We start from the raw sequence: 72,089 nt of genomic DNA, 5'->3' as shown, positions 1-72,089 counted from the left end.
TTCTGGTGTACATCTTACTTTAGGACAGAAACTGATTTCTCCAATGTATTTGTCCAAAGATCAGTTTCCACCTGAATTACTTTCTCTTCCGGCAACGCTTTGGGCCACGGGTCCGAATGATGTGGGCTGTCTTGAAAGTCCACCTTATGTTGTCACTCTCAAGCCTAATGTTGAATTGCCGCGTATTCCGCAGTATAGAATTTCCACTGAAGGTGAAAAAGCGCTTTTGGAAATCATTCATGATTTAATTCAGAAGGGTGTGGTTGAAGAAACGAGAGGAAACACATGCAATAGTCCTATTCTTCCTGTTCTTAAACGCACTGATCCTTCTCAGCCTCCTGTATATCGTTTCGTAATTGATCTTCGGGAGGTAAACAAAATTGTTGTACCACAATTTCCTGTCGTTCCAGATATCACTGCTCTGTTGACAATGATACCTTCCACAGCGACTTGGTTTTCTGTTATCGATCTAAAGAATGCCTTTTTTAGTATTCCCATTGCAGAAGAGAGTAGGGATATTTTTGGCTTCTCTCTTGGAGGCCGAAGCTTCCGGTTCAAACGTTCACCTCAGGGCTATTGTGAAAGTCGCTCTATTTACAGCCAAGCCTTAAAATGTCATCTTGGTACTTTTCATTTGCCGTCTGCTGCTGCTCTTATACAATACATGGATGACTTGTTAATCGCTGCTGATTCAGAAGATATTTGCAAAAATGTGACTGTTGCATTGTTACACCATTTGTTTAATCTGAATCATAAGGTTTCACCTTCCAAACTACAATATGTCCGTCGAGAGGTTACCTATTTGGGTCATCTCCTATCAAAGGAGGGACGACGATTAACCCCAGAACGAATTCAGGCGATTACGCATATGTCTGTGACATCCACACAAAGGGAGGTACGTGCCTTTCTGGGTATTACTTCCTATTGTAGGCAGTGGATCCCTAACTTCTCTCTGTTGGCCAAGCCTTTGTTGGCACTCACTTTGAAAGATACACCTCAGCCTCTTCCTTGGACTGACGAGTGTCAAGGGAGTTTTACTGATTTACGTACTGCTCTGTGTTCCGCTCCTGTACTAGGTACTCCTGATTACAATAAGCCTTTTACGCTCTATGTTCATGAGAGAGAAGGTTGTGCGTTGTCAGTTTTAACACAGCAATTTGGAGACAAACAGCGGCCATGTGCCTATTTTTCGGCTACGTTAGATCCTAAAGCATTGCCTAGTTGTCTCAAAGCGACAGCAGCAGCAGCAATTTCTATTCGACAGTCTGCTGGAGTAGTGCTAGATAATACTATCATTGTCATGGTACCACATGCAGTGGATACTTTACTAAACAGAACGAAAACGCAGCATCTTACAAGTGCTCGTTTAACTGGATACGAGCTGACGCTTTTGGCTAGTCACGTACACATCAAACGATGTAATGCCCTAAATCCAGCTACTCTGTTGCCCCTTCCAGAGGAGAAAGGTGTTGAGGAGCAACATGATTGTTTCCTTCGTACTGAGGAAGAGACAAAAGGAAGAATTTACTTGAAAGATACGCCGCTAGAGAATCCGGATGGAATTCTATGGGTGGATGGTTCTTGTTTTAAGATGCCTAATGGAGATATAGTTTCAGCCTATGCTGTAACTACTTTACATACAGTTGTGGAAACAGCACGTATCAGACACAACTCAGCTCAAGCAGCGGAACTGATAGCTTTAACGAGAGCATGTGTATTGTCAAAAGGAAAAAGAGTGAACGTGTACACCAACAGTCAATACGCCTTTGGTGTAGCGTTCAATTTTGGGCGTCTTTGGAAAGAGAGGGGATTCCTTACTTCACATGGCACTAAAATACAACATGGTCAGTTGGTGACTGATCTTCTTGAGTCACTTGCTTTGCCCACCCAAATAGCAATTGTGAAGTGTAGTGCACACAAAAAGATTACAGATGATGTTGGCCGAGGAAATGCATTTGCAGATGAAGTAGCGAAAAAGACAGCGAGAGACGCTACAAGTCGAATGTATATGGCGGGTCCTGCGAATTGGGTCAGAGAAAGAGGAATGTATGAGGATACAGTAGAAAGTGTAAAGTCGATTCAGAAAGAGGCTACAGAGAAAGAATTGAGTAAGTGGAAAGAAAGTACGGGAATGTTAGATGAGATGGGTTGTTGGGTGGAATTATCTGAACACCAATGTTAGCTGTTACCAGATGCCTATGTACTCCCAGTGGTTACTATGGCGCATGGTCCAGCCCACTTAAGTGCGAAAGGTATATGCAAGCTTCTGGCTCCAGTGTGGCAAAATGAAGGAATCCCAAAATGCGCAGACAATGTAGTGAAACATTGTATTGTTTGTTTGATGTACAACCCGGGAAAGGGAACCCCAACTCCAGCGGGTCACTTTGCTCCTCCGACATATACATTTGAGGTGTTGCAGATCGATTACATTCACATGGAACGATGCAACAATCTCAAATACGTTCTGGTGGTAGTATGCGCCTTTTCTAGGTGGATAGAAGCATACCCTCCAAAAGACAATACAGCCTTATCCACAGCCAAAATTCTACTAAAAGAATTTTTCCCCAGGTTTGGTTTGCTGCGCATTGTCTGGAGTGACAATGGGAGCGAATTTGTGGGCCAAGTCATGCAAAAAGTTTGTGCGGGTCTTGGTATCAAGCAAAAGTTCCATGCGGCAAACCATCCACAGTCAGCAGGTTTAGTGGAATGCTACAACGGAACTTTGAAACTCAAACTAGCGAAAGTGCAGGCTAGTACAGGACTTAATTGGCCCGATGCTTTACCACTGGCTCTCCTGTCCACCAGAACTGCTGTGCACTCTCGTTTGGGACTTAGCCCTTACGAAGTGGTCTTTGGGCACCCAGCTAATATATGGGGAGTCCCTCGCCCTAAGAAATACTCAGACTTGCCATATCCAATGTTGATTGACTACTTGCATGAACTTACAATTAAATTGCGTGTTCTCCATCAACAGGTTCAGAGTGCTTTACCGGAGGCTTCCACAGACCCAGGTCATTCCATCCGACCAGGTGACTGGGTGTGTATAAAGAATATCCAAAGAACGAAAAATTTGGAGCCCAGGTGGAGGGAGCCTCGTTTAGTACTTTTAGTGACGATAACAGCAGTCAAAGTCGAAGGAAAGAAAATTTGGATTCACGGCGTGCATTGTAAGAAAGTGCCTTTGCCTCTACCCTTCGATCAATGGGTGCGTAGGGGCATTGGTGACTCTGAGAGTGAGAAGGTTCCACGATTCGTACCTTTTAGCGATGCACGCCTGAATGGAACCTGCAAGTAACGAAAGCAGCAAAAGCTAGCGCTGCTTGCATCAAGGAAAAAAACATGGGAGGTATGCCCAGGTGTAGCCAGCTCCCGATGATGGGCAGGCTGGTGGGGTATCTGGCTTGCTGCACCTTGCGCCCCGCGGCCCTCCAGAGCGCGAACAAGGCGAGCCTCAATGTGAAAAGCGCGGCTCCTAGGATGAGCATGGCGCCCTGCATCTTTCGCCTCGAGGAGGAGTTCTATCCCGCAGGCTGCGAGCTGCAGAGCAGCCCCCATAAATAAGCAGGACCTCCCTCTCGTGACCAATCAAGGGAACACAGATAATCAGACTAGAGAGCCCGTGTCACTCCTCTAGCCCGGCCCTGTTTCATGTCGGGCAGCCCAGGCGGCCTGAGTTTCAAAGAAATCCTGAAAGAAGGCTCTGGTACTGTAGGCAAGAGCAAGCAGGTGATCTGCAGATTTGCCATATCTCCTTTTATTAGGAATCTACAACAAAAAGGACAAACATAATCATTGCAACAGAATCACTTTGGAGTACCACTTGTGAAGCTCACAGTTCATCCATTGATACACTCCTTAAACTTCATTGACGAGAAGATTTCAAAACATTATCCTAGTTCTTTCAATGAGCACCTTAGAACACAATGAGGGCCTCTTGCCGCTGGAAAACATGCACAGCCATAAACATCACATTTAAAAAAAAAAAATTTCGGCCAGATTTGCGCACCCAGCGCGAATTCGGATGAAATCATTAAAAAAAATGTTTTTGGGGGGGCCTGGGGGTCCTTGTGGGACCACCTGAGCAGGCATAGGGGGTCAGGGTGTTTGTTCCCTGCCCCCTTTTCTTGTTTTTCACCTTTTTTACTCTTTTCTTGTGACTATGTTGCCGGGTCACAAGATGGCTGCCAACACTTCCTGGTTTGGAGTGTTGGCAGCCAATCAGAGTGAAGCTCGTGCCCGGGCCAGATATCAAAAGTTTTCTTTTTTTAATTTCTCAGGAACTACTGAACGGATTTACACCACTTCAAAAAAGGGCGCTTTCTGAACCAAGAGCTACCTTTTTGCCAAATGTGGTGTAATTACCTTCAGCTGTTCGGGCTGTAGCTTTGTCCAAATTTCCTACGGAAATTAACATGGAGAACATGCGTTTTGGGACGCCCTTTTTTCTCGGTCCCCGCTTGACGAATCATCCTGAAACTTTCAAGACAGGAGCTGACTGGAGCGCCCCATTAGTTTTGAAAATTTCGCGAAGATTCGTCAAACGACGCCAAAGATAATGGCAAATCAAAAAACATTTTCGATGTATATATATATATATTCACTGAAAAAACCATAGGTCTCAGGGACGTTATAGTTAGTCTCGTACAAAACCATAAAAATTGCCCCATTATAGTTAGTTGAGCTAACTATAATTTGCGCACACGCAATGCACTTCTGATGACGTCACATATTACATCATTCATGACATGGTCAGTGACATCACTGATGACATCTCAAATGACATCACTGATGACATCCTCCAGTGACTGTGCATTTCTATAAAGTTTAAATATGTTTTATATATTTATGCCAAGGTGTATTGAAGAATGAGTGGGTGTATAAGTGTGTGGATGGAGTATTTTGTAGGTGTGTGACTGATTGTATAAGTGAGTGATTAAACGTGTCTTACTGAATGCATAGATTGTGACTGTCTGTTTTAGTCTGTCTGTTGTTGTGTAAGCTGCTGCATGGGTTGGTCAGTAGCTACATAAGTGTCTATATGTGTTATCGATTGGTTGCCTGAGTATTTGTATGGGTGCCTGAGTGTGTGTATGTGTGGGTGGGAGGTGTGTGCATAGATGTGTGAGTGGTTGATTCACTGGGTGTATGGGTTCAATAGTGCATGTGCAAACAGCTGTATGGGTGGGTGAGTGTGTTCGTGAGAGAATGGATGTCTCAGTGGTACATGTCCAAGTAACTACATATGTAAAAGGTAGTGTATGTGAGAGTTGGAGTATATAAATGACTATACGTGAGAGTCAGTGATTGTGACAGTGGCTGTATGGATGAGTGTGTACTTGTATCAGTGATTGTATGAGAGAGTAAGTATGCGTTTGTTTCTGTTTGAATAAGTGATGTGGTGTGTGTATAACTGTATTGGTCAGTAAATGGAAGTGTGATTGATTCTTTGCATGACTGACTAGCTGTGTGCGTAACTCCATGGATGAGTGGTGGTGTGTGAGTGTCTGTATAGGTGTATGAGTGCTTATGATAGTGTTGTATTGATGAGTGACTGCATGTATGAGTGACTTTATGGGCGAATGAGAGGATGTGTGTGTAGACCTAGGAATCAGTGAGTGTGTATATAGTAACTGGTATTGGTGTGTCAATTGTTTCGAAAATGGTAGTCTGTATTTTACAGTGGGTGTATCAAAGGTTATATTAGGGTGTGAGGAGGTGCATCAGATATTCACGTGGATGATGTCATCAGTGATGTCATTTGAAATGTCATCAGTGATGTCACTGACCATGTCATGAATGATGTAATATGTGACGTCATCAGAAGTGCATTGCGGGTGCGCGAGTTATAGTTAGCTGAACTAACCATAATGGGGCAATTTCTATGCTTTTGTATGAGAGAAATGTCCAACTAACTATAACGTTCCTGAAAACTATGGTTTTTTCAGTGAATTTCTAAGGTTTTTTAAATGCTAATTTCTAACTATAACGTGCCTGAAACCTATCGTTTTCTCAGTGAATTTCAATGGTTTTTTATAAATGCTAATTTCTAACTATAACGTCCCAGAAACCTATGTCTTTTTCAGTGAATTTCAAATGTTTTTTAAATGCTAGTTTCTAACTATAACATGCCAGTCGTGTTTCCAGAGTGGTGGAGAAAGGTGACGTGGCCTCCGAAACACCTCTTAGCAATCCCACTGTGTGGTATTTACTGGAGGTAACAGGAGGAGTAGTTAGCCCCCAACGTCAATCTTGGGGGCCAACTATCCCTTTTATTACCACCAGTAAGTCCCACACAGCAAGATTGCTAACTTCTTACATCAGGCTCTGCCCCCTCCCTGCACCACTGTGCAAATGTGCTCCCTAACATGTTGTAAGTTGGGGGATTAAGTCCCCTTGAATCCTGAGGGTCCCTGGGGGCCAACTAGCCCACCAGGTACCTCCAAGAAGCGGCACAGAGCTGCGTTGAAGAAAGGTGTTCCGAGGCCAAGCGCCTTTTTACACCTCTCTGCAACTCACCTCATGGGCGCTTACTGGAGGTACCTGGTGGGATAGTTGGACCCAAGGGACCCTCAAGATTCAAAGGGACTTAATCCCCCAACTTACAACGGGTAAGAGGGCCCGTTTGCACAGTGGTGCAGGGAGGGGGCGGGGCCTGATGTGACAAGTGTGCAAACGTGCCCTGTGGCACGTTTTAAGTTGGGGAATTATGTCCCCTCGAATCCTGAGGGTCCCTGGGGGCCAACTAGCCCACCAGAAACCTCCAGTAAGCGCCACAGGGCTGCATTGCAGAGAGGTGGGCCGAGGCCATGCCCCTTTTTACACCTCTCTGCAAAGTTGTGCAATTCTGTGGTGCTCACTGGAGGTACCTGGTGGGCTAGTTGGCCTCAGGTCGCACATGTCACATTGGGCCCCGTCCCCTTTAAAAAAAAACAATTATGCAGAGGAGGACCGCGTGGCCCCCCTCCAAAGGCCAATTATGACCCTGGGACCCCATCCCCCGGGGACTGGCCATCCATTTTATTTATTTATTTATTTTCTGAGTGGGGCAGCGTGGCCCGCCTCCTCAGGCCAATTATGGCCCCGGGGACCCCATCCCTCAGGGCCAGCCTGCCTTTTTGTTTCTAATTTTTTTTTATTTAAAGGGGAGGGGGGCCGCATGGCCCTCCTCCCACTCCACTCCGGGCCCCGGGGACCCCTTCCCCCAGGGCCTGGCCTCTCCGTTGGGGACCGTAGGGGGGGCCCGAATTCCCCCATGGTTCCGCCAGCTCCCATCCTCCTGCGGGAGCCGGCATTGCTATTCCACAAGGGGACCTGCTGACATGCAGCTCCCCTTGTGGAAAAGCAATCTGCTTTGGATCTTGGAATCGAGAGCAGGATTCCTGCTCTCGCTTCCAAAATCCAAACCGGTGTTGGCTATGACAATTAGGTAGCCGCACGGCTCCCGCCCTGACATAGCAAATAGCAGTGTCCTGGGGGTGGGCACCCCAGGACACTGCAGGAGCCAGCCCTGGGGGTAGCGGTCCCCAGGGCCATGGAGGGCTCCAGGAGGGGGGCCTCCCAACCATTGCAAAGGCCCGGGGAGGTGGTGGTCCCCGGGGCTCGGGGGTCCTTTACATTTTTAGTGCCCTGGGGAGGTGGTGGTCCCCGGGGCTTGTGGGGGGCTCAAGCCCCCCACATACAAGTTCTTTTATTAAAAATAGAGCCCCGGGGAGGTGGGGGTCCCTGGTACAGCGCAGGCGGATTGGGACGCCCATGCTTTTTTTTACTAGCCCCAGGGAGGTGGCGGTCCCTAGGGCTGCGGGGGGCGCGTGCCCCCCTCGGTTATTTGTAAAAGCACCAGGGAGGTGGCGGTCCCCGGGGAGTGTGGCGGGATTGGGACCCCCTGCGCATTTTTTTAACCACCCCAGGGAGGTGGCGGTCCCTGAGGGCCCCCGCTAATAAATTTTATAGTGCCCCCGGGACCTGGCGGACCCTGGGGCTTTTTTTAAAAGAAGCGCGGGAGTCCGCGCTTCATTTTTTTTATAATTTTTTTTAAATAATTTTTGTGGGATTTGCGACCCCATCACGATTTCCACTGAAAGTATTTTAAAAAATGTTTTTTTTGGCCCTGAGCATGCCTAGGGGGTCAGGTTGTTTCTACCCTACCCCCTTTTCTTCTTTTTTAATCTTTTTTCTACTGTTTTCTTGTGACTCGGTTCTACCGAGTCACAAGATGACTACCAACACTTCCTGGTTTGGAGTGTTGGCAGCCAATTAGAATGAAGCTCGTGGTCGGGAATGTTCGCGAACCCACCGTGGCCAAAGATACCAAAACTTTTTTTTTTCTAATTTCTCAGAAACTACTGAACAGATTTACACCATTTAACAAAAAGGACTCTTTTTGAACCTAGGGCTACCTTTTTGCTAAATTTGGTGTAATTCCGTTCAGCAGTTCGGGCTGTAGCTTTGTCTAAAGTTTCCTATAGAAAATAAGATCGGGAAAACGCGTTTTGAGACCCCCCTTTTTTCTCGGTCCCCGCTTGGCGAATCCCCAAAAACTTTCAGGACAGGAGCTGACAGGAGCTGACCGGAGCACCCCACTATTTTTGAAAATTTGGCAAAGATTCGTCAAACGGCGCAAAGTTATTGGGAAAACAAAAAACGCTTTTCCTATGGAAACTAGGTCCTAAATATAACTACCTACTGGTGACAGCCAGTAGGTAATAAATATATATATATATATATATATATATATATATATATATATATATATATATATATATATATATATATATATATATATATATATATATATATATATATGTATATTATCTACTGGCGGTCGCCAGTAGATAGTTATAGTTAGGACCGTGTTTCCATAGGAAATCCGCAACATTCTATTTTGAATAACTTTGGCGCCGATTGACGAATCCTCGCAAAATTTTCAAAATAGGTGGGGCGCTCCGCTCCTTCCCTGAAAGTCTCGGGGGGATTCGTCAAGCGGGGGCTGAGTAAAAGGGGGGTCCCAAAACGCGTTTTCCCCATGCATTTTTCCATAGGACCTTTAGTCCAAGCTGCAGCCCGAACGGCTGAACAGAATTACTTGAAATTTGGCAGAGAGCTAGTCCTCAGGTCAGGGATGTGCCTTTTGCAGGTCTGGTGTAAATCTGTTCAGTATTTCCTGAGAAAATAGCATTTAAATCAATATATATATCTATAGGCGCACTCCGAGCGCGTACCGTAAGCTTACCGTACACGCACGCTGCCGTGCGCGAGCGCGATTCTGATTGGTTGTTAGATCTTAGTAAACATTCGAATCGGTCGAAACTAGGAAGTGTCGGCCGCCATTTTGTCTCTCGCAGTCTGAGGGGGTGAAAAACAAAGGTGGATAACGTGAAAAGGGGGCAGGCTGGACAGTTCCTAACCCCCTAGCCTTGGTCAGGGGGTCCCAGAAGGACCCCCAAGGGCAAAAATGTATTTTAAATTTTTTACGAAAAATCGCGGAGTGCTCGTAGCGTCTGTGCACGGTAAAAACGGAAAAATTCCGCGAACTACATAATGTGGGCACACGGTGCGTGAAGAGCACCGTGCGCGCACGGTACGCGCACGGTGAAAAAACTTTAAAAAAAAAAATAAATAAATAAATACATAAATTAGCAAAAAAACGTACAAATTCACTGAAAAAACCATAGGTTTCACACACGTTATAGTTAGGAATTAGCATTTAAAAAACCTTGCAAATTCACTTAAAAAACCATAGGTTTCACACATGTTATAGTTAGCTGGGCATTTCACTCGTGAAAAACCAATGAAATTCCCCCGTTATAGTTAGGTCAGATAACTATAACTCGCGCGCCCGCAATCCAGTGCTCATGACGTCACATATTACATCACTCATGACATGGTCAGTGGCATTACTCATGACATCACAGATGACATCATCCTTGTGATAGAGTGGCAGTCGCGCGAGTTATAGTTATCTGACCTAACTATAACGGGGGAATTTCATTGGTTTTTCACGAGTGAAATGCCCAGCTAACTATAACATGTGTGAAACTTATGGTTTTTTAAGTGAATATATATATATATATATATTCACAGAAAAAAACATAGGTTTCAGGCACGTTATAGTTAGGAATTATCATTTAAAAAACCTCAGAAGTTCACTGAAAAAACCATAGGTTTCAGGGGTCTTATAGTTAGCTGGACTTTTCACTTGTACAAAACCATTGAAATTCCCCCGTTATAGTTAGTTCAGCTAACTATAACTCGCACGCCCGCAATGCACTGCTGATGACGTCATATATTACATCACTCATGACATGGTCAGTGACATCACTCATGACATCACTGATGATATCTCAAATGACATCACTGATGACATCACTGATGACATCATCCAGTGAATGTGTGTTTTTCTGAAAATTAAATATGTTTTATATATGTATATCTCAAGGTTGATGGAAGAATAAATGGGTATATAAGTGTCTAAATGGATGATTTGTTTTTGAAAAATTGATTGTGTAACTGACTGATTAAGTGTATCATAGTGAATGCATCGCTTAGTGAGTAATGTTTAAATATGTAAATATCTGTATCAGTCTCTCACTTTGTGCATAAGTGGCTGCATGGGTTGGTGAGTAGCTACATGGGTGTCTATATAGGTTATTAGTTGGTTTTTTGAGTATCAGTCTGAGTGTCTGCATGGTTCGGTGGGGGGTATTACGTAGTGCATAGGTGCATGAATGAGTGACTCACTGTTTGTATGTGTTGAAGACAGCATGTGTGCAGGACTGTATGGGTGGATGAGTGTGTGTATAGGTGTGTTAGTGAGTGAATGACTGTCTCAATAGTGTCTTTATGAGTAACTACTTATGTTTTAAACTAGTATATGTGACTATTGGTGTATATAAGTGAGTATATGTGAGAGTGAGAGATTGAAAGAGTTCCTGTATGAATAAGTATGTGTTTCTATAAGTGATTTTTTAAAAGACTAAGTATGTGTAAGTTTCCGTAGAAGTAAGTGTGGTGGTGTGTGTATAACTGTATATGCAAGTAAATGTATGTTTGATTCTTTATTAGCATGAGTGACTATGTGTGTGAGTAACTCTATGGATGAGTGGCATTGTGTAACAGGATGTATAGGTGTATGAGTACATATGATGAGTGAGTACATGTATGAGTGACTGTATAGGACTGTTGGTGAATGAGTGGATGTGTATGTGGATCTTAGAATTACTGAAGAGGTTGTTGTAACTGGTATTGGTATGTCCATTGTTTTGAAAATGTTAGTCTCTATTTTTGAATGTGTGTATCAAAGGTTATATTAGGGTGAGAGGAGGTCTGCCACTCTATCACAAGGATGATGTCATCAGTGATGTCATCAGTGATGTCATTTGAGATGTCATCAGTGATGTCATGAGTGATGTCACTGACCATGTCATGAGTGATGTAATATGTGATGTCATCAGCAGTGCATTGCGGGCGCGCGAGTTATAGTTAGCTGAACTAACTATAACGGGGGAATTTCAATGGTTTTGTACAAGTGAAAAGTCCAGCTAACTATAACACCCCTGAAACCTATGGTTTTTTCAGTGAATTTCTGAGGTTTTTTAAATGATAATTCCTAACTATAACGTGCTTGAAACCTATGTTTTTTTCTGTGAATTTCAAAGGTTTTTTAAATGCTAATTTCTAACTATGCCTACAGAGATAGGATATGTGAAGAAAGAAGAAAAACTGCAGAGAAAGAAAAAAAATAAGTGCAGAAAGAAGCAACAGAAGTCCTCAAAGAAGAAGAAAAGTGCAGGAAGAAGGATAACGTGCAGAAAGAACAAAAAGAAGAGCAGAAAGAAGCCTTGTTGCAAAATCATCCTGTACCCTCAACTTTTTCAGACGGATACTGGTGGTATCTGAGTCTGACTAACCAGTCCTAGAGCCAGTGCTATGTTAAAAGACACTTAGAATACAGTGAAAACACCTACATACACTAGGGAACATTATGCGTTGGGGTCCCCCTGTGATTAGCATGACCTCCTCTGTAAGCCCCTATTATATAATAGGGCAGGGGGATTAAAACTACCTCTTAAAACAGGCCACAGGGGGTTTTTGCACACGTTAACTCAGGCCCCGTCCCCTCCCTTCACCACTGTGTAAACACGCCCTGTGTCCATTTTTAGTTGGGAGATTAAGTTCATTTGAATCCTGAGGGTCCCTAGGGTCCAACTAGCCCACTAGGTACCTCCAGTAAGCACCACAGAGCTGCGTTGCAGAGAGGTGTAAAAAGGGGCTTGGCCTCAGAACACCTGTCTGCAGCGCAGCTCCCTAGCGCATACTGGAGATGCCTGTTGGGCTAGTTGGCCCTCAGGGACCCTCAGTATTGAAGAGGAATTAATTCCCCAACTTACAACTCGCCAGGGGGCGCGTTTGCAGAGTGCTGCAAGGAGGGGGCGTGGCCTCCGGCACGATGCCAGTCTTTTATTTATTTTAATGTTTTAAGAAGGGGGGCTGTGTGGTTCCCCTTCTTATTCTAATTTATTGGCCCTGATGACCCCATCCCCCAGGGCCTGTCTCCTAATTATATTTTTTTGACCCCAATCCCCAGGGCCGGCCACTGTTTTTATTATTTTAAAAAAATATATATTTATAGACACACCTAGGACATGCTGGACAAACCGTACGTACCTATCACCATGACGATTTCTGTGATATTCATTAAAAGGCAACTATGCATACAATGAATCCACGTGGAATGTATTTACACCACTAGTGAAGCTCTGGAATGTCTGATGCCCTACCGTGCCTAATCCCGGTAGACACCCTTGTCGTTTATTTATACAAACATGGGTAGCTATTGACGGGCACATTTAATACACATGCACACCAAGCCATTCAAAGGGGATTCGACAAAAATTCGACCAAAACTATGCAAGAAACCCCCCTCACGGTTAATAAAACAAACATCCACTGCCGGATGTGTAATACTTTTTATTTTACTGTCTGGAAAGGGGACGAACATCACTTGAGAGTCACAGCGCGCTCCTGGCAGAGCCCAATGCTGTGTTACACCCACCATTGCCTGCTGAGTGCCACACACCTCTGTGTTGTATTCCACCAGATAGTGCATATGCTATGACACTCTCTAGCCCATGTGCACTGTAACACCACCCCGTGAATATGTCATGCCACACTTGTCTTCGCACGGGTTATATTGCTCCATCTAACGTGCCTTCCTCGATGCCTATGTTATAACGCACAGTGCTATGCCATACATATTACAATCTGGGATCCATATCTTTGTCACAGTGCATATGCAACGTTACACTCCCCAGCACATATTTTATATTACAACTTTAGAGACTAGTTAGGTTACACAACACTGCCCTGTGCATATTACACTCCAAGGCGCATATCGCATAGCACGCGCTAGTGCCTGTGCTATCTCGCGCTCTCCAATGAATCTGTCATTGCGCACAATGTATTACATATTATATTTCACGCCCGGTATATCACACTTTTTGGTGCATAGTTTATACCATACACTATATCTAGTTTTCATTTTCAATTGTGCTCTCAGGAAGATGTTCTATATAACACTGTGTCCACCTACCCTTTTCACGGGCATTACATTTTGCGATAGGGGGTGGAGGGTCAGGGGGTGTTTCTGCCAAGTGAGCCCGGAGTCAGTCACAAACGTCCTCTTCTTCCTGAATAAAAGTGAGATTATGCTGCATACTTGTTCATATTTTAAGTAGTTCGCACAGACACACGTTTTAAAAACAATAAAGTTCCTAATACCAACCTTCTCTGAACAGTTAGCTTGCTGCCCCATCCCCCTCCTCCCTATCCTCTGTTGTGTGAATCCATGGACTAGCCATGCATGGTCTGATGTGCTGCCACTGCCCTCAATTTAGTATGATGTACCAGTCCACTCCTCCTGCCCTCCATTGCCCAATTCTATGCCCCATCATTGACCTCCTGCTTAAACTCTGTGCTTAGCTTGCTGCCCCTATTCTCCTTCCCCCTGCCCTCCGATGTCTTTGTGCATGCCCCTGCTCCATCCTTTTTGCCCACCATGTTCCATGGACCTGCCACTCCTATCTACTCTGAGTGTTCTGTTGAGCTGCCACTCCCCTCCCACCTGCCTAGCATTGTCAGATGACTGTAACCTGCCCCTGCCACCTCCACCCTGCCTGTCCACATGCCATGCCCCTATCCTCTTCCTCCTGTCCTACATGGTCCATTGTACTGCCACACCCTTCTGCCCTCCCTGGTCTGTTGTGCTGCAACTGCTCCTCCTGCCTGCCCCGTGCGGTCTGTTGTGAGGCCCCTTCCCCTGAACTTTCTTGTCTGTGCACAGGTCCTGACCCTCCCTTCTATCCTCCATCGTCCTTTGTGCATGCCCCTGCACCCTCCTTCTTGCCCATCATAGCCATTGTGCTGCCACTAACCCTCCCACTTGCCATGCATGATCTTCTGTGCTGCCATGGCCCCTCCCACCTTCCCTGTGTGGTCAGTTAGCTGCCCCTGACCCCCTCCCACCTTCCCTCCATGGTCTGTGTGTATGCCATCACAGTCTCACTGTTGCTCTTCATGGTGTGTCTTGCTTCTAGTGCCCATCCTGCCTGACCTCCATGGCTATCTTGCTGCTCCTGCCCTGCCCCCTTGCCCCCAGCCCTCTGTTTACATGTGCAGACCCCTACTCCCTCCCTCCTGGCTTGTCTGTTCCATTGTAATGCCCCTGATCCGTCCCTCCTGCCCTTTATGGTCTGTTATGCTGCAGCTTTCTCTCCTGTCTGTCCATTATGGTCAGCTAGCTACCATTGCATCTTGCCCCTCTGTTCTCTGTTGTCCATGTGCATGGTCCTGTCCCCTCCCTCTTGCTTTCTATGGATTGTTGTGCTGCACTCCCGTCCCGCATGCCCTGTGTGGTGTATTGTGCTGCTGCAAACCCTGATGCCTGCCCTGCAGGGTCAGTTTGGTGCACCTCTCCATGTCCCGCCTGTCCTCTGTTATCCAAGTCCATGTCCCTACCCCATTTCCTTCCATGATCCAATGTACCATACTTGCGAACATTTTGAACTTGGTAAGAGGGAGATTTTGAAAAAAAACTGGGGTATTGATTTTCCCCTTTGAGTTACATTGAAAAAGAGGAGATTGTAGACAGGAGACAGATCAAATAAAGCCCATTTGAGCTTAAAAACATTGGACGTTTCCTGGCTGAATCGGGTCTGTTGGCATGTATGGTTGTACTACCATTGCCTCTTCCTTCTACTCACAATGGTCTATTACATTGCCACAGCCTCTCTTGCAAGTCCTGTATTGTTGGTTTGTTGCCCCTGCCCCTCTTTTCACTGCCCTCCATAGTCTGTTGTGCTGCCACGCCCTTCCTGCCTGCTCAGTGTGGTTAAATTGTTGCCTTTGCACCCTCCTACCTGCCTTCAATTTTCAGAGTCTGTGCCCCTGGCCTCTGCCTCTCAACAGTATCCTAATGAACAACTAGATTGCTAACATTCTATATTTATTACAAAAGTGTGGAACGCCTGACGTCATCTTGATGTAATCAAAACTGTAATACCTAGAGCATTTCCTTTAGAAATTACGTATATGAGAGGGTCTTATTGGCATCAAAATTATGGTTAGTGCTCTAAAAGACTAAAATAAGGACATATTTTCTGAGTTTTCAAATAGCGACAAAGCACTTTTAAATTATTTGTTATTTTTATGTTTTTTTATCCAGTTGACCACTTGATTAAATTTTGCACTTAGGGGAGAGGATGTGGTGTTACTTCCAGAACTGCAGACTTTGCAACTGGTGAACCAGGTTGGAGTTTCTGCTTCAGCTCGACATTCTGTGATTCTGGTCAATTCACTTAATCTCCCCATGTCTACAACCAAAATGAATTTGTTCTTGTGTGATGTAACCAATGCTCATGTAAAGCACTCCAATACCTGACAAGTCTGCACTATATAAAATATAACACTGCAAAAACACAAAATAATAAGTGTTTTGCACACTTCTGTCATTGGGCTATATTTGGGCTACATCTGGGTGATTTTGGGCTACATTTGGGCTCTTTTGTCTCCGGTGGCCATCTTGGGAGATTTATTTGTTATGAAGTTTTCTAATTTCCTCATGTACTGCAGTCTCCTCAGTAGGAAATGCTTTCAGTTTTTTACTTTGATTCCATCATGAAGGTATTCAGATATGTCACACATTTGCCACAAATTCTGAATGTTAGCACTCTAGTTGCTCATTAGATCACTGTATTAAAACTACTGTTCACCATGGAAGTCTGCTCCTGGTATCAAAAGTGCATGTTTCAGTCTGCATGTCAGAATTTTTTAATGAAATAGAAGAGGATTTGAGAAGTCACTCAAAATGTGCCCTCATTTTCTTTCTTCAGCATTAATCATAATTTCTATGGAAAAATGAACCCCCTCATTGCGTTCCTTTTTAAATTAAATGTTTTGTGTTACCAGTTTATTCCAATCAAGATGGCTTCAGGTGTGCCATACGTTTGTCATAATGAAGACAGTAAGCGCTCTAGTTGTTTTTAAGAACACTCTGGGACAACCTGTCATTGGGCTATACTTGGGCTACATCTGGGTGATATTTGGGCTACATTTGGGCTCTTTTGTCTCTGGTGGCCATCTTGGGAGACTTATTTGTTATGAAGTTTCCTAATTTCCTCATTTACTGCAGTCTCCTCAGTAGGAAATACTTTCAGTTTTTTACTTTGATTCCATCAAGAAGGCATTCAGATGTGTCACACATTTGCCATAAATTCAGAATGTTAGCACTCTTTTTGCTCATTAGATCACTGTAGTAAAGCTACTGCTCACCAGGGAAAACTGCTGCTGGTATTGAAAGTGCATGTTTCAGTCTGCATGTCAGAATTTTTTAATGAAATAGAAGAGGATTTGAGAAGTCACTCAAAATGTGCCCTAATTTTTCTTTCTGCAGCACTAATCATACTTTTTATGGAAAAATGAACCCCCTCATTTTGTTCCTTTTTAAATTAAATGTTTTAAGAGTTACCACTTTAATCCAAGCAAGATGGCTTCAGGTGTGCCATACGTTTATCATAAGTAGGACTGTTAGCGCTCTAGTTGTTCTTTGGAACACTCTGGGAAGCTGCAGTAGAACACAAAGGAATCAACTGACAGTCTCTGCCCTTGTTGGATGTACATGTTTTACTGAGAATGTCAGACTTCATTCTCACATGACTGAGAAAGATAATGTGAATTTACAGAAAATAAGCTCTCAGTTTAGCTTATAGATCACCTTCCAAACCTCTGTGGGAAAAGCATGAGAAAATATTTTTCTCTCAATCATGATATCCCAGCAGAAGGCTTTTTCACATGGTGAAATCACCTTAGAACATACCACAATTCCTAAAATGAGTATGGTACCATCAACAAATGATTTATAATGTAACTAAAGTCTTAAAACCTTCTATTAACTGCAATGCTTTTTAATGAGGTGCTATCATGTATATTGGTCCCAAGATGGCTGCCAACACTTCTTGGATGAAGTGCTGACAGCCAATCAGATCTCAGGATGAGATGTGTGGTTCGGCTCCGCCCACATATATATATGATTTTACTTTTGATTTTCTCAGGAACTACGGAACAGATTGACACCAGACCTGCAAAAGGCACTTCCCTGACCTGAGGACTACCTCTCTGCCAAATTTCAAGTAATTCTGTTCAGCCGTTCGGGCTGTACCTTGGACTAAAGGTCCCTATGGAAAAATGCATGGGGAAAATGTGTTTTGGGACCCCCTTTTTTCTCGGCCCCCGCTTGACGAATCACCCCGAGACTTTCAGGGTAGGAGCTGAACGGAGCGCCCCATTAGTTTTGAAAATTTCGCGAGGATTCGTCAACCGGCGCCAAAGTTATTCAAAATAGAATGTTTCATATATATATATATATATATATATATATATATATTACCTACTGGCGGTCGCCAGTAGGTAGTTATAGTTAGGACCCCTTTTCCATAGGAAATCCGCAACATTCTATTTTGAATAACTTTGGCGCCAGTCGACGAATCCTCGCGAATTTCTCAAAATAGGTGGGGCGCTACGCTCCGCTCCTACCCTGAAAGTCTCGGGGGGATTCGTCAAGCGGGGGCTGAGATAAAAGGGGGGTCCCAAAACACGTTTTTCCCATGCATTTTTCCATAGGACCTTTAGACAGGGCTATAGCCCGAACGGCTGAACAGAATTACTAGAAATTTGGCAGAGAGGTAGTCCTCAGGTCAAGGAAGTGCCTTTTGTAGGTTTGGTGTAAATCTGTTCAGTAGATTCTGAGAAAATAGCCTTTAAATCAATATATATATCTGAGCCAGCTTACGGTACGCTTACCGTAAGCTTACCGTACGCGTACGGTGGCGTGCGCGAGCGCGATTCTGATTGGCTGTTACATCTAAGTAAACATTCGAATCGGTCGAAACCAGGAAGCGGCGGCCGCCATTTTCTCTCTCGCACTCTGAGGGGGGGCTGTAAATAAAGGCAAAAAACATATAAAGGGGCTGTTTAGACAGCGCCCATGCACATAGCCATGTTAGTTGAGTCCTCAAAGGCCAAAAACGGTAAATTTTTATTTTTTGAAAATTTCGCCGATTACGCTTACCGTACGCGTACGGTGCGCTTACGCTAAAAATTTTAATAATAAAAAAAAACTCTCTGTGCATGGCATATTATTGTCATCACTTACAAATTAAATTTAACAGATTACCTATCACAAGGAAGCGCATAATATGTCCTCCATGTGCGCACGGTGCGTAACGTGGGCACGCGGTGCGCGTAGCGCACTGCGTGCCCACCTTGCGTGTACGGCACTAACTGCGTAAAGTGGGCGTGCACGCCACGAATGGCGTAAAGTAACTTAGCATTTAAAAAACCGTACAAATTCACTGAAAAAACCATAGGTTTCACACACGTTATAGTTAGGAATTAGCATTTAAAAAACCTTGCAAATTCACTGAAAAAACCATAGGTTTCAGACATGTTATAGTTAGCGGAAATTTTACTGATAAAAAACCAATGAAATTCCCCCGTTATAGTTAGTGCAGGCAACTATAACTCACGCGACCGCAATCTTCTGCTGATGACATATGTGTCTTTATGAAAAAAAAATATTTCTAATATATGTATAGCTAAAAATTTATGGAAGAAGACATGGGCAAATAAGTGTCTAAATACAGTATTAGCATCAGCAGATGATTGCGGTCGCATGAGTTATAGTTGCCTGCACTAACTATAACGGGGGAATTTCATTGGTTTTTTATCAGTAAAATTTCCGCTAACTATAACATGTCTGAAACCTATGGTTTTTTCAGTGAATATATATATAGATAGATATATAGATAGATATATATATATATCTCACTCCAACTGCCTGCTTCCCATCAAAACAGACTCCAGTACGCTCGGGTCATCTATTTAGAGTTGTTTATTGCAACCACACACAACCAGGTAACGCGTTTCAACTACCAAGCGGTCTTTGTCAAACCTGACGTTGCAGCCATTTTCTTGTGTTTTTATATGCCAATAAAGTTTCAACAACCTTAAAGTGACAGTGCATGTTAAACAAATAAAGTGACAAGTGCAATTCCTGTTCGAGGATAAAATGACTTGCGCCATGTGCAAAAACAGCATTACTATAAAGTGCATGATTGCTTTCTCTGCCTATAAAATATAGCAAATATATTCATACACTGATACCATATATAATGATATCTCTTTCACATTGGCATTGTCAATCAAGGGCCAGTGCCCAACGCTACTTTGTGCTCCAAAGTCCACATCACGGGTCGATTCTTCTGCATTAAAGTGACTTATGCAATCTCCCTTTACAAGTTAAAGTGACAATTATAATATAATATATTACCTACTGGCGGGCACCAGTAGGTAGTTATATTTAGGACCTTGTTTCTATAGGAAAAGTGTTTTTTCTTTTGCCATTATCTTTGTCATAGTTTGACAAATCTTTGTGAAATTTTCAAAACTAATGGGGCGGTCAGGTCAGCTGCTGTGTTAAATGTTTTAGTGTGATTCATCAAACGGAGGCCGAGAAAAAGGGGAGGTCTCAAAACGCATTTTCTCCATGTTCATTTCCATTGGAAACTTTAGACATAGCTACAGCCCCAACTGCTGAACGGAATTACACCAAATTTGGCAAAAAGGTAGCTCTTGGTTCAGAAAGCACTCTTTCTGTTAAATGGTATAAATCCATCAGTAGTTCCTGAAAAATTTAAACATTTCTCAAATATACAACTCTAGCCACAGAGGATCCACAAATCCTCCTGATCTCGAGCCTGCAATCTGATTGGATGCCAACACTTCAAACCAATAAGTGTTGGCAGCCATCGTGTGACTCAGTTGAACTGAGTCATAAGAAAAAAGGTTAAAAAAACTAAAAAACCCAGGGCCAAAAAAAGATTTTTTTTCCAGCTGGATTCGTGGTGGACCTGTAAGTCCGGCTGAAAATATTTTTTTTAAAAAACAGTAGGCTCCCTTGCTTCATTTTCTTTAGGGCCCTGGTTGGGCCAGGTCCCAGGGGCAATGATAAATAGAGATATGGGGACCAACACCTCCCTGGGGCTATGTATGTGAAATGCGAGGGGCCACGCTGCCCCCGCAGCCCCGGGGACTGCCACCTCGCCGAGGCTATGTAGATAATAATGTGTGGGGGCCCCCGACCCCCATTCAGCCCCGGAGAGCGCCACCTCCCTGGTGCTACTTTCCAAATGGGATGGGTGGCCAAGTGGCCCCCCTCCAAGAGCCGCAAATGGCCCTGGGGACCGCCACCCCCCAAGGGCCGGCTTCAGCAATGTCCCGAGGTGCCCAACCCCAGGACATTGCAGTTTGCTATGGGATGGCGGGAGCAGCGTTTCTCCCTCCATTTCATAGCACACAAGTGTGCTCGCGTTGACTAAGCAAGAGTTCTTTACTCTCGCTTGGTCAAAGCGAGCATATTTTGCTTTTTACCCCCAGGGAGCAGCATGTCAGCAACTCCCTGGGGGTAAAAATCTATGCCGGACTTCAGCAGGAGGCGGGAGGCAGCCGGTACCACTGAGTCCTTCAGGCTCCCTAAGTTCCCCAACCAGGTGGCCATGCCCCAGGGGATAGGGACCCCTGGGCAGAAAATGTTGCAGGAGTGGGGCTGCTCGGCCCCTCCCTTTTTTAATTTAAAAATAATAGTCGGCCCCCCTCCCTTGAACATTTAAAGGATAATGGCCATGCCCTGGAGGATGGAAAAAATGGGTCAGGCTCCTGGGAATAGGGTCTCCAGGGCCCAAAAGGATCAAGGGAAGTGTTATATTCCATATAGGTACTGTAAAATAGGCCTCATTAAACTCGTTACCCTTCACCTATATTCTCTCCCTACATTATACTTGTCACGGTTTACATGGATTGACCTTTTACCTAGATATTACACTGAATTCAGAACGCGGGTTTTCCCTAGTTCGAAATCTCATTCATTATGCATGAGGGTTCTTGGAAGCACAGCAGGACTGCCATCTCCTGTATAAAATGTATGTATAAAGTTCATGCCCAACGTCATCCTTAGGCCGACACAGTAACACAGCAAGTTAGGGCCCCTGGGGAGACCTATTAGGATATATACATCACATCTTGCTAAGATAGCTAGAGGAGACCGAGACTTCCCTTTCGATACACTGACCAGAGATGCTGAGGTTCCTGCATGCAGGCACTCCAGCTCGCAGTGGTCTAACATCCCTTGCAGGGTGTCCAGCTCGAGACCAGGACGGGGTCCCATAGTCTCACTTCAGGTAATGGGGTTGACTGAATCCTAGAGGAATTCTTGGCTTAACACCTACACCCATGCCAGGTACACTTAGGTACATCTAGTTAGGTAGTCATGGTAGGAGTATACATCTTTTATCATGTGTTTTATATACTTGAATGTATTCATGATTTTAGATTTTAGTAAGATGGTAGAGGTATACCATCCTTTTACCTCTATAGTACTGTTAATCAAATATATCTTATACTGTCTAACGTTTGTTGCAGCACATCTATTCTACACCAGAATAACAACTGTTCAATAAATGATTATTGAAAACGCCCAGCTTGTTTTATTCGGTGTATCTCTCTGAGACAGACTAAGTAAGCACGAGTGACTGAGCAAAAGGTAGTATATTGTTTCCACGGTCCTGAGGGATCAGGGTTGTCATGTTTGATGGTTGCCAAGAACTATTCTCTCCTTGGTAAGAGGAGATTCTAGTGGCACTCTGAGCTAGTCGATACAAAAGGGCCAACATACCCAGTGGGGGTGATCAGAGTTCGTCTGACACCAATCCTGCAGTATATGTTGTCTAAACGCGCAGATCCTGTATATTTTCTATATTAACTACAGGACATGGCACCACCAATGTTGGTTGAGTACTTACTTAATAGTAGAATCTGAGTAGTTCAGTCATGCTATTCTCAGAAATCCCTATTCACAAAACACCAGACACGTCTGGAGGGGGTAGACTAAATTCCGCCATCAGCTGAGTAGGCAAACATCCTATTTTTTGGCTGATTGGTTAATCAAGCTGGAAGGACACAGTGTTCCTAAAATAGTGCAAAACACCTTATCTTAAAGTTCCTGGAATAGTTATTTGTCTCTAAAACAATGACTGAAGACGCAGATAACACGGGAGTTGAGCAAAACTTGCACCTCACAGACGACAAGGAAGATGCAAATGCAATTCCAATTGCAGAGAATTTAAGAAATGCAGTCACCCTGAAACTGCTTGCGCATGGTTTAACACCTAGGGGTGGCTTAGTAGCTTTCGTGATTGAGGCACACGAGTCATACAGAACAGAGGTATTTTATTCGTGGGTTACATTCCCAGCAGCAAATTCAAGAACAAAAACATTTCACACCTACACAGATGGTGATGCACCAGTGGAATAATGTCCTTTTGAGGACATTACGGTTCCGCTCACGTATCAGGAACACTTATAGTGATTTAAAGGCCCCCTACCCCATATAAGAAGAAGGGTAAGACTCGGTCCGCTCGGAAGAGAAGGAGCGAAATGGCCAATATTAGCAGCCTACACACCACACCCTGACATCGAGACAATGCCAGGAGGAGACTTACTCATAAAAGAATTAATAAAACTTTACAGAAACATGACGCAATACGTCATGAGAACTTAAGTTCAAAACACAACAACTAAAATTACACCACAAATGTTACACGCAGTAATCGGTAAAATGCCCACAAAACATGAACAAATGCCATTCTGGATAGCCCAGGAAATAACACAGCTAGAAGCAGTATTCCCAAATACAAGCCCTTATAAAAAACACAGAATGCTGACAATCTGCTTACCCATGGGGATAACACCACAGATAGAGGATTGAACCTCATGGGATACAGTTTTCGCTGCCATATATACCAGAACTCATGGTATCCCGTCATTAGCAGTAATACCAGACGTATTAAGACAAATACAAAATGAGTACGGGGCAGAACCTGCTCTGAACTTAGGGATGAAGGTACTAGGTAACTATGCCCAGGTATCAGCCATAATATTAGCAAACATTAAAGGGGAGGCAGCATCAGTGGCTATCCACCAATGCCTAAGGGAGTTCAGTCATTTACAACAGGAACATGAACTACCCAAAATTATTGAGACTGCGTATCCAGAATTAGGCAGGGACAGTTTGGGTGAAAAAGTGTTAAAACAACAACTGATGGGTAGTCCCAAGAAGGAGACTTTGAAGCAGACACCTACTTCTTCTAAAAAGAAGTGGGACGGTAACAAAAGACAAAATGTTAAAGAAAACAGATTTCAGTCCAGAGGCAGATCTCCTCCACTGGAGCCCTCCGGAAGGAGGTATAACCTTAGGAATAGGGATAACATTAGGAAACCTGACAGGTATCAGGATACTGATACACGTTCCTCTCGTTCCTTTCAGGGTTCATCAAAAAACTCTGAGAGGTAAGGACGGTCAGACAGACAAGAAGAGCGTACAAAATCCAGAGACAAGCAGAACGCTCAAGACTATACTCCCAAAAAAGAAGATAAAGCCAAACCAAAACCACAGTTCAAAAAGAAGAAGGTTACAGGTCTAATGATCAGACATGCCAAGAATTTGAAGGACTTGACTACTGAACGGGGAATGGGCTCCGACGATGCTAGACAGTGCGGCAGAAGCAACAATAGCTCGCCAGAACCTGATGTAATTTCTGGTGACAGTGGACTTGAATGATTATATCACATTGGAAATTAGGCCGGGCGGTAACTTCCGTTCCGCTCGCGGAATTTGGGTAATTTCGCGTTCCGCGGAGAGCGCGGAATTGCCCAAAATTCTGCATTCCGAGGCTTCGCGGAATTTTTTGCTTGTTCGCGTTCTCAAAATGCGTGTTCGTGAGATATTTCCCCCCGAGCACGCAAACAGCATTCGCGATCAGGAAAAAAGCATCGCGAACAAGCAATTCCGCATGTTCGCGGAATTTCTGAGTGCTCACCTACCCCTTGTGGAAACACCTGACACTTGGGTAAGTGTCCCATATAAATTGTAGGAAATAACACTCCGGATGGAGGGGGACAAATGTAGGACAGTTAGAGGTCTCTTTTGGGAGAACCTGATGACATTTTGTTAGCTGAATAAGATTGGCCGCCAGCATTCGTCACGGATTGCCCTGGGGGAGAAACTGTAATTTTATCAGCATTTTTCGACCATGTTCCCAAATATTTAAAATGTGCATATACGAGGGAGTGGGCGGTATCCCAGGCTCCAGTATTGTACAAAAACCATGTGGGATGGGACAGTGGCGTCACTAGGGTTGGTGTCACCCGGTGCGGGTAACTCATGGTGTCACCCCCTCACGACTTACCGCATGGACCTCCTCCGCCCGAGTCCGCCAGTGGACACAGTTAGCAAATAACGGGACCATACAGAATCCTTAGTAACGTTTGTAAATGTAGGTCCTATATTTTCAAAATGTGCCCGTTAACAACAGTGTGATAATGATTCATTAATCAGTTTGTACAGTGGGCTACCTGCTAGTCAACAGTTTATTGGAATTTATAATATCATAGGTATGGTACTTTTTACTGGTGTGGTGTTCCCACTATCCAGCAACACGATATATCAGTGGTCGAAGTGGGGGAAAAAAAGTAGGGGAACTGTGGGCGGAGAATCAGAGGGCGGGAATAACCCAAGGATTGGATCAGTGGGCAGAGCCAGAGGCGTGGCCAGAATGCGCAAACATCCCAATTTTTTGCATTTGTTTGGTTTCACTGCCCAGTTTTATCAACCAATGGATACACATGATTATTTAAGGTTATAATGAGTTATTGACAGTAAAATGTGTTCACAAAGTGGGATATGCTTCTAATCACAGAATGTCCCCAAATACGATTAAATGTGGAAGTACAAGCCATTTGTCTCCGAGCCAAGGAGTTTCTGTCATCAATACTTCTCCCTTTTCCAAAACAGCAGTTCAAACATGAATGGCTAAAAATCCTAGTTTGCAAATGTTTTCTAAATAATAATGGCTCTGCCATATTTGCCTCATAATGCAAGATCTGCAGCATGATCTGACCATTTAAACTAATAAATTGTTTGTAGCTCAAACGTATCAAAAGTTAATAAAAAAAATGTGACTTGTGTTGCTGCGGAGTAGATGACAGTTAATAGCTCACTGTTATATGTTAGGATTTTAACTTATAAACTGCAAGTAACAAAAGGATCTCTGACAAAAGCAGTAGCCCACTGGCCTATTTACATTATGTGCACTTTGTGATCTGCATGGTACATGTTCTTTGCAGCAGGTACATTAACCCTCTGAGCTACCTTTCCATGAGTCAAATCTTGCATTAGACAAAATTCCGATCTCTCTCTAGGAAGAACATTAATCACCAGAGTCAACATGACATTTTTATTGTTACCAAAAATTACTGGAGGCCAGGAAGGAGGCAGCAAGCGCTTTTAGAACCATAATATACGTGCAAAAATGATGCCTCCACCTAAAGTGAGCACCTGGTGCGGTCACACCGGTTGCACCGCCCTAGAGCTGGCCCTTCTCAAGGGTCCTGTGATCTCAGTGACAGGGTCACTGTTCTAGGGTGTACTGCTTCATAGGCCTGCCCGCAAGACTGGAGGTGAACTTCAGTATGAATAGTGGTGGACAAGACTTGAAGGTTAACCTACACTTGTCATGCTATGGTCCACCTGCTGGTGCTACCACACCGGGGCTTCTAATGTCTTGCGAAGCCTTCTAAGGTCTAGCATGAGATAGTGCTCTCTCAGGAGAGTGGTCTGGCGGACTGGTTATTAAGGCTGAACCTGGTTCCCCAGTTCCAAATTCAGCAGCTCTGGCCATAGTGCCACATCCTCTCCCCCACTGAACACCATACTGCCCCACTGAGAAAATCTCAGACGGCCTTCAACTACAACCCAATTGTTGCCAGCTATAAACACCTGGATGCGGCTCAATTTAAATTACGCACTGGGCAACATAAAAAAGTGACAGCATCCTGGAAAAAGCAAACAATCATAGGGAATGCAAAATTTTGCAAACCATGTGAAATGTAAGCAGGAACAACATGGTCACCTTAACACTGTTACACTCACTGTTCTGATATCAGTGAGTGCTTTTGCCTGAAAAGTTAAGGACAAGACAACAGGGCCCTGAATGGACCCATTTCAATGACCATTGCTTATATCCTTTCAAAATGTAAGCAGTATGGTAAAAAAAAGACAACATCCCTAGATACAGAGCAGCAGTACAAATTTTGTTTTTCAATCCTCACATTGCAGTACCTCCAGGATTGGTGCACTAGTTTCAAGCCCAGGGAAAACAAAGCCAAGACAAAAAAAATAGCTCTTCACTGGCAAACTCTGTAAGAGTGGCGCTAATGTGTTTGGGTGTGAATAAAATCAATCTGGACAGTTTGCTACCACTCTGTCTTACTTTATTTAGTTATTTATTTTTCATATTTTTAAACTTTTATTCCCGATGCTGAATTTTGGAATTAAATGTCAGAAAAATACGACATTGATTTCCAGCAAAAGTGATTTTCTTTTTTGGATCCATTTCACAGGGAAGCAAATAAAAGAAAGGAGGAGACAGTGCGCACTGCGCACAGGCACCTCCTCCTCCTAAAAGGTTAGGTTGCTCTGCGCACACCGGCCCTGTTGGTGTCACCCCATGTGAGGGTGTCACCCGGTGCGGTCCGCACCCCCATAGTGACGCCGCTGGGATGGGATAAAGATTCAACCCACCACATTATTCCACTAAAATAGTCTCCTACTGCACAAAGGCAGTATCCTTTAAAGTAAGAAGCTAAAAAACAAGTAAGGGAGATCTTAGATCAACTTGAATATCAAGGGGTGATTGAAACTTGCACCTCTCAAATGAATAACCCTTTGTTTCCGGTATCAAAACCAGACAATTCATATTGTTTAATTTTAGATTACAGACATTTAAACACTTGCACTAAGTCGTTTGCAGTTCAAAATGCACACAGTGCCGCATTAATGAAAAACATTGTGCGGAAAAAATACAAAACAACAATGGATATCTCAAATGGATTCTTTTGCCAAAATATAGCGCCTGAGAGCAGATATTTGACAGCATTCTCAGCGCTAGGGTCAAAACATCAATTTTGTCGACTCATCCAGGGGTATAAGAACAGCCTGGGGTTGTTTTCAGCCAGAGTAACTGAATTACTTCAAAATCAGGATGAAGAGGCATTGTCCTATGTGGATGATATTTATCATTCATTCATTTGATAACTTTATTTTGGTCGAAGACCATAAAAGTACAGGTTAAAATACATACAAGGATACACATTCCATTAAAACAATAAATAAAGGCAAGTTAATACAATATTTAAGAATGAATTAAACTTGTAGTTATCAAAGAAGAGAGAATTAATAAAAGGCGGGGATGATTACACAAAAGTTTTCCTTCTTCGCCATAAGCCATATAAGAAGCGGGACAAAGCAAAAACAATAGGGGGATGGGTATCGTATGTTAAAACCCTGCATGCCTGTATACAGTGTCTAAATCCAAGATTCCTACAAAGGGGGAGAAGCCACTTTTTCCTTATTAATTGATACGCAGGGCAGAAAAACATAACATGGCATACGTCTTCTCGATTATGCTTACAAGCCGGACAAACAGTGTTTTCTGATTTTGCCCATTTGTGGGTGAATGCCCTAAGCGGTAAGCAACCATGCCTTAGCTGTAAGTATTACTAGGCACAAGAATGGGTGTGGCTCTAGTCAGCAAGGCTGAGCCAATAAACATGGAAAACTAAAGAGAATGCCAATGCTGACGATTGTTTACACTACTTGACTGTAGAAGAAAAATAAAACAACTACGTCTGTACTAATTAATAGTGTTTTATTCAGACTAGATCTAATTTTTTGTCATACAAAATGAATAATTTTCTGAGAATATACTGGTCTGGACAAACAATAAAGATTCAAATAATAAACAAAGGAAAAGGAAGAATGTATCAACAAATGACAGTTAATATATTCGCAACAGTAAAAAACACACTAAGGCTCTACTGCCCACATGGCAGAGAAACAATTCTATTAATCAATCATTCACCACTCCTCATTCACCCAAACACTCATACAAACAACTAGAATCAATGTGCCTTTGGTTACGATTAAAGATTCTGAGAGGAACCAAAGGGATCTCCAAACAAAAAACTTTTTTAGATGATACCACTAAGGGGGTGTGCAAAAAATGTATTCAATTTGTCAACATTTTATAATTACATAAAGTAAAGCACCCAGGCGGACTAGGGATTCAAATGAATGGAGAAAACAGAAAGAAGGTCTACGCGTTTCGAACCCCGTTGTATTTAGGTGTTGGGGTTCTCTTCAGGACCAAGACACTACAAGAAGTGGTTTAGAGTTTCAATGTGGGGTACACTTGCACGTGCTTGAGACACAGGGGCAGAGCCAAGGAATCCAGCTCCCAAAGGGAGTAAAAGCTGTCGTAATCAGATCCAGTGAAAACAGGACAATCCGCAATTGTTTTAGCGTGGGCTAATCATCCAAGTGAAATGGACGGAGTGGGCGTGCAGCAATAAATGTTGCGGGCCTCAGGCGGCGAAACTTAATCGTGGCTGTGAACCGACATCTTCAAAATAGTCCCGGAAGTCAGCTTCCTCGCAAGAGGTAGATAGATTACGTCTAGGAAGACTTCTGCTCGCATTTCGGCTTTTACCAGGAGAAACTCTTTAGTAAGCTTCCCCAGCGAGCTTGAACCATGTAGGGCAAGTAGTTTATGTTGCCTCATCTGGCTTATGAGTTCCGTTTTAGGTGTCCCTATACAGGACACCTCCGGAGATTCCCAGAGCTCAATCCTGCCGATCTTTATGCTAAGATTCTTAATATGGGAAAACCTTGCAATATTCTTGTTTTTTATTAAAGCCCGAACCTCTATGAATTCCTCTCTGTAAGGTGCCAGTTCTGGCACCGACCAGAGTCTTTTCCAATAGAGCATGGGTCGCAGAGCTGCAAGATCTTCAATTGATTCCAACCCCAGATCAAATCGTAGGGTAATAAGTGGTGTGCTTAAGGGCAAACCCACAAGGCTTCTCATAAAACCCTGCTCAGCCATAGTTAATTTGGAAATGTTCTTATGGCCCCAAAGTTCAGCTCCATACAATGAGGCAGTTCTAGCTTGTAATCGATATATTTCTATGGCCGGGGGTGCTGGTTTAAAGACCGAGGTTCGCTGGACTTTACTAATCCCTCCCGCTATTTGGGACAACCTAAGCGTTAATGTCGAGATTTGTGGGTCCCAATCAAAGTTCTCTGTCAGGGTGATCCCTAGAAAAACAAAAGTCCTGACTCTCTCAAGAGGAGAGCCATTAAGGGTGGGATTATGACGGGTCTGCTTTGGGGGATTAAAACTCATAAACTTGGTCTTATCCAAGTTAATCTCCAAACCTCGGGCAATACAGAATGCGAGAAAACCATCCAGAATACGCTGAATGCCCGATGATGTTTTGGATATCAACAAAGTGTCGTCCGCAAACATCAGAGCGGGCACTCTACCAGTAGCCAGCCTAGGGGCGTCATTGTCGATTACATCAGCTAGATGGTCCACAAGACCATTGATGTAGAGACTGAACAATGTTGGGGCCAAAACATACCCTTGTCACACACCCTTCCGGACAGGAAAGCGTGCAGACAGATCGCTATACCTCCCACACCTAACCTGGGCATAATTACCATTGTGGAGTCTGGTTAAGATATTCAATAGATAGGTAGAAAGACCCATATCTGCCAAGACTTTCCACAGCTTACCCCTGGGGACAAGATCAAAAGTGGCACGCAGATCAACAAAGATGAGGTAGAGGCTGCCACCCTCCACTCTCACCGTTTTCCAGTATAAGACCTGGAGCCGAAAAATTTAGTCTATGGTTGAAATCCCCGACCTGAACCCGGCCTGCAGTGTGGACAATATTTTATTTTCTTCCATCCATCCCAAGATTCTATCTAGAATAATTCTGCCCATTAGTTTCTGGGAGGTATCTATAAGGCTGATAGGCCTATAATTTACTGGTTTTAACGGGCAGCCTTTCTTAAATATAGGGACTATCTCCGCCCCCAACCAAGTATCTGGTGGATCGGCCCCCATAAGAATTGAGTTAAATAGTACCACCAAATACGGGGCCCAGATTTTTGGTTGGGAGCGAAATATGTCGCCGGGCATCTTATCCAATCCAGGGGCTTTGTTAGGTAGGAGCCTTGCTATTGCAGACTCTACTTCTTTAAGGGTAATGACCTCGGGCTGTTCTGGGAAAGAAAAACCCCCACCTACCAAAGAGACCTTATTCCGTCCGCCGCCCGAGAGCCCAAGCGATCGATGCTCCTGGTGAAACTCAAAGGCGGCAAGTGGGAGGCAGATCTCGGTTTCACCAAAGACCGAGTCAATCCCTCTCACTAGACTATGCTCCATGAGTGGGTCAGGATTGGATGAAAACATAATATCTTCACCCGAGTCCCCATACAGTGCCCCAAAATGCACTTCCCACACTTGGGGTGCTATGTTTACAGTTGGGGTCAAAGCTCCCCTAATCACACCAGAGTTCACAATAGCCCAAAATGCCTTAGGATCTCTTCGAGAAAGAGTTAGCCTAAGTTCCTCCCATCTATGCTCCTCCCAATCCTTCTTTCCCCTAAAGATAGCCTTTTTATATTCTAGGCGAAATTTCTTAATATTGACTCTATCTTCATCTTTTATTGCAGAAAGCAGATCCTTTTTTGCTTTTCTGCAGGAGTCATCATACCATGGATGTGTCCTATCCTGATACTGTTTTTTCCCAACAGGATTGAACAGGTCTACCAGCTTGTCAACCAGATGTTTATGAATCTCCAGGGGGAAGCTTAGGTTATCTCCACTTGCATCCCCCATGTCAGAGAGAAATGGCATTACTATTTGGTATATTTTAGCAAGTTTGGCGGGGGAATTCTGGAAATAGGGCCATTTAACCCTTCTCCTATTGTTGGAGAGCAACACAGGAAGCGATGAGCTATTGGGATCGGGGGAAGGATTTGTTAACCCGAAGCTTCCCGGTTTGAGAGTTAAAACAAGGGCGTTGTGATCGCTGTCTTGCCTAGGGTATATCGTAAACTCCTGAAGCTTATCCCAGTGTCTGATTTCCATCAACATATAATCAATGGTGGAATTTTGCCCTGGTCTATAAAACGTTGCCAACCCCAGGCGGTCGGTTTTCAGCCTCCCATTGCAGGCCCTTAAGGACAGTGCAAGGGATAAAGATTTGATTTGAAGGACCAGAGGGGTCCAAGCTCTGACGGGAGAAATTTGTGGATCCAAAACATGTCAGAAATGGTCCTCTTCATCCAGGTCTCCCATGTCAGAGCTCTCCAGGGGCTCGAATTGGCAATTAAAATCACCTCCTACTAATAGAGCAATTGAGGGGTCGAGTGACAACATAAAATGCTTTAGTATGTCAATGGTGCCAGATTCTTGGCCGTTCTTAACTGGTCTAGAGTAAACGTTTATTAAGGCAACCCTTGACATATATTTTAGCGTTAGGAGAACACATTGGACGTCAAGGGAGCTAGTTGATATCTGAACTGCCTGGACGCCCAAATGGACCCCCACCCATATTGTCAGACCTCCCGAAGGCCTCCCTCTGCCCCTTGTAATTGCCGGAATATCAAAAGTGGCATAGCCAGTCCTTGCATTCTCCTCCAGTGCCCACGTTTCTTGCATTAAACAAATATCATGCCTGCCTATAAAATTACCCCACTCAGGGATGGATAATTTGCTCTTTATCCCAGCCACATTCCATGATAGAATTTTTATTTCCCCGTCTTCTACTCTATTCCTAACCGCTAAATCACCCTCATTTCGGTGTGGACAAATTCCTCGTATTAGAGTGTTGGGTTCTGTTATGGTATCCCCAAACTTAACTCCGGCGGCGGCTCCTCTGATAGAGAAGCCCCCACAGTATCAGTAATTTCTCTCGCTTCCAGCCCTCCCCCACCTATGCTCGAAAAATAGGGTGTTGGTACATGTTCAGGGGTACTACTCCCACAACTACCCATCACTACCGCTATTTGGGTACCCGAAATATTATCTAAAAAAAGTGCAGGGCTCCGAATCACGTCTGGTCAATCAACCTCCTCCAACACATTAAATCTATTCTTTTGGGGAAATAGTGACAGTAGGGGGGTGGTTTTCCCCCGGTCCTCCCAAGTTGTCATTCCTTGTTGTGCTCTGGCATACGATATATTCTTTCCCCCTTCCCACCTAGTGCCTCTATTTTGCCCTACTCTGTATTGAGATACCGGGTAGTACGACAAGTGCAGTGGGATAATTTGGGTATTAGACTATTAGATTATAATCTATAATCTACAGCAAGCGTGTGCCTAAAGTTGATAATGACACAATTTCCTGCAATAGATTTAGGTGCGGGCCCGATCAAGTCTACTCTCCTTGCACCTAATATTTCACCAGAAATGTTAGGGGGAAGAGGGCTTTTAGAGTTAAACCAGTACATGCATTTATTTTTCAATTCCAAATAGTCCTCGTTTTTCCCTTGGGTTGTGGGGGGACACCCGCAAGCACAACAACATATGGTAGGGACTCAGGTGGAAGATCTATACAAGGCAACACAGTATAAGACCCCTCTCTAGCAGTATTTCTGTTCACTAGTACTTGATTATCTAAACGCTTTACCCCCACTTCATTAGACCCCCTCTGCATTGTAGAACTTTCAGTGCCTATATCCCTGGGCAAAGAAATAGTTATGTCAGGAACAGTCTCGACAATTGGCTGGGGGGGTATAGGTAGGAGCTTGGAACTGGTAGGGGGATTTTCTTGGCTGGGAACAGAACTAGTGCTAGGGTTCCCTAGGGAACTAATCAGTTGGGCTTTCCCTAGGCCTGCATTGTTGATGGTAGAAACTAGTCTGTCCAACCTAGATATCAGAGATTTAAAATGCAAACCAAGTAACTGTTCCATATGTGCCTGAAGATCGTGTATCATATGGGTAGCCCAGAGGGGTGCCCCTGTGAAAGGTAAGGGAGGGGAACCATCGTTTAGTGTAGTGGAATTGGTTAAAAGCTTAGTTTTATTTGTTGCTTTTCTTTTCCCAATCCTAGGTTTCCTAGTTACGGGGCAAGTTACAGACACCTTGTTTCGTACAGAATAGGATGGAGATTTAATAACCTCTGGAGCATTCGTTTCATTTGGGATAGGTAGAGCGCAGGGCAACTCAGCAAAGGAACACATGAGAGAGGAATTAAAATCGGGGGGATTAATAGTAACAATTGAGACATCCTCCGCTGTTTGGGAAGAGGAAATTGCGGGGGTAATCGACAAACGCCTCTCCATATTTTCTATAGCTGTTGCCACGACCCCAATTGTTTGCTGAAGCATTTTATCAATGGCTGTAAGACTAGGGAGAGGTTGCGTCATTGCTGTCTGGTGTCTGGTTGTGGGGCGGAAAATGGAGGACCTAAGATTTTTGCTGTTTTTACCATTTCCTTTCATATTTACAGTCAAGTGGGAAAATCACGAAAATTACTATAAATCTTCCCTACAATCTTAAGCAACACTGGACATTTGGGAAGGATAAACTATTAGGTGTATGAGTCCAACAGCCAAAAAGGTTTTATCTCAGGAACAATACCTGAACCTTAAATCAAGCAGAGATATCCACTTTATTTTACTTTTCTATGACAGTACCTTATCACTGCGAAGGTCCAGGTTGGAGAGTGTCAATGGGGTGGCCCAGCCCGGCCTCTTATGGTCCCTGACGGGCAAGGACAGGCCCGCCCTTGGCCCGGGCTTTGCCCGGGCGCTGCCCGCGCACGTCCCGCGTTGCGGGGGCGCCTGGCGACCTATGTAGCGCTCCGGCGCTCCCCGGCGTCGTCACCAGCAAGCGCGGCAGGAAGGAATGCTGGGAAATGTGGTCCGCGTTGGCCGTTCCCCTCACGGCAGCAGAGTTCGTGTCACAGGTGGTCAAAATTCCCCCGTTATGCTGGCCGTTCACCTCACGGCAGGTAGGTGAGTGGGTTAAGGCACCAGGGTTCTAAATCGAGTCCCACACTGCGGGGGCGCCAGGCGACCTATGTAGCGCTCCGGCGCTCCCCGGCGTCGTCACCAGCAAGCGCGGCAGGAAGGAATGCTGGGAAATGTGGTCCGCGTTGGCCGTTCCCCTCACGGCAGCAGAGTTCGTGTCAAAGGTGGTCAAAATTCCCCCGTTATGCTGGCCGTTCACCTCACGGCAGGTAGGTGAGTGGGTTAAGGCACCAGGGTTCTAAATCGAGACCCACGCTGCGGAGGCGCCTGGTGACCTATGTAGCGCTCCGGCGCTCCCCGGCGTCGTCACCAGCAAGCGCGGCAGGAAGGAATGCTGGGAAATGTGGTCCGCGTTGGCCGTTCCCCTCACGGCACCAGAGTTCGTGTCACAGGTGGTCAAAATTCCCCCATTATGCTGGCCGTTCACCTCACGGCGGGTAGGTGAGTGGGTTAAGGCACCAGGGTTCTAAATCGAGTCCCCAAACTCACAATGAGCCACAAAACACAACCGAACCATTGCGAGGCCCAGATTTATCTAACGGATGATGACCTGGAGGAACACTTGAACAGAGTGAATACCATAATTTTGGGATTTGCTTCTGAGGGTTACAAATTCAACTTTAAAAAATCGAAAATAGCGCACCGTAACATCCTTTTTCTAGGTTACGAGCTTTCAAGTGAAGGGAAAAGCCTGGCAGCTAACTTTTTAGAAAAGTGTTTGCTGCTCCAACCTCCAAAATCACTAAAAAACTTACAATCAATCTTGGGATTTTTGAATTTTAGCAGAACATACATTTTGGATTATGCAGAAAGAGTAAAACTTTTCTACGATTTAATAAAACCTCACTTTTCAGTTAGACAATGGACACAGGAACACACAGATACACTTTGTTCCTTACAAGCTGACATGATAGCTTCAAACAACTTACAGACACATGAAACGTATGCAACCTGGTGATTCGAATAGTTGTGGGTCAATCTGGGTACACCTATCTAACATATAATTAAGGTGAAACAGTACCAATAGCATCAAAATCTCACTTGTACACAAATACTAAGATGGATTTCGCATTGTAGGAAGGTGGATATCTGACTATGGTATTTTTGGCTAGTGTCTAGCTGGTTTCTCGACTTAGTTGGCCTGAGATCCTGCCATTCAGGATCTCAGCCTGGCTGCTCTCTCTTTAAAATGGACTCCATGTACCCTAGGTACATACACAATTGGAATTGGATCACCCTGTGAGCCCCTGTACCAGTGTACACTAGGTACCCAGGGCATTGGTGTATCTAAGGCCTACCAGGGGCTGAAGCATGTATTGTGCCACCCCTGGCCTGGCCTAACAATTTGACACAACTGGCTGATCACTCAGCTGGGGTAAGTTGGTGTATCCACCTCTTACTTAGGTGTAGTATACCTATACCTAACCTTAAATGGGACACATGTTAACCTATAAGTCACTCCTATGGCAGGCCTTAACAATCCTGAAGGCAGAGTGCTTGGTTCCATGTGAGATGGTGCTCTGGCATGAGCTGAGCCTGTCTGCAGTGGTCGGAACAACTTCCTTCTACCGTTTCCAAATATCGCCATACCATATACTCTTAAGTGTATTATGAACCTCGCGGTTAAATGCTATCTTTGGTTTGGCTTTATCAAAACATGTCGAGTAAGGTGTCATACGAATTGGAATACTAACCCCTCGCCAATTCTGGCGACGGGGTTAGCATTCCACCCTTCTAGAGGGACACGACATGTACAGAACCTGAAACCCGGGTAAAATCAGACATAGCCTCAGCTCCACAAAATGGACGCTGCCACCACAGACACAAGTCTGCCCTCCTGCTGCTGGGAGTCCTTCCAGCTTGGGAGACGTGGACAAAGGGTTTCCTGCCAGGGGAGGTGCGAGCACCACCCCAGACAGGATTTTGTGTATTGGTCAGGTAGGGCTTGAATAGAATCAGACATGCCTGAGGCTCACAAGGAGCCTCGGTGCATATGCCAGTTCAAACCGGTCCTGGGGCACACCAGCCCCAGACCTGGGGCGAGCTGGACAAAGGATTGGGGGTGTAACCACCCCCCTTCCTGATCCCACCCTTAGGGAGGGACCTAGCAGGTAGTCCGGCCCCTAGAATCCGCTTAAAGGTAGGAGCTGTGTCCTAAGACTTCAGACATCCTGGAATCAACTTAACCACAAAAAGAAGACGGGAACTTCGACGCTCTGCTGCACAGAGGACAGAAGGTAATCTCCCCTATGGTCAGGGAGTGACCATCTTGCTAACGCAAGCACCAACCAGCTATTCAATGTCTGCTTTGCCGCCGCCTCCTGCCGGAGCCCGAGCCCAGAGCCCGACAAGACCTGGACCTCCAGACCTCTCACCGCCCGATCCACAGTCCCTGCAAAGAAGGAACCCGTGGAGGCACCGAGATACGTGGAGCCAGCCATCTTGGAAGACCGACGACAAGCTGCAAGCGCAACGACAGAGGCTCCCTCCAAGTTGTGCTTTGGGTCCTGAGAAGCCCAACCACCGAGCAGCATCTGCACCAAAGGTGAGCCCTCCAGCATCTCCACGATCTGCGTTGGGCCCCTCTGCACTTTGCATCTCGACGCGCCTGCCCGGTCCCTGGCCCGTTGGCTAGTGGCCATTTTGGCGACCTATTTTGAAATCAACGACACTGGTCTGGTTGCTCCAGACTGGCCCTAGCTGCTCTCTAAAAGAGCAGCCCCTCTGACCTTGCTGGTCAGAACAATCAGCTTTCCTCTCTTTCCACGACTCCTGCCTTTGCCAACGCTTGTTTGCTTCTTTCGAGTCGCCGATACCGCCGACAGCGAGAGCCTGCGTGGGACAGCTCGTGACCCGACTCCTGGATGTCGTCGACCTTCAGGGACCACGTGGCTGCGGAGACAAGCTACACCTAACCACCTGTTTGCACCCGACATCGCCTGGTACCTACCTGGTGCCACGCCGGTCACTGGCTATTGACTGTGAACACTGTCCCCTCTGCTTTCAGGTCTTCTACAACTCCGATCCACCCTTGGATCCACCGCATCTCTTCTGGACCGACCGCCTGCAGCATCTTTGTCATCAGGCTCCATTGAATCGATAGAAGAAACCCGACGCACTTCGAGACCTATGCACCCGCTTCCTGTGGGTGAGGTAAAGCTGGCACTCCAGTGCCCAAGTGTAGAGAAACATCTCTAGTGTCTGTGTTTTGAATCTTAAGATCGTAGTCCATCCAGAAGACCCTTTCTGCAGTAACTTTTTAACTTTTACGCACCCATTGAAAACCTATGGGAGCCTGCGTGTAACTTTCCTCACTGCACACGCGACCCGTGGACCTCCTGGTCACTAACTGAAGTTAGCTCCTTGTAGGCCCAGCGATTCCAGAGGCCCTAGGCCTTTTCCCTTTCCTGTTCGTGGTACTTATACCACTATTTTAGTATATGGTTTGAGTGGCCACCAGGGCCCATCCATATAAAGTGCAACTTCTGTATATTATAACGTTGTCTTGTTTAACGATATGTGCTCCTGTGCTCATAAAGAGTCTAGGGGATACTTTGAGAAATAAATACATATATATTTTGAATATATATCTGTGTGGTGTCCTTTTATTGGTATAAAGGGGGGTTGCAATTGGTAAAACAGCCTGCTTAACACGCTTTAACGAGTTTAGCCTCAAAGACTGCTTAGCCTACGCTACCACTAGGGCAGCTAGTCCGAAAAGGTTGACTTACAACCACACCATAAGGGTTGCTTGGCATGGTACAAGGTGGTCACTTTAACTAGTGAACATCATATACCAGGCCAACTTCTCACATTGGTGAGCAGCGGTTGGATTTGAGCTTGCTGTGTTTTACCTCTGTAATCTCTTTGTTACCAATTGAAAGATCATACAGGTACCTATAGGTACATATAAAACAAGATTAGTTATATACTTAAGTTCTACTGAACTAAGTGGTTGTAGAGCAAAGGGAGTAGCACACCCTGACTACAACTACTAGATAGGTTTAGGAGGAAACCCCAAGTGTAGGTAGTTGCAACACATCCACCCACACTTAAGAGCAATGGCTGGGGCAGAGGGGTCCAATGTACCCATCTCTGTCGAGAGTGACCCCCAGAGGGCACCAACCATCTATGCTACCCTAAACCAGAATGAGCTCAGGCAGTTGGCAAATATCAGGGGCCTAAAACAGCCCAGGAAACCTACCTCTGCTGAACTCAGAGAACTCTTACAAGCTGATGAAGATCAGAGAGCTCTCAAGAAAGCCTCCCAGTTAGACCCCTCAGGGACTGGAACAGGAGGCCCTCCTTCTGAAGATGCTACTGAAGTACCCCTTTCTAACAGTCACCCCTTAGTTGAGAATCAGACTACAGATGATGAGGATCAGCATAGGAACAGGGATGACAAAGGGGGTGAGTCTGATAGTAGTAGTAGTTCTGATGGGAGAAATAGCCCAGTGTCAGGTGCTATACCTGGCTCAGCTAACTTAAGACTACTTAGGACTGACAATGGGTTCCCCCAATTGAATCTCCCTAGTGGACTTAACCAGGGGTGTGGGAGACAGAGGAACCACTCAGGTGACTCTAATGGCTCTCATGCCTCTAGAGGCTCTCAGGGTCACTCCAGAAGAAGGATGACCAGCCCTCAGAGGAGGGAGCATGAGGCCAGAATGCAGGAAGCTCAGCTGAGGATCAGGAAACAGGAGCTAGAAGTAGCCCTGATGGAAGAGAAACTGAACAAGGCTAGGCAACCTAGAGAGAGTGGGTCTATACCCACTGGTGGCAGCATTGTCCCTCGGGACAAAGATAGGGTCTTTGATAATAGGAACCTGTCCAAGATTGTGCACCCCTACAAAAGTGGGGATGATATCCACAAGTGGATGACTGCTCTTGAGAGGGCCTGCAAAGTACAGCAGGTTCCTGAGGACCAGTGGGCAGCAATCTTATGGCTCTCCTTTGAAGGTAGAGGCAGAGATAGACTCCTCACTGTTAGAGAGGAGGATGTCAGGAACTACAGAGCCCTGAAGAGTGTCCTGGTTGATGGGTTAGGCTTAACCACTGAACAGTACAGGTTAATGTTCAGAGATACCCAGAAGACACAGACTCAGGACTGGTCTGAATACATTGAATGTGCCACTAAGGCTTTGGAGGGTTGGTTGCTGGGAAGTAAGGTTTCAGATTATACAGGATTGTACAATTTGATGATGAGAGAACAGATTTTAAGTAACTGTCAAAACCAGCTCCTGCATCAACACCTGGTAGACTCAGATTTGACCTCTCCCCAAGAATTGGGAAAGAGGGCAGATAAATGGGTCAGGACCAGGATCAGGCCTAAAAATCAGGGTGGTGACGAAAAGAAAGATACCACCAAACCTCAAGAGAAGGGTGGGGATAAAACAAAAGAGAAATCTTCCTCAGGGCCCCAAAACTCCACACATGGTGGTGGATCCCAAGCTCCCTCCTCTACCACAGGTAAAAAGCCTTACTGCCATGAATGTAAAATTCCTGGGCATTGGAAAACTGACAGCAGTTGCCCAAAGGCTAAAAACAAAACTGTTCCTCCAATTACTCCTGTCACACCACCTATTACTGTCAGCAGTAATCCCCCAGGTGGTGGGAGTGCCCCCAGAAATGTGGGTGGGTTTACTTGGGGAACACAGGGGGACCCTGGCTTAGCCAATTCCCCTACAGCAACTACTCTTGTCTGTGATGGTGGCATGGGGTTTGCCAACTTCACTGCCTGTCCCAACACTTTGGGTAGGTATAGACAGGAGCCCTACATCAATGGTAGAAAAGCTGAGGCCTACAGAGACACTGGAGCTAGCATCACTATGGTGGCCCATTGGCTAGTTCCCTCTGAGCAGCTTTTGCCTGGTTTCTCCTACCAGGTAACTAACATTGATGGCCAACAGAACAGTCATCCCATGGCAGAGGTATGTCTCAGCTGGGGAGGTGTCACTGGCCCTAAAAGGGTGGCAGTGTCCCCAAACTTGCCTGTAGACTGCTTACTGGGGAATGACTTAGAAATCTCAGCTTGGGCTGGAGTCGAACAAAACACCCATTCTAAAATGGTAGGCCTTTCACAAAAGGGTAGTGGGGTTGTGCCAGCCACAACCCCTGTCCAAGTAGATTTCCTCCCTGAAAAGGTTGGAAGGGCAGTGGTAGCCACAGCCCAGGCAAAGACAGACTTCCCTGTAGAGACTGGCAGAGCTGTGACAGTCACAGCTCAAACCCAAACTGAGTGCCCCCCTGAAAAGTTTGGCAGGACTGTAATGGTCTCAGTCCATACTCAGACTGACATAGGTGTAGTGAAGCCTGAAACTATGGATCACTCCACACAAACAGAGAGTAGTGGGGAGGAAGAAAAGTTCCCTCTCCCCAGACATTAGGAAAGGGTCAGCCTCCCCAGGGATCTGACCCCACCCCTTGTGAAAGAACTGCCCCAGAGGTAGCCAAGCCTAGCCTGGCAGAGCCTCTGATGTCAGTAGACCTTTCCAAGGTGGGACCCAGTCTGGTGCAGGTAGCCTGCCTCTCTCTACCCGGCCTCAGTCAGCCCAGGGCTGCAGTGGTCAGGGAGGCCAGTGGCCCCCAAGAGGGCCCCTGTCCACAAGAAGCCCCCCATCAAAAGAATGAGGATTGCCTGGCTAGTAGTCCTAGCCAGGTGATGGTTAAACACATTCCTGAGGGATCCCCTTTACAGGTAGTTAGGGACCTCCCCAAGAGGGATTCTGTTGGGCACAGGCAAACATGGGACCTTAGGGCCCCAAACCTGACCTGTCCCTCCAGTAAGCCCACAAAAGGGACCCAGGCTCCAGCTTTAGGTAGCCAGAGGCTGACCCTGAGAGCTCACTGCAACTCAGTTAAAGAAAGAAAGGCATCCATGGTGGAGGATGATTGGAGGAAGCTGAGGCCTCACTTTGAGGACACTCACTTCAGTACTCCATCTCAACACCAGCCTTTTACTTTGCAAAGACACACCAAAGTTAGAGATTCCTTATGGTGGAGACCCTATGATACCTTTAGGGTGAGGGATTGCTTAGTGGACCATGAGACAGGGGGTAACCATGCCAGCGCTGGTTCTTCCTTATATGGCCACTTGGGCAATATAGGCTTACCTGGTCAAGGACAGCCTTATCTCCCTTCGTTTGGGGGGGGGGGTTGTGTAGGAAGGTGGATATCTGACCATGGTTACCCCCAACTTTTTGCCTAGTGTCTAGCTGGTTTTTCGACTTAGTTGGCCTGAGATCCTGCCATTCAGGATCTCAGCCTGGCTGCTCTCTCTTTAAAATGGACTCCATGTACCCTAGGTACATACACAATTGGAATTGGATCACCCTGTGAGCCCCTGTACCAGTGTACACTAGGTACCCAGGGCATTGGTGTATCTAAGGCCTACCAGGGGCTGAAGCATGTATTGTGCCACCCCTGGCCTGGCCTAACAATTTGACACAACTGGCTGATCACTCAGCTGGGGTAAGTTGGTGTATCCACCTCTTACTTAGGTGTAGTATACCTATACCTAACCTTAAATGGGACACATGTTAACCTATAAGTCACTCCTATGGCAGGCCTTAACAATCCTGAAGGCAGAGTGCTTGGTTCCATGTGAGATGGTGCTCTGGCATGAGCTGAGCCTGTCTGCAGTGGTCGGAACAACTTCCTTCTACCGTTTCCAAATATCGCCATACCATATACTCTTAAGTGTATTATGAACCTCGCGGTTAAATGCTATCTTTGGTTTGGCTTTATCAAAACATGTCGAGTAAGGTGTCATACGAATTGGAATACTAACCCCTCGCCAATTCTGGCGACGGGGTTAGCATTCCACCCTTCTAGAGGGACACGACATGTACAGAACCTGAAACCCGGGTAAAATCAGACATAGCCTCAGCTCCACAAAATGGACGCTGCCACCACAGACACAAGTCTGCCCTCCTGCTGCTGGGAGTCCTTCCAGCTTGGGAGACGTGGACAAAGGGTTTCCTGCCAGGGGAGGTGCGAGCACCACCCCAGACAGGATTTTGTGTATTGGTCAGGTAGGGCTTGAATAGAATCAGACATGCCTGAGGCTCACAAGGAGCCTCGGTGCATATGCCAGTTCAAACCGGTCCTGGGGCACACCAGCCCCAGACCTGGGGCGAGCTGGACAAAGGATTGGGGGTGTAACCACCCCCCTTCCTGATCCCACCCTTAGGGAGGGACCTAGCAGGTAGTCCGGCCCCTAGAATCCGCTTAAAGGTAGGAGCTGTGTCCTAAGACTTCAGACATCCTGGTATCAACTTAACCACAAAAAGAAGACGGGAACTTCGACGCTCTGCTGCACAGAGGACAGAAGGTAATCTCCCCTATGGTCAGGGAGTGACCATCTTGCTAACGCAAGCACCAACCAGCTATTCAATGTCTGCTTTGCCGCCGCCTCCTGCCGGAGCCTGAGCCCAGAGCCCGACAAGACCTGGACCTCCAGACCTCTCACCGCCCGATCCACAGTCCCTGCAAAGAAGGAACCCGTGGAGGCACCGAGATACGTGGAGCCAGCCATCTTGGAAGACCGACGACAAGCTGCAAGCGCAATGACAGAGGCTCCCTCCAAGTTGTGCTTTGGGTCCTGAGAAGCCCAACCACCGAGCAGCATCTGCACCAAAGGTGAGCCCTCCAGCATCTCCACGATCTGCGTTGGGCCCCTCTGCACTTTGCATCTCGACGCGCCTGCCCGGTCCCTGGCCCGTTGGCTAGTGGCCATTTTGGCGACCTATTTTGAAATCAACGACACTGGTCTGGTTGCTCCAGACTGGCCCTAGCTGCTCTCTAAAAGAGCAGCCCCTCTGACCTTGCTGGTCAGAACAATCAGCTTTCCTCTCTTTCCACGACTCCTGCCTTTGCCAACGCTTGTTTGCTTCTTTCGAGTCGCCGATACCGCCGACAGCGAGAGCCTGCGTGGGACAGCTCGTGACCCGACTCCTGGATGTCGTCGACCTTCAGGGACCACGTGGCTGCGGAGACAAGCTACACCTAACCACCTGTTTACACCCGACATCGCCTGGTACCTACCTGGTGCCACGCCGGTCACTGGCTATTGACTGTGAACACTGTCCCCTCTGCTTTCAGGTCTTCTACAACTCCGATCCACCCTTGGATCCACCGCATCTCTTCTGGACCGACCGCCTGCAGCATCTTTGTCATCAGGCTCCATTGAATCGATAGAAGAAACCCGACGCACTTCGAGACCTATGCACCCGCTTCCTGTGGGTGAGGTAAAGCTGGCACTCCAGTGCCCAAGTGTAGAGAAACATCTCTAGTGTCTGTGTTTTGAATCTTAAGATCGTAGTCCATCCAGAAGACCCTTTCTGCAGTAACTTTTTAACTTTTACGCACCCATTGAAAACCTATGGGAGCCTGCGTGTAACTTTCCTCACTGCACACGCGACCCGTGGACCTCCTGGTCACTAACTGAAGTTAGCTCCTTGTAGGCCCAGCGATTCCAGAGGCCCTAGGCCTTTTCCCTTTCCTGTTCGTGGTACTTATACCACTATTTTAGTATATGGTTTGAGTGGCCACCAGGGCCCATCCATATAAAGTGCAACTTCTGTATATTATAACGTTGTCTTGTTTAACGATATGTGCTCCTGTGCTCATAAAGAGTCTAGGGGATACTTTGAGAAATAAATACATATATATTTTGAATATATATCTGTGTGGTGTCCTTTTATTGGTATAAAGGGGGGTTGCAATTGGTAAAACAGCCTGCTTAACACGCTTTAACGAGTTTAGCCTCAAAGACTGCTTAGCCTACGCTACCACTAGGGCAGCTAGTCCGAAAAGGTTGACTTACAACCACACCATAAGGGTTGCTTGTCATGGTACAAGGTGGTCACTTTAACTAGTGAACATCATATACCAGGCCAACTTCTCACATTGGTGAGCAGCGGTTGGATTTGAGCTTGCTGTGTTTTACCTCTGTAATCTCTTTGTTACCAATTGAAAGATCATACAGGTACCTATAGGTACATATAAAACAAGATTAGTTATATACTTAAGTTCTACTGAACTAAGTGGTTGTAGAGCAAAGGGAGTAGCACACCCTGACTACAACTACTAGATAGGTTTAGGAGGAAACCCCAAGTGTAGGTAGTTGCAACACATCCACCCACACTTAAGAGCAATGGTTGGGGCAGAGGGGTCCAATGTACCCATCTCTGTCGAGAGTGACCCCCAGAGGGCACCAACCATCTATGCTACCCTAAACCAGAATGAGCTCAGGCAGTTGGCAAATATCAGGGGCCTAAAACAGCCCAGGAAACCTACCTCTGCTGAACTCAGAGAACTCTTACAAGCTGATGAAGATCAGAGAGCTCTCAAGAAAGCCTCCCAGTTAGACCCCTCAGGGACTGGAACAGGAGGCCCTCCTTCTGAAGATGCTACTGAAGTACCCCTTTCTAACAGTCACCCCTTAGTTGAGAATCAGACTACAGATGATGAGGATCAGCATAGGAACAGGGATGACAAAGGGGGTGAGTCTGATAGTAGTAGTAGTTCTGATGGGAGAAATAGCCCAGTGTCAGGTGCTATACCTGGCTCAGCTAACTTAAGACTACTTAGGACTGACAATGGGTTCCCCCAATTGAATCTCCCTAGTGGACTTAACCAGGGGTGTGGGAGACAGAGGAACCACTCAGGTGACTCTAATGGCTCTCATGCCTCTAGAGGCTCTCAGGGTCACTCCAGAAGAAGGATGACCAGCCCTCAGAGGAGGGAGCATGAGGCCAGAATGCAGGAAGCTCAGCTGAGGATCAGGAAACAGGAGCTAGAAGTAGCCCTGATGGAAGAGAAACTGAACAAGGCTAGGCAACCTAGAGAGAGTGGGTCTATACCCACTGGTGGCAGCATTGTCCCTCGGGACAAAGATAGGGTCTTTGATAATAGGAACCTGTCCAAGATTGTGCACCCCTACAAAAGTGGGGATGATATCCACAAGTGGATGACTGCTCTTGAGAGGGCCTGCAAAGTACAGCAGGTTCCTGAGGACCAGTGGGCAGCAATCTTATGGCTCTCCTTTGAAGGTAGAGGCAGAGATAGACTCCTCACTGTTAGAGAGGAGGATGTCAGGAACTACAGAGCCCTGAAGAGTGTCCTGGTTGATGGGTTAGGCTTAACCACTGAACAGTACAGGTTAATGTTCAGAGATACCCAGAAGACACAGACTCAGGACTGGTCTGAATACATTGAATGTGCCACTAAGGCTTTGGAGGGTTGGTTGCTGGGAAGTAAGGTTTCAGATTATACAGGATTGTACAATTTGATGATGAGAGAACAGATTTTAAGTAACTGTCAAAACCAGCTCCTGCATCAACACCTGGTAGACTCAGATTTGACCTCTCCCCAAGAATTGGGAAAGAGGGCAGATAAATGGGTCAGGACCAGGATCAGGCCTAAAAATCAGGGTGGTGACGAAAAGAAAGATACCACCAAACCTCAAGAGAAGGGTGGGGATAAAACAAAAGAGAAATCTTCCTCAGGGCCCCAAAACTCCACACATGGTGGTGGATCCCAAGCTCCCTCCTCTACCACAGGTAAAAAGCCTTACTGCCATGAATGTAAAATTCCTGGGCATTGGAAAACTGACAGCAGTTGCCCAAAGGCTAAAAACAAAACTGTTCCTCCAATTACTCCTGTCACACCACCTATTACTGTCAGCAGTAATCCCCCAGGTGGTGGGAGTGCCCCCAGAAATTTGGGTGGGTTTACTTGGGGAACACAGGGGGACCCTGGCTTAGCCAATTCCCCTACAGCAACTACTCTTGTCTGTGATGGTGGCATGGGGTTTGCCAACTTCACTGCCTGTCCCAACACTTTGGGTAGGTATAGACAGGAGCCCTACATCAATGGTAGAAAAGCTGAGGCCTACAGAGACACTGGAGCTAGCATCACTATGGTGGCCCATTGGCTAGTTCCCTCTGAGCAGCTTTTGCCTGGTTTCTCCTACCAGGTAACTAACATTGATGGCCAACAGAACAGTCATCCCATGGCAGAGGTATGTCTCAGCTGGGGAGGTGTCACTGGCCCTAAAAGGGTGGCAGTGTCCCCAAACTTGCCTGTAGACTGCTTACTGGGGAATGACTTAGAAATCTCAGCTTGGGCTGGAGTCGAACAAAACACCCATTCTAAAATGGTAGGCCTTTCACAAAAGGGTAGTGGGGTTGTGCCAGCCACAACCCCTGTCCAAGTAGATTTCCTCCCTGAAAAGGTTGGAAGGGCAGTGGTAGCCACAGCCCAGGCAAAGACAGACTTCCCTGTAGAGACTGGCAGAGCTGTGACAGTCACAGCTCAAACCCAAACTGAGTGCCCCCCTGAAAAGTTTGGCAGGACTGTAATGGTCTCAGTCCATACTCAGACTGACATAGGTGTAGTGAAGCCTGAAACTATGGATCACTCCACACAAACAGAGAGTAGTGGGGAGGAAGAAAAGTTCCCTCTCCCCAGACATTAGGAAAGGGTCAGCCTCCCCAGGGATCTGACCCCACCCCTTGTGAAAGAACTGCCCCAGAGGTAGCCAAGCCTAGCCTGGCAGAGCCTCTGATGTCAGTAGACCTTTCCAAGGTGGGACCCAGTCTGGTGCAGGTAGCCTGCCTCTCTCTACCCGGCCTCAGTCAGCCCAGGGCTGCAGTGGTCAGGGAGGCCAGTGGCCCCCAAGAGGGCCCCTGTCCACAAGAAGCCCCCCATCAAAAGAATGAGGATTGCCTGGCTAGTAGTCCTAGCCAGGTGATGGTTAAACACATTCCTGAGGGATCCCCTTTACAGGTAGTTAGGGACCTCCCCAAGAGGGATTCTGTTGGGCACAGGCAAACATGGGACCTTAGGGCCCCAAACCTGACCTGTCCCTCCAGTAAGCCCACAAAAGGGACCCAGGCTCCAGCTTTAGGTAGCCAGAGGCTGACCCTGAGAGCTCACTGCAACTCAGTTAAAGAAAGAAAGGCATCCATGGTGGAGGATGATTGGAGGAAGCTGAGGCCTCACTTTGAGGACACTCACTTCAGTACTCCATCTCAACACCAGCCTTTTACTTTGCAAAGACACACCAAAGGTAGAGATTCCTTATGGTGGAGACCCTATGATACCTTTAGGGTGAGGGATTGCTTAGTGGACCATGAGACAGGGGGTAACCATGCCAGTGCTGGTTCTTCCTTATATGGCCACTTGGGCAATATAGGCTTACCTGGTCAAGGACAGCCTTATCTCCCTTCGTTTGGGGGGGGGGGGGGTTGTGTAGGAAGGTGGATATCTGACCATGGTTACCCCCAACTTTTTGCCTAGTGTCTAGCTGGTTTTTCGACTTAGTTGGCCTGAGATCCTGCCATTCAGGATCTCAGCCTGGCTGCTCTCTCTTTAAAATGGACTCCATGTACCCTAGGTACATACACAATTGGAATTGGATCACCCTGTGAGCCCCTGTACCCGTGTACACTAGGTACCCAGAGCATTGGTGTATCTAAGGCCTACCAGGGGCTGAAGCATGTATTGTGCCACCCCTGGCCTGGCCTAACAATTTGACACAACTGGCTGATCACTCAGCTGGGGTAAGTTGGTGTATCCACCTCTTACTTAGGTGTAGTATACCTATACCTAACCTTAAATGGGACACATGTTAACCTATAAGTCACTCCTATGGCAGGCCTTAACAATCCTGAAGGCAGAGTGCTTGGTTCCATGTGAGATGGTGCTCTGGCATGAGCTGAGCCTGTCTGCAGTGGTCGGAACAACTTCCTTCTACCGTTTCCAAATATCGCCATACCATATACTCTTAAGTGTATTATGAACCTCGCGGTTAAATGCTATCTTTGGTTTGGCTTTATCAAAACAAGTCGAGTAAGGTGTCATACGAATTGGAATACTAACCCCTCGCCAATTCTGGCGACGGGGTTAGCATTCCACCCTTCTAGAGGGACACGACATGTACAGAACCTGAAACCCGGGTAAAATCAGATATAGCCTCAGCTCCACAAAATGGACGCTGCCACCACAGACACAAGTCTGCCCTCCTGCTGCTGGGAGTCCTTCCAGCTTGGGAGACGTGGATAAAGGGTTTCCTGCCAGGGGAGGTGCGAGCACCACCCCAGACAGGATTTTGTGTATTGGTCAGGTAGGGCTTGAATAGAATCAGACATGCCTGAGGCTCACAAGGAGCCTCGGTGCATATGCCAGTTCAAACCTGTCCTGGGGCACACCAGCCCCAGACCTGGGGCGAGCTGGACAAAGGATTGGGGGTGTAACCACCCCCCTTCCTGGTCCCACCCTTAGGGAGGGACCTAGCAGGTAGTCCGGCCCCTAGAATCCGCTTAAAGGTAGGAGCTGTGTCCTAAGCTTTCAGACATCCTGGAATCAACTTAACCACAAGAAGAAGACGGGAACTTCGACGCTCTGCTGCACAGAGGACAGAAGGAAATCTCCCCTATGGTCAGGGAGTGACCATCTTGCTAACGCAAGCACCAACCAGCTATTCAACGTCTGCTTTGCCACCGCCTCCTGCCGGAGCCCAAGCCCAGAGCCCGACAAGACCTGGACCTCCAGACCTCTCACCGCCCGATCCACAGTCCCTGCAAAGAAGGAACCCGTGGAGGCACCGAGACACGTGGAGCCAGCCATCTTGGAAGACCGACGACAAGCTGCAAGCGCAACGACAGAGGCTCCCTCCAAGTTGTGCTTTGGGTCCTGAGAAGCCCAACCACCAAGCACCATCTGCACCAAAGGTGAGCCCTCCAGCATCTCCACGATCTGCGTGGGGCCCCTCTGCACTTTGCATCTCGATGCGCCTGCCCGGTCCCTGGCCTGTTGGCTAGTGGCCATTTTGGCGACCTATTTTGAAATCAACGATGCTGGTCTGGTTGCTCCAGACTGGCCCTAGCTGCTCTCCAAAAAAGCAGCCCCTCTGACCTTGCTGGTCAGAACAATCAGCTTTCCTCTCTTTCCACGACTCCTGCCTTTGCCAAGGCTTGTTTGCTTCTTTCGAGTCGCCGACACCGCCGAAAGCGAGAGCCTGCGTGGGACAGCTCGTGACATGACTCCTGGACGTTGTCGACCTTCAGTGACCACGTGGCTGTGGAGACAAGCTACACCTAACCACCTGTTTGCACCCGACATCGCCTGGTACCTACCTGGTGCCACGCCGGTCACTGGCTAGTGACTGTGAACACTGTCCCCTCTGCTTTCAGGTCTTCTACAACTCCGATCCACCCTTGGATCCACCGCATCTCTTCTGGACCGACCGCCTGCAGCATCTTTGTCATCAGGCTCCATTGAATCTATAGAAGAAACCCGACGCACTTCGAGACCTATGCACCCGCTTCCTGTGGGTGAGGTAAAGCTGGCACTCCGATGCCCAAGTGTAGAGAAACATCTCTAGTGTCTGTGTTTTGAATCTTAAGATCGTAGTCCATCCAGAAGACCCTTTCTGCAGTAACTTTTTAACTTTTACGCACCCATTGAAAACCTATGGGAGCCCGCGTGTAACTTTCCTCACTGCACACGCGACCCGTGGACCTCCTGGTCACTAACTGAAGTTAGCTCCTTGTAGGCCCAGCGATTCTAGAGGCCCTAGGCCTTTTCCCTTTCCTGTTCGTGGTACTTATACCACTATTTTAGTATATGGTTTGAGTGGCCACCAGGGCCCATCCATATAAAGTGCAACTTCTGTATATTATAACGTTGTCTTGTTTAACGATTTGTGCTCCTGTGCTCATAAAGAGTCTAGGGGATACTTTGAGAAATAAATACAGATATATTTTGAATATATATCTGTGTGGTGTCCTTTCATTGGTATAAAGGGGGGTTGCAATTGGTAAACAGCCTGCTTAACACGCTTTAACGTGTTTAGCCTCAAAGACTGCTTAGCCTACGCTAACACTAGGGCAGCTAGTCCGAAAAGGTTGTCTTACAACCACACCATAAGGGTTGCTTGGCATGGTACAAGGTGGTCACTTTAATTAGTGAACATCATATACCAGGCCAACTTCTCACACGCATCTACAGAAAAAATCCTAACAGCAATACAGACTGCTGTAGTTAGAGAGAGAGCCCTGGCTCAAGGGAAACGAATAATAGTTGTAACCCCGGTTCCAGCTTTGGAGGCTGCAATAAAGGCAAGCGTTCCCAACGCTAAAGTCTTACATCCAAGATGGATACAATGGGCTAATTCTCTCACTGCAACAGATGTAGAATACAGGTACCATCCAAATTAAAAAACACAAGCATTCCTGCAATACGAACAAGAATATCCTCTACCAAAGGAAACAATGCCTCTAGATCAGTATGAATACATTATTTACACAGACGGTTCTGCGCAATCGGTGATAGGGAGTAAACAGCAATACAGAGCCGCGTGTGCTAGCGTTAAAGGACGAATGCGGGATGGAAAGTTTCATCCGAATGGCACAAAAACACAGTCTCTTATGGACTGCACGGCACAGCTGGCAGAACTAAAAGCACTAATACTGGTAAATACAGATCAAAAATTCCCCACACTAATGGTGTGCAATTCCTTTTACTGTGTACAGTCATAGAAGGAATATTTACATCACTGGGGGCAGAATGGGTTTAAAGATGCAAAAGGTGGCACAATTAAACATATAATGCTATGGGAACAGGTAGTGGAGTTGAAAAATGAACTACCAAGGGATCACATGATACACACATTGAGTCATCAATGTGATGGCGTTCACGTTGAAGGGAATTCATTGGCTGATGAAGCCGCAAAGGGAGCAGTATGCACGGCTTCTGTAGCTGCAAACACTCATTCAAAAGCGAGGATAGACAGTGAGATAATGGTTGCAATTATTGTCACGCACAATAACTCAGCAGTACCAAAAAAGTTTCAACCTTAGTACTCCTACAAGTTAGATGCAAACAATGTTGCATTTGCTCAAATTCCTGGAGTGGGGGATAGAGTAATACCAAATATGGATCGAAGGTTAGGAATAATTCTAGCAGCACACAAGGGTAGAGGTTCTGCACATGCAGGGGTTTCTGCTACTGTTTCTCTATTGAAACAACGCTTCTGGTGGCCAGTGCTAAGAAGGCAGACTAAAGACTATCAAACAAATGCATCAACAATGCCATTTGCGATTCCTTATTAGCGAAAAATAAGGAATCGCTAATAAGGAATAGCAAAAGGCTATGCATGTAGGAATCGCTATTCAAATAGCGATTCCTTAATATTCCTTATTACCGAATCGGTAATACCGAATCGGTAATAAGGAATACCTACCCATTCATTCCTATGGGCTTGGAGGCCCATATGAATGAATGTAAAGCCAGTCTGTATTAGCGATTCGGTATTACCGAATCGCTAATAGCGGGAGCACTTTCAAGGGTGCCAGGGTGTCAAAAGGACACCCTGTTGCACCCCTGAAAATGATATGTGCACATATGTTGCACACACACATGCTCTAAGGGCATGTGTGTGCGCAACATGAAACTTTGAAAAATGCACAAAAGTGCATTTTTCAAAGTTTTTGCAAATTACCATGCAGTTCATCTTCATGGTAATTTGCTCCCCCTATTAGCGAATTCGCTAATTTTTTAACTTTGATGCATTGCATTTAAGGAATCTCACTTTGGGATTCCTTAAATGCAATCGCTATTTAAGGAATCCCTATTTAAAGAATCGCTATTTAAGGATTCCTTAAATAGCGATTTCTGCTTTTGGGTTGATGCATTGGGATTGGGTATTTTTTCCTTAATACCGGGAGCTATTACCGAATCGGTATTTTACCGACTGGATTTTGGGTTGATGCATAAGGGTGGAAGTCTTGAAATGTGACATCTATCAACAGATGAAAGGCTCCACCGTAACACGTCCAGTGCAGACACCATTACTAATATCAGAAAAACCACTTGCGTGAGTTTATTTGGACCACTGCAGACCTAACAATCTGATGGGGCTTACAAGTATATCAAGGTTGCAGTGGATTCCTGCTCTAGGTTCCTCTGGGTGTGGCCCCAGTGCTCGGCTGACGCTCAAACTGTTATAAAAGATTTGCGAGTCTTTATAGGGACATACACAATCGGCACACTTCATTCTGGCGGTGGCCCCGTGTTTAGCTCTAGGGCTTTCAAGGAAGCTATGGGAAGTCTGGGTGTAGCATTGCGGCACTCCTCTCTGTACCATCCTGAGGGAAATTCGGTTGTGGAGAGAAAAAACGGGACTTATAGCAATCTTTAACAGCTACAGTATTAGGCTCAGGTGGAAATTGGGCAAAACATCTGTATGGAGTCCAAAGGGCATTAAACAATCAGCCAAGAAGCTCTCTTGGGGAGGTCACTCCTTATGAGGTCCTATTTGGGATGAGAATGTGGGTACCTGATCTTGATTGTGAAGGCATAGTGGCGGAAGAATTTTTTTTTTTGACATTCATAAATGTTTGCCTGTTTTACAGGAGCTGAACGAAACCAGGGCATTAGACAGTAATGTCAAAATAAAGAAGAACGCCACTGGGGAAGTAAAAAGTGTCACGGCAAGACCTGTCTGGATCCCTAAAGTCGGGGATCTGGTCAGAGAGAAAATACGGGTCAAAAAAGAATTTGGGCCATCATACAGAAAGCATGTACCTGTCCTGGCAGTTGAAGGAATAAAAACAGTACTTCTGCCACCTCTTGCCGGTAAAAATGAGAAAAGATTAGTCTCAATTGACCTAATCAAACCGCACTTTGTGGCCGATACTGGGTAGTAGGCTGCGTGGACTCCGAAGTAACAGACACTCTCCTCTCACAACTATACAAGAAGTTCAAACAGAAAGACTCATCACGTTTGAAGGGTCACCTGCACGGAATGAAGGACTAAGCAACAATGCAAAGGAACTCGTTCCCCTTGATACTGAAGTTCAAAATGAGAACTCAACTGAAAGACAAATTTAAATTCGATCAAACACGGATTTCTCCATCAACATACCCCAACAAGAGCAAGCTACAGTTTCCATAAAACCTGCGGAACTATCGAAAATTGATCAAACTGCATCTGGCTATTTCATTGACTTTGACACCTTTTCGTTAGATCCAAGCGAACCTGCAATGACGCCAGCCCAAAAAACTTGTCTACAGCGATTTTAAAGATTTTATAAACTTTCTTAAAAAGACTTACCTGGTATCACCTTGGGTGGAACTCTGGGTATCTACAAAATACTTTTCTTTCTTTTCTGGATAGGCCTAGTAATTGTTTTTAGTATGCTTATTAATGGAACTTATCTTCGAGAAAGCTCTGCGGCACAAAAAGTGAATATGATCCTGAAACCGCATCTATCATCACATTGTGAAAGAAGAGACCTGTCATCGTTGAACATTACAGCAGTTCCTATACGGGATGGTATAGTATGGGACAAGGTTGATTACGATATATTCGGCCAGACTGAACTGTTAAAAATACCACATTTATTTAAAATATCATTGAGTGATATCATTACCTCCAGTACATTTTCCGGTGATTGGGATTATGCAACTGTAAATAATATGTTGTCTGATTTAGAGAAATCTGCTGCTTTTTCTAATAATGAAATGTTAGAAGACACATCAGACTTTGAGAAAATGTATTGCTATCAACATTATGATCATCACTTCCTGCATAAATCTGCTAACTGTAGGAATGTTTACACATATCACCAATAGGGAACATTCCCCGACACCACCAAAAAGCAGTTCAAAGACATTTGCACAAAAATGTCCATATTTTTCAGGGTTTAACACGTCAGACCCAGCCTCATATTACTATAAGGTTGCACCTACACCGGCACAGAAAAATATTGCCCAATTGTCTGAACAGGGGTTCGACCTATGGAAAGACACCAAAGACTTTAAATCCGTCTGGGGTACTAGAGACTGACAGGTCCAGGGAACAGACGCACTAATTAGAGCATGCCTTATTCTTCAACAAATAATGTTTTTGAATGAAACAGTGCAACAAACAACTTGTCTTGGGTTAGCCAACAATAAAGAGTTGAATACACCTCGGGTGCCAACCCCATCACAAACTGAGGATAACTTAACATCACAAAAAGAGGTTACAGTAGATGACATTTTGCAAAGCAATAGATCAGACCCTGATTGGAAGGAATTGTTGGTTTGGCCCGTAGACACCAACAACTGTCAAGAAACTGTCAAGAAAGATTCTTGGGTAAAACTAAAGGATTTAGTATTAATAGGCCCGATCCACGTTATGTACAAAGACAATTCCCAGGGGTAGTGTCCTCATACAGTGTTGGGAAGTTATGCCTCGATAGGCTACAAACCTCAACACTCACACAGGTGAAACAACACTTATCCTTACTTACAGGGGATGTGGACCTACAGGATTTTTTATTAGGTCTTAGGAAACCACGTCATAAACGTTTCTATTAGGCCGCAGAATGATTACGAGAAATAGATTGTATTAATCTAGAGAAAGCTCTAGCAGTGGTGACAATGGGCTAACAACATTAACATCCAGGATATATATAGGATATATATTCACTGGGCAACATTGTATCATCTGCTATAGATATACTAGAACAAGATTTGTCCATACTACAACACGGGCAATTGCAATTGCATTCTATTATGTCGTTAAGCTGGACGCTGCACTCTTTGCGCGCCGGCTATGTGCCAATGAGTTTCATAAACAGCACGTCTCTGTTTTCCTCATACAATCTGAAAGAAAAACAGATAAAAATGGCACAGAGGGGAGCAAAGTATACAATGCTGCGTATTGAAAAACTGGACAAATTAGCATTCACAGTGGCAGAATCACCGTCCACCGAATGGTTAATCCATGGCCATATAACTCTCCCGGTCACTACCTTTCAATTCCAATATTGCCTAGAACAAATGCAGGCAGGCAGATATGAAGAAATGGGTGGGGAATTCTTCAAAGAATCTTAGAAATTGGCGTTCAGATTTTGATGCCGGAGTGGGGAAAAAGAAGTGTTTCTAAGCGGTACTAACTGCGAGAATAGCTTAAGTGGATCTCTTATATGCCAGGATATAAAGCTTCATGGGGCCTGTAACGGTTCAGTAGCAAACTTGTCCTGTCACTTAGAGGGCGCCCCAGCTGCCGTGATCACTCCAGTATTCAGACTACTTTCGAATGGGAGTTACTTGATGCTGAACGATTAAGGTTGCTGCGGGATGCTTCCGGGCATCGCGTAGCTGGTAACTGTGGGTTCCAGGGTTACTTGTTGTCTGTAATATTGTTTCTCCCAACACATACAGTGTGGGAGGCGCCACTATGGCCTTCATTAAATATTTCTCTAATACGGTTTGATACTTTGAGAAGAATGAAAGCCATGCTTACACAGAAGTCCGTGCCCTTAACCTCCGCTTGAGAGACTTTTGATCTCCAAGTAGCAAGGTCTTCAGCAGAGATACAGGCACTTATACGTACAATCTGCCCTTTCCATTTCACAGAATTGGTAAATCGTATTTTTAACATGTCTGATATGACAGGCATTGTCCACCTATTTAGGAGCATAGGTTCTGGACTTCTAAGCACCTTTCAGACGGTCCTCTGAGTTATACCAAACTTTATTCACTCCGTATTTGGCAGCATTTTTGGAGGACTGCTGCTGATCCTGTTTCTAATGGCAGGTATCCTGATTGTTGTGTTTCTGCTACACAATGGACGTCCCAGTCACCAAGGGGATGGAAACAGTACTCCTGGAGAGAAAATACCGTGATCGCATGGTACAACTTCTAGGCACACCTCGCCTAAGGGAACTAAGTGCTTCTTGGTTCCTGTTGTTTAGACCAGTCTGGATGGACAGCATCTTACCTGTACTCCGATGCCTGTTTTGCACAGAAGACTGCGTTTTGGATCTCTGTCTGACACTCCCATCATGTGCGTGACCAGACGTTGATGCTTTACTGGACCCGATAAATGCTCGTGTTTTGCAGTGTCCCCAGTGTATTCCCATGTTGATGTTGACATTCTTAGAGCCACCGCAGGTAACATCAGCACCTGTTGGTACAGACACCGGCTCCTCCTCTGACACCCAGGCCTTGGACAGCGCACAGGCTGCACAGGCTGCCCCAGAACTGGCTGAGGACAGTACGGAAAATCATCTGTGCTCAATAGACATAATCTGCGAGGTGTTACAGGGACCGCCAACTGCGGAAGCAAGCTACGAGAATGTTGTGTTTACCAGCCAGGACACATAAACAATTGATTCATTTGGCCCGTCGTGTGCTGGGAAGAAATGCGGCTTTTGAAAAACAAACCAGAAAAATGAAGACTCTATATCAAAATTTACATTTCTTTCATGCCTGTATGGCTTTCAAAATGCTTTTAGTAGTTCGGACTATACCTATGGACATATTAGAGCAGGAGCCTATCTGTCAATTTCCAATACTTTCCCTTTTTAACAATTTCCTTTAGATTTTTTTAGGAAAAGTTTTTAATACAATAAGAAACAAATGTTTGTATATTTGCGTACGAATATCTAGAACACCTAGTAGTACGTGTAGAATTTAAACTATGTCGTCCATTTGGAAGAGGAGTGGGTGTTATATTCCATATAGGTACTATAATATAGGCCTCGGTAAACTCTTCATCCTTCACCTATATTCTCTTCCTACATTACTGTTGTCACAGTTTACTGGGACTGACCGTTGACCTAGAAATTACACTGCGTTCAGAACGCGGGTTTTCCCTAGTTCGAAATCTCATACATTATGCATGAAGGTTCTTGAAAGCACAGCAGGACTGCCATCTCCTGTATAAAATCTATGTATAAGGTTCATGCCTAACGTCATCCTTAGGCCGACAAAGTAACACAGCAAGGTAGGACCCCTGGGGAGACCTATGGGTATATATACATCACATTTTGCTAAGATAGCCGGAGGAGACCGAGACTTACCGGCCGACACACTGACAAGAGACGCTGAGGTTCCTGCATGCAAACGCTCCAGCTCGCAGTGGTCTAACATCCCTCGCGGGGTGTCCAGCTCGAGACCAGGACGGGGTTCCATAGTCTCACTTCAGGTAATGGGGTTGACTGAATCCTAGAGGAATTCTTGGCTTAACACCTACACCCATGCTAGGTACACTTAGGTACATCTAGTTAGGGAGGCATTGTAGGAGTACCCAGCTTTTATCATGTGTTTTATATGCTTGAATGTATTCATGATTTAAGTAAGATGGTGATGTGATGTGATGTGAAAGGCATTTATAAAGCGCAACGTACACTATACAGTTTCTTGGCACTAGATATTGAGGGCGGAGAGCAACAGCCTGAGGGGAGAAAGGGAGGAAAGGGGAGGAAGGGAGGGATTTTAGTCTAAATGTAGGCAGAACGGAAAAGATGGGTCTTGAGGAGTGATCTGAAGTGAGTGTAGGAGGAAGCCAATCTTATGTCCAAGGGAAGAGAGTTCCAGAGGGAAGGAGCTAGGAACTAAAATCTAAGACCGCCCCATTTCTTACGCTTGACTGTGGGGACTGTAAGAAGAGCCAAGTGAGCCGAGCGTAGATTGCGAGAAGGGACGTATGGATGAATGAGAGCAGAGATGAATACAGGACCGAGACCGGCAAGGGATTTAAAGATGAGGCATCCTAGCTTAAAGGTGCAGCGTTCAGAGACGGGGAGCTAGTGCAAAAGTTTAAGCAGAGGACGGATGTGATGGTGTCTCGGTTGATGGAAAATGAGACGTACCGCCTGATTCTGAACAAGTTGTAGACGTTTAAGTTGGTAGCCAGGAATGCCAGCATACAAAGAATTGGCGTAGTCGATTCTGGAAATGACTAACGCCAAGAGGGCTACAGTGAGAGCTTCAGTGGTAAGGAAGCGCGAGATTTTCCGGAGTTTACGAAGTTGGAAAAAGCAAGAAGAAACAGTGGCATTTATCTGGGGCTTCATTGAAAGATCTTTGGTAATGATTACTCCCAGACTTTTTACTGAGACGGAGGGACAGGGAGGGTGACCCAAGCTGGAGGGCCAAAAGTTAGAATTCCAGGGGTTAGATGGGCCCCCTACAAGAACCAATTCGGTCTTGTCGGGGTTAAGCTTCAGATGGTTTGCCCCCATCCAATTACTGACATGGCTGAGGATGGTTTGGAAATTAGAAACTGACTGATCCGAGGAGTCGATGTTGAAGACCAGCTGAATGTCATCCGCATAGTTGAAGGCGGAGACATTTTTATCCCGGAGAGAACTGATCAGGGGGGTAAGATAAAGGTTAAATAGGAGAGGGGACAATGAAGATCCCTGAGGCACACCGCAGCTCAGCCCCACCCTGTCCGCGGAGAACCGAGATAACCGGACCGCTTGTTTACGATTGGTGAGAAACGAGCGGATCCAGTCAAGGGTGGTGCCTCCTAGCCCAGCCTGCCTAACACGGTCAACCAAGATGGTGTGGTCGACCGTGTCAAAGGCGGCCGACAAATCCAGAAGCACCAGAGCCTGACTGGTGTTAGAGTCGGCTCCCCTACGCAGTTCTTCCATAACGGAGAGAATGACCATCTCCGTAGAATGGGCGGACCTGAACCCGGCCTGTTGGGGATCAAGGAAATGAGACTGCTCAATAAACGAGCTCAAGATATTAGTGACATGGGTCTCCAGCACTTTTCCAAGGTAAGGGAGGAGGGAGATGGGACGGAAATTGCTCATGATCTTAGGGTCCGCTGTCGTTTTTTTAAAAATAGGCACTACCTCAGCTATCTTAAAGATACTAGGGACTTGGCCGAAGATGAGGGAGTTATTGAGCAGTGACAAGGGAGGAGTATGACAGGCGGTGAAGGCCTTGCATAAGATCTTAGGGGGGCAGCAGTCAGTAGGGGATCCAGAGGTAACTTTACTAAGGAGGACGAAGAACTCCGCCTCCGTGATGAGGGGGATCTGAGTAAGAGACTGGGGATGAAGGGGATCAGCATGGGGGGTGTCGGTGAACACAGGGGAATCCGGTACGGACGGCGTGAAAATACTGTTTTTAATTTTTACAATCTTTTCGATAAAAAAAAGGTTTAGGGAATTGCAGAGCTCCTGGAAGGGGTTTAATGGAGACTCTATCTGGGTGGGATAATTCCTCCACAATCGAAAAGATACTTTTCGATTTATTGGCTGACTCCATGATTTTATTGGAGAAGTGCATGGTTTTAGCTGAGACAATAGAGGATTTGTATCCTTTAAGTTAGGAAACAAACTCCATCCTGGCTTCAGGTGCGTAATTTTTGCGCCACCGGCGCTCTGCTTGTCTGAGACCATTAAGTAAGATGGTAGAACTATACCATCCTTTTACCTTTATAGTACTGTTAATCATTTATATCTTATACTGTCTAATGTTAGTTGCAGCACATCTATTCTACACCAGAATAACAACTGTTCAATAAATGATTATTGAAAACGCCCAGTTTGTTTTATTCGGTGTATCTCTCTGAGACAGACTAAGTAAGCACGCGTGACTGAGCTGAAGGTAGTATATTGTTTCCACGGTCCTGAGGGATCAGGGTTGTCATGTTCGATGGTTGCCAAGAACTATTCTCTCCTTGGTAAGAGGAGATTCTAATGGCACTGTGAGCTAGTTGGTACAAAAGGGCCAACATACCCGGTGGGGGTGATCAGAGTTCGTCTGACACCAATCCTACAGTGTATGTTGTCTAAACGCGCAGATCCTGTATATTTTCTATAGGGCCACACAGCCTCCCTTCCTAAAATACAAAACAAATTAGAAGCCGGCTACTCACCAGAGGCTCCGCCCCCTTTCTTCACTACTCTGCAAATGCACCTCCTGGCGCACTCTTGGTAGGGGGATGAAGTCCCCTTCGCTCCTGAGGGTCCTTGGTGGCCAACTAGCCCACCTGTTACCTCCGGTAAACCGTTCAAGACTGGAACCAGTGGGCTACACACCATTGTAATACTTGTTATATGTATTATAGCCTTATACATTTTTTCTGGATTTTCTGTCTTGGTTTTTTATACATATTTTTGTTGATATGAATTGTTTCATTTATTGAATGTGAGAATGTGGAGTGCATGATTGGTGTGATTGATGTAAATATATATGTGGTTGGATCTGTATATTTTAGTGCTCAGAGCTCTCTTTGTGGGGTTAAGACAGATTGAGCATTCTACTATCTTATTTGTTGTGATAAAATTGTCTATTTCATGTATTATTCATTTATGTTAGTTGTATTTAAGTCTTTTTGTGTTGACTTGCTCTAGTATACTATATATTTATTAAAAAATGACATATCACATTTTTTTTTGATGTATAAAAGAAATGTTTTGTTGAAATTTATTATATTTTCAAATAAATTTTGTATTTATTATATCCGTTCTGCTGATCTAGTGGGTCCAATTTTGTATCCTCCCCCGATCTCATTCTAGCTGTGTTGACTATTATTTGGGGACGTATATTCGCCCCTTTATTATTTAGACGACAGGTGACACCTCCTTCCCTTTTTTCTGGAGGGTTGAATTTCTCTTACCTCCGGTAAACCCCACACAATGGGATTGCTGGAAGGTGGTTTTAGGCCACCCCTTTTTCCACCACTCTGCAAACGCACCTGTCAGCGCACTGCTGGTGAGGCAATGAGGTCCCTTTGCATCCTGAGGGCATCAAGACTAAAATGGAGTTCATCCCCAAAGCAGCAGTGCACCAGGAGGCGTGTTTGCAGAGTGGTGGAGAAAGGGGGCATGGCTTCTGATCACCTCTCAGCAATCCAGCTGTGTGGGGCTTACTAGAGGTAGCAGGAGGGCTAATTGGTCCCGAGGGACCCTCAAGAGGCAAGGGGACTTCATCCCCCAACCAAGAGCATGACTGCAGAGTGGTGGAGAAAGGGGGCGTGGCCTGCATACACCTCTCATCAATCCCACTGTGTAGGGCTTACTGGAGGTAACAGGTAGGCTAGTTGGCCCCTAGGGACCCGCTGCAGCGAAGGGGAACTCATTCCCCAACCAAGAGTGCACCAGGAGGCGCCTTTGCAGACTGGTGGAGATAGTGGGGGGGGGGATTTTTCCTTTTTCACAGGAAATGTGGAAAGGGTTTAAGAAATACTGACCATTTAGTGGTAGAACAGAAAAGAAAGATGAAAGTACGCCTTTGATTTGTTAACTAGAGCGGCATAAGTAAGCCCTTATGGTGAGGGGTAGCCATTTTACCTGCTTTTTTTACTGGGGAGGAGTTGGTTTGCAAGAATTCTGACTGGACATTTCAAATGAAAACAGATACAACCAGACATAGACGTAAAACTGAGAGAACAGCAAAGAGCTTTTACAGGTATGGTAATTAGGTTGCAGTAGATAAAGGTATATTTAGAAACAATATAGAGAGCTTCTGGACAGTATACTAGAATGGAAAATAGAAGGCTGCTTAGATGAGAATATTAACTGAAAATACAGTGAGCAGGAAAGGAGGAAGAGAAATTGCTATTCTAAATGTATATTAATTTTATTATGCAAATATGAATGAATGCGTTAGAAATTAGAGGTTGCTATTTGCTAATAGTATGTAATTTAATAGTATGCACCTTGCATGCACTGACACAGTCAGGGAGGCACTTACAGACCCAGTTACACTCTCACAAAAACAGTTATGTGCCTACCACTCATATAGCCGCACAGTGACTGCCACACTCACTCACAGACCAATAAAACTGTTCACACACCCATTTATGTTCAAGTTTGAGTACTAGTTCACCCTTAGAGTCTGGGAGGACATGAGCAGAATGAAATCTGCAGCACAAGAAGAGTTTGAAGAGGACTACTTCAGCACTCTTGAAAAGGGAGAATCCTGACTGTAGCTGGCCTCAGAATCAGGGCCCTAAAGGGTAGTGGAATTCAGAAGGAGGGAGAGGAGTAGAGAAATGAGTGGGTAAAGTCTCCAGAGGAGAGGGGGCATCCCCAGAGAGAGACTTCTTTATTGGATGCGTAACTGTAAGTACTGCCTCCTTCCAAACCCAGTCCCCTGAGGACCTCGAGGACAGAGAGGCTGAGTGGGACCTGAGGCCACAGCTGGTTCAGCATGGTGCAGAGGAGAGAAAAGGCGAGGCTAAGAGAGCCTTGGAGGAGCAACGGATCTTGCTGGTTTGGATGTTAAGAAGGTTGCAGGAAACTGGCTCTCTATTTTGGTGCCGATTCCGATCCGGTAAAACCCGGGTACGAATGGTCGTACGGAGCGTTTTTTCCGTCCGACTCGTACCCGGGAAAAACACCTTACAAACTCGCAAGTACGATTCGCACAGAAATACCATTTCCGTACGAGTCGTAAAAAACACCGACCGGCAAAAAGATACATACAAATCTGATTCTGGACGGCGCATACGCGACGTCTGGACGGAGTCAGGCAGCGTTCTACAGACCAGCAAGTACGATTCGTGCCAACGTCACTCCGCACGCAGCATTTTTTACGGGAGCCAAAAACTGCTGGGAAATTGAGGACGACGCGAAGAAGGAGCACCGGTATGCGACGGACAGCGTTGGACCCCAACCTACGCGTCATCCCGGCCCTCATAGCCTACCACCTCGTGTTCAGAAACCGACGCGGGGGGGTGTGCAAGGGGCAGGAAACATAACCCACACACCACAAATTACTAATACATCCTGCACATTAATTACCTCCATGTTCTGGTCACTTCGGGGGGCGTGTCCATCAGTCCCACGTCCCGCCACAACGGAAGTGGACGTGGACGCGTACCCGTCACCACCACAATGGTGGTACGGGATGTACCCACGCCCCCCTATAGCGTGGGTACGGGCCGTACCACGCGTACCCCTACGTCACCGCCATAATGGTGGTACGGCCCGTACCCACGCCCCCAGAGCATGGGTATGGGTCGTACCACGCGTACCCCTACGTCACCGCCACAATGGTGGTACGGCCCGTACCCACGCCCCCAGAGCATGGGTACGGGCCGTACCACGCATACCCCTACGTCACCGCCACAATGTTGGTACGGCCCGTACCCACGCTCTGCAGTGGTGATGTAGGGGTACGCGTGTATGGACCGCCCCCAGAGCGTACCCCTACACCACCGCCACAATGGTGGTACAGCCCGTACCCACGCCCCCAGAGCATGGGTACGGGCCGTACCACCATTGCAGTGGTGATGTAGGGGTACGTGTGTACGGACCATACCCACGCCCCCAGAGCGTGGGTACGGGCCGTACCACGTGTACCCCTACGTCACCGCCACAATGGTGGTATGGCCTGTACCCACGCCCCCAGAGCATGGGTACGGGCCGTACCACCATTGCAGTGGTGATGTAGGGGTATGTGTGTACGGACCGTACCCACGCCCCCAGAGCGGGGGTACGGGCCGTACACACGTACCCCAACATCACCACTACAATGGTGGTACGGCCCGTACCCACGCCCCCAGAGCATGGTCACGGGCCTTACCACCATTGCAGTGGTGATGTAGGGGTACGCTTGTACGGACCGTACCCACGCTCTGGGGGCGTCGGTACGGTCCGTACACGCGTACCCCTACAGCCCAAATACATAATGGATACAAGGTGTACACACGCCACGGATGTAGGTGAACGGCTTGGTGCAGCACATCAGCTGTAAATTAGGGGTGGTGTATGGCCAGGACAGCAGTGTACCACAACAAGGGCGCAGGTGGGTGGGTGGGTGCAGAGGACCCCCAGCAGTGCCCAGACATATGAGGGGTGGGTGCCTATCACTCCCAGCAGTGCCCAGACATATGAGGGGTGGGTGCCTATCACTCCCAGCAGTGCCCAGACATATGAGGGGTGGGTGCAGAGGACCCCCAGCAGTGCCCAGACATATGAGGGGTGGGTGCAGAGGACTCCCAGCAGTGCCCAGACATATGAGGGGTGGGTGCCTATAACTCCCAGCAGTGCCCAGACATATGAGGGGTGGGTGCCTATCACTCCCAGCAGTGCCCAGACATATGAGGGGTGGGTGCAGAGGACCCCCAGCAGTGCCCAGACATATGAGGGGTGGGTGCCTATCACTCCCAGCAGTGCCAAGACATATGAGGGGTGGGTGCCTATCACTCCCAGCAGTTCTCAGACATATGAGGGGTGGGTCAGAGGACCCCCAGCAGTCCCCAGACATATGAGGGGTGGGTGCAGAGGACCCCCAGCAGTGCCCAGACATATGAGGGGTGGGTGCCTATCACTCCCAGCAGTGCCCAGACATATGAGGGGTGGGTGCCTATCACTCCCAGCAGTGCCCAGACATATGAGGGGTGGGTGCCTATCACTCCCAGCAGTGCCCAGACATATGAGGGGTGGGTGCAGAGGACCCCCAGCAGTGCCCAGACATATGAGGGGTGGGTGCAGAGGACTCCCAGCAGTGCCCAGACATATGAGGGGTGGGTGCCTATCACTCCCAGCAGTGCCCAGACATATGAGGAGTGGGTGCCTATCACTCCCAGCAGTGCCCAGACATATGAGGGGTGGGTGCAGAGGACCCCCAGCAGTGCCCATACATATGAGGGGTGGGTGCCTATCACTCCCAGCAGTGCCCAGACATATGAGGGGTGTGTGCCTATCACTCCCAGCAGTGCCCAAACATATGAGGGGCATGTGCCCATCACTCCCAGCAGTGCCCAGGCATATGAGGGGTGGGTGCAGAGTACTCCCAGCAGTGGACAGAGACATGGGGGGGGGTGTACATCATTATCAGATGACCACAGCTCCATGGGTGAATGTACGTATCCCTAACTTAGGACAATGAGGATAGTGCCATAACAACACATCACTGACAGCATTGTCCCACTCCCAGGAGGAGGAAGGAGGTCTTACCCCCACTAAATGACACACCACATGTGGGTGTGAGGACAAATAACACATGCATACCCACCCCTGGCAGATGCAGCACAATACACACACTGAGAGCATGCCACAAGACTGTATAGTCATGTCACTGCCTAACAAACTAAGAGAGCCAAAGAGAACACACACTGTAACACACATCCCAGGACTGATAGGAATGTTCAGGTGCTGGGCTAGCCACCAAGATGTTGTCTGTCATGGAAGGAATAGGGTGGAGTTCCCACAGATACAATGCCCACAATTGTGTGTCAGGTGTTCAAATACCCAGCAGAACAAATACCATATGTGTACTAGGCTGGGATTACACACATGCATTGTGCGGAAAAGGGACCATTTATCCATGAAGGCATGGCAAAATACTCTATACACAAGTACAGTGAGTACCAAGGATGGCACAGACGATGCAGCCGGACACATTGCTGAGCAGGCATGCCCAGAGTTGAAGGGATCCATCACCAACAAAGGACATGTAGACACAGGGCAACACAACAATTGTGCAACTCTCTGCAGGGGAGATGTCAGGTGCCACAGAGGAAGGAACACCCCTTGGGACAATGTCTCCAAACACAAAGAGCATACACGACAAAGAATCTTTGCAGAGATCGCGTGATGGCACGCAGATACCAGGTTCCACCCCATGAGCAGCAGACCACAACATTTCCCTGAAACATAACACATGCCCACAACCCCAACTCCTGTAGCATCAGCATCAACATCAATACCTGAAATGCAAGACTTTTCCAAAGAAAAAGAAAATGCTTTATTTAGCATGAAAATAATAATGTGTAAACGAGACTATTCACAAAGGCCAATGGCCAGTCCATATCAGCAGTCCTTGGGGGGGGACACACATGGCCATGCGTCTCCCCTAGCTTGCCTGCACATCACAAGAGTGTTTCGTCGACTGGGCGGGGGGCATCATGTGGGGAAGGACCAGGCACCGCAGGGACAGGAGGGGGAAGGGTAGGTGTTGTGGGTGCAGAGATGGACGACTCCACCACAGGGGGTGGGGCAGCGCCGAAGGTGGAGGCGAACTCAGCGCTGCACACTTCTGCCAGTTCTTCAAGCATCTCCCCTGCACCCGGATAAACAACAGGCCCCAAGGAGGGGGGGGGGTCGTAGGGATGGGTTGCAGCACTACTGGGGGAGGTGGTGGACGGGCTGGGGGACTTAACTCCCCTACCTGTGGAGTGCCGTGACCGTTTGCGTCCAGGTGAACTAGTGGGGCTGAGGCCAAGCCCAGCAAAGTACGCCTCCTTTTCCGAATCTGGGGCAGGGGAGCCAAGGGGAGTGACATCGGAGGGACTGGGGAGTGAGTCATGTGGATGAGGACTGTGGCTGCATGCCTGCCTGTGTGCCCCAAACCCAGTGGGTGTGCCTGCTACCCCCTGAGTGTGCGTGTCAGGAGGTGTGCGCTTGCCCTTACGTGGTGGTGTGCTGCTTGTGTCTGGTGGGGTGCGTGTGTGTGGATGTCTGGGTGTGCTTGGGACAGGCATGGGTGTTGGACTTGTGGATGGGCCAGGGGTAGGGGGGGAGGCAGCGCTGCAGGTGACTCGCTACTGCCGTCAGTGACGAGTCCAGGGACCTCAGCAACATCCGTTGGTCAGATATCGTTGATGACATGCCCTCCATGTACGACACCATCTGGGTCAGCAGTCTGGTGTGGCCATGGAGGACCGTCAGGATCGATGTCTGCACAACTTGCAACTGCCGCTGAATGTCCATAGACTCTGCAGTGAGGGCAGCAGGGGGGACAGGGGCGGGGGTGCGGTGCCTGGCACGAAGGAGACACGGTGTGGCCTAGCACGGACAGAAGGGACCCGAGCAAGTGGGAGGGCGGTGATGGGAATGGAGGGGGCGGCGAGAGATGTACTGCTGCTTTCAGCTCTGGGAGCAGCCTCCGCCCCCTCTGGGAGCTCAGCCTCGGACCCGTCTGCCTCGTAGTCTGTGTTGGTACTGGGCAGGTCCTCCGCCTCACTCCCCTCGCCCTCCGTGCCACTAGATTCCACCGACTCTAAAGCAGTGGTGGCACCACTGCTCGATCCCTCCTCCACGTCCGTGCCGGTGTCTCCCTCGGTGTTCTCCGATGATGCTGTGGGCAAGGTGAAGAGACAGGAAAAAATCAGTCACCTGTATACATCTGACACATGAGTCCAAACAAAATAGGCAACAGTGCATATCAGGAAAGGCATCAGGAGTAACATCTAGGATACTCCCCACATATGTAAGCCCTGCACTCCCCAGTTGGTTGACGCACCATGCCACTTGCAAACAATGAAAATTAGGACACAACAGCAAATAACTTGAATTCACAAGATCATGAGAAGCTAGTGTCTGGGATCAGTTGAGCACAGCAAGACTATGAAGGCATGCCACCTCTTGTTCACTGTGAACCAAACAGTATTGTCGCACCCAAGGCCAAATACCACATGCCAATGCAGAAGGTGTCCCCACACTCATAGACCTGTGAGTACTTTTGACACCCCAAAGAAATACATTGTGACTCCTGGAGAATCACAACCCTTTACAAAATGGACATGTCTAGAATGTGTGAATGTGGCACTCTATGAACACAACACACATGTGTCTGTATAGCAGAAGTCACACAAGGAGGTGCACACCAAACTACATGTACACAGTCATTGTCTGAGCTGCCAGACTCATTCAAATCAGCCACTGTGAGGCAGAAATGGCATAGCAGTAAGTACATATACATGGCACCAGGGTGGCTGGATGACTTGACACTCGTAATTTGGTATCAGCAACAACCAAGGACTAACCCAAATGCTAGCACACTGTGGGAACATGTATATGTATGAACTCCAAACAAGTGTTGTCCAAACTGTGCATTACTTTAAAATGTGCCAGCGTGTCCCTGGAAAGTGTAAAGGTGGTGACTTGTGCACTTCCCTGGGAGACATCTGTCATGCAGGTACATCATTGTCCTTCACAACCAAACAACATAGGTCAAGCATATGAAACATTGAGACATGTTGACAGGTGTAGTGAGTGCCAATGGACATTTTCCCAGAGTAACAACTTGAATAATGTAATTTGTCACATGGCTATCCGTCACCTGATCACACAGTTGGCTACACATATGACCTACTGACTGTCATCTGGAGTGGCACACATTTCCACACCCAGGACAATGCATAAGCTAATGGGCCTGCAATTGTTTAGCAAAAAAGCCTAGCTGTACTGTGGGTTCCCCCTCATGGCAAGCCAGAATGTACCCACAGATGTCAGCACACAAAGTCACAACTGTGTAGCATCTGAACCACACACAAGTGCCAAAAATGTCCAAGCAGGATACATGAGCGCACTCGGCACTGATTTTGGACAGGCGTCACGTAAGGCTACCGTACCAGTCGAATAAGTACAGAAAGGTAAACTGCAAATACAAGAACAGGACTACAGATTCTTGAGGTCACGTGTGACGCCGCCACACCAGAAATCATTGGCCGTTTGGAATTATCACCGCCTACTAAATGCTACAATCAAGCAGGAAATAGCCTTGAAAAAGTCGCGGGACGTCACTCCCCAGTAGCGACGAAACACGTGTTGGCTTGTGGCTGTTTTGAATAATTGAGAAGACTTGCAATTAATAAAAGAACAACCAAGAAGAAGAAAGACAAATTCATTTTCTTGTCTATTTGTTTGAAGCTTATGTGGAGCCACGCTATATGTATGGACATTGAAAATTATAACGTGTGCTAAGGATTGCTATTACATTGTACAGGGTCAAGGCCCATGATTCTGAGAAGTTGGGTGGTTCTTCTCACCTTTTAGCACCGTCGATTACTGAGTTCTGGTCAACTATATATGTGAATATTCTCTGTGGCGCCTTTACCTAAAATAAATACCACTGGTGTTAACTATTCAGGATACATGATTGCCAAGAACTGACACAGGCAATGAAGCACCAACAGCAAGCACTGGCCAACATCACGGGGGCACTGCACGATGACTTTCTGTACTGCGAATCATCACACACAAGTCAGAACTGGCAATGAAACATCAGGGTTGAACATGTACGCCCCTCCCGCGCACACCCACCCATACCTGAGTCAATGTGACTGATACCAATCAAGAAGTGAGAGCTCTTATTCAGGGTTACAATAACTGTGCTTGAAAACTAGCTTCATTAACACAACATCACCTTATAGGGCTGGCAAAAAATATTGGTCACAAACAAACATCAACAGATTGTTGTGAATAGCCACACAGGCACTGCCCAGTATGAGTATGCACAAGCAAACTGCTGTATCCCTGTCCAGTGGGCAAATGTATCACACATGTGAAAACTACTACCTAGGCCAGGGAACAATGCCACAGAGGCAGAGCCATTATGAACCCACAGTGAATGTGCACAGTGTTGGATGACACACATGAGTAGGAGGGCAGGCTGTGACAGGGGACTGTAGTGTGCACACTGCTCCATGGTCCTGGAATGAGCTGACTATTACAGGAGCAACCGTCCCGGCACTATGCATATATCCCACTCATGCATATCATGTCTGAGGCCACAACATTGTTAATGCATGCAGCAAGTCTGTTCATTTGAAATCTCACACTCCTATGTTGGTACTCAGCATCAGTGGCAACAAATATGCACCCCCTAATGACTGTACAGGACAGGGCACAGGCAGACCACCCCCACACATGATGCTGAAAGCAGTGTGCACCTTGATAAACTGGCAGCCTAGATGACCATGTGCAATAGTGATCACACACAGACCAGGTAACACATGTCAAGGAGGGGAAGGGAGGAAGAACAGCACAGGTTGACTGTGGGGGAACAGGATATGCACTGCACATATATACCCTGGCAGTGTCTCCAGGCGACTGAGCAGCAACAAAAGCTGGCGACACACAACAAACACACATGTACCTACCCCCTTCCTGCTGCTGTAACTCCTGTATCCGCCTATCCAGGTCAGGGAAGACCATCGCCAGGACACGCCGCATCTGGTGGGTCAGGCGCCGGCGCCCGCCATGCTTGCGAGGAGCCTCCTCCTTCAGCATGACCCGGGCGATCCTCCGGGTCTAGCACCGGATGTCCTGCCATCTCTTCCTCACTTGTGGCAGGCGCCGACTGCGACCCTCCGCCGATTGCACGGCCTTGACGGCGTCCTTCCAGATCTTCCCCTTGTGGTAGGGGGATACCTGTGGGGATGACAAAGTGGGACAACATCACTACACCTGCACCATGTCACAGAGACACACAGTTGAACATCTTAGATTTGTAGAACAGGGCATAGTATGCTGGCAAGTAATAGCACCTTAGTCATAGGGACTTTTTCCACTGAGGACGCAGCAATGCACTACATGGCATGGCATAGTAAGTACACAGGTGGCATGAGGGGTGCGAACCAATCCCTGATCATGGCACACACTGTGCATCCCAAGCAACACAAGGCTGATGGACAGCAACGCAAAGCAGTCACATGCGCCAGGCCACTGACAAAACATCAGCAGAGTACACAGACACACACAGGCACACATCAATCACCTGCCATTGGCAACAGCGGATGCAAACCTCACACTGCACATGTGCCACTTGCCAGGGAGCGGGGGTCACAGGTGTGGGGCTAGCTCAGCAAGTCAGACACACAGCACGGCTTACTTCACACATCAGATGGATTGAGCAGTTGCCTCCTCCATGCAGCTGTGGTGCAACACTCCACATAGACACTCATCCACATGACAAGAAACATTCACACACATCAATGTTCAGGGGGTGTACACATCATTTGGACACCCTCACCACTCTCACCACAGCTCCACTCAACTCTCACACACATCTGTGGTTGCAGTCACCTGTCACACCGGGGTGACCACTGAATCACCACAGGACAATAGAACAAGAATGCCCAAGAGGATTTGACTGGCGGAATGTGCCATGCACTATGCAGTGATTGTCACAGTAAGCACAATGCAAGTGAGGGGTGCACACATGAACTACATCAAGCCCTGCATGAGAGACATAAGCCATCCCCCCCCTGGGACCCACTCCACCCAACATTGCATGTCTGTCACACCTGGCCACAATGCCAGAAGTGACAGACACAATAAAGGTGCACAGGCAAAGGTACTGGAGTCAGCATTCACCTGCTCCCCTGGTCGACCATACAGCATGGGGTACTGTGGGAGGATCACATCCAGAAGGGCCTCGTTCTCCTCCTGGGTGAAAGGCTGGGCCCTCTCCACAGTCCTTGACATGGTGCCAGAGGGAGACAATACAGCAGCAGTGGTATCGACTGACATGTTGTGCAGGCAAGTGCCCTCTCATGGGTTCTGCCTGCCTTATATCTGCCTTGCTGCCCTATTTCATATACAGGAGTACAGAGTGATTGGTCAGACTCATTTGCATCCTACGTTTTCTCCAATCCCTTTAAACATACACCAGTGACAGCCTTTGCATCTTTCGATTTTGCAGCATCATGTCAAGTCAACAACCACTTTGCAACATTGTTAAATGTGGCCAACTGATTTTTCCAGATCACATGGTGTAAAATGTTGAACTCGGTATCCATGACAACCAGCATGCATTTAGGCCCTAATACTTGTCCCTCATGTGTCCCCATTGTAAATCTTAAATCCCCACACAGGTACGGTGCTTTTCACACGTACCCCTAGGGCACCATCACTACAGGCACATACTCATGCGTGTACGGCCCGTACACGCGTGAATACGTGCCTATCACTATCGTTGGGGGTACCATAGGCCCTAGTGATACGGCACGTACTCACGCGTGTACGGCCCGTATCACTAGGGCCTACGGTACCC

The sequence above is a fragment of the Triturus cristatus genome, chromosome 1_1, assembly GCF_964204655.1.
Source record: "Triturus cristatus chromosome 1_1, aTriCri1.1, whole genome shotgun sequence".
Classification (NCBI taxonomy): domain Eukaryota; kingdom Metazoa; phylum Chordata; class Amphibia; order Caudata; family Salamandridae; genus Triturus; species Triturus cristatus.
Note: the sequence above shows the minus strand (reverse complement) of the source record.